Raw genomic sequence first — 72,089 nt, 5'->3', positions numbered from 1 at the left:
GGTGTTGTATCTCCCTGTGGTGTTCACAGCTGTTTCAATGTTGGGGCAAATACTATTTCAAGAAGGGAACAGGAAAAACAAGCTAACAGCATAGTGGCTTATGCCAGTCAGATGATCTTTGAAACTAACAAATATCCCAGAGGGAAACCACCATTTTAAGCATGCCTTTCAATGGAGAACTTAATATGAGGAAAAACTTCTCTCTGCTCTCTGGGTTGACTTAGTGTGAAACAATGAAAACACCCAAGGCAAAGGCAAACAAGCTCTGTGCTAATCGAGTGTTCAACATGGAGTTGGCCTCCTGAATCTTGCTGATCAGGATGTTTATCTCATCTAAAGATGTTGGATGAGTCAGTCATTTGCTGCCATAAGGTGTGAGTGATGCTGTTTATATGTTTGTGAACCAGCTCTGACAAGCATGTGGCAGCAAGTCAGCAGCCTGTTTGTTTGTGACAGCGATAAAAACCACAGGGCCAAACATGTTCGTGTCCACGGGTTCAAGGGCTGGGGAGCCAGGGACAAGAAAAATGATCCAAAACAGCCAAGCTACAGGTTTTTGTGGGAATTGTCACATTATGAGTTTGTGGCAAAGATGACTAAAACCTTCTTTCAAAACTAGCAAGGACATACAGTATTGTGAAAAAGTTTGCTTTTTGTTCAGATTCCTATCCATCAAATAATACCATCAGGGAGGAGTCTGATCGGTCCAAAATTCATTCTGCAGCAGGACAAAGAACTAACTTCAGTCACAAGAAGAACAAGAAATCCTGTGACACATAGTCTGGCCTTCACAGAGCCCTGATCTTAGTACTGTGGACTCAGTGTGGGATTACATGGAGAGACAGAGGACACTGAGACAAACTGAAGTCACAGAAGAAGTTCTCCTAGGTGCTTGAAACAACCTACCTTGAAAAACTGTGTACAAGTGTACTAAAGAGAACTGATGGTGTTTTAAAGGGAAACTGAGCTCACACTAAATATGCTATAATGTAATTAATTGATTAAAAAAACTATTCATGGCATTGATATTGAAATATTGGCAACATGATCGAGTGGAATATTAACATTTTAAATGATCCAAAGAAAACAGCCAATGTCAATGAAACCACTTCAACTTGAGTAAATCTTAGATTAGGACGTCTTACTTCATTCCTTTCAAGGTCATTTTTGGTCACCTGTCTGTCTGCGTTGCTATCGTACCTTAGTGGAGACTAGAGGCTTCACTGCACACAGCCACCTAGCTAGCATCTGCTATAATCTACATGTTAGGCCTCCAGGGAACATTGGTAAATTATAGTGTCTATCAATAGCCTTTGCAGTGGCATCACATGGCTCTGAATCCTGGACTATGGAGTCAGCAGATGAAATGAGACTGGATTCTTTTGAAATGCGGTGCTACCGCAAGAGAACAAAGGCATCAGTACTCAAGGAGCTAGGAGTCGAAAAAACACTGCAGGCTAACATCATCGCAAGGAAACTCAGCTACTTTGGTCATGCTACCAGACATCACTGCCTTGAGAAAACAGTCACTGAAGGGATGGTTAACGGAAAGAAAAGGAGAGGTAGACCTGCAGCGAGTTGGCTTGATGACATCAAAGACATCACAGGAACTCGAATTGCGGAGGCTACTAGAGCTGCTGCTGACTGTAGACGATGGCGCTCTCTCATTCAAACCACACCGGCATTTACTTATGCTACATCACTTTAGAAGAAGAAGATCAATAAGCAGATGTTTTGAAAGTGAGCATTTTGGATACAATTTCAAAATTCAATGACCAGGACATGAATGCTTCTTTTCAACCCCTTTTGCAATCATATTAGAACACTCTTCCAGTGAGTTGGTGAAGTTGTACTTTATCTAACCAAATGTGCTGTTGCTTGTCTTCTAGAAATTGTATTTCTATTCTAGCATTCTAACTATTGTAACCCCTCATTTCATCACATCACCCCCCATCCTACAGCAACTCCACTGGCTCCCTGTCAAATCCAGAATAGAATTCAGAATCCACCTTTACACATTCAAGGCCATTCACAACCTCAACTCAAAACCCATCTGTTCTAGATTTTTTATTCGCTCTGCCTCTTTCTTTATATGTTTTTTTATCTCTATGTTTTTTTTGCTTCTTGTTTTTTTAAAAAATCTTTTTGTATGGTTTTTATCTGTTCTACTGTAAAGTGACCTTGGGTGTCAAGAAACAAGCTCACAAATAAGATGTATCATTATTATTATTGTTATTATTTGCAACAGGAAATATTGTGAGAAATTAATAAATCAAAGAAGGAGAAATACAATTGTGGCCAGATAATGTTTTCTGCTAATGGATGTAATATACATGTGAATATGCTGATACTGCATGCATCAGTGATGTTTACTGACAGTATATGTCCTTCCAAAGTTTTCAAATATCACTGTATCCACATATAGAGATGTGGTGTGCTGTGTATGTCCACCATCCACCCCAACCTCCTCCTGCACATGCACTGCACGCAAAGTGGGATCAAAAAGTTGCTATAAATAATTAAATCTGTACCCGATTTAAACTTGGTGGCCATCCCTGTTTTAGTCTTTTTGTGCAGCAACACACCACTTCAGTGCTCCTACTGTTTTTGAAATGCTCCTTGACGGTCCAGTACTGTAAGCACATAGGCAGCATGTGTGACTTGCATAGAACTCCCTCAGTTGTCTCAAAATGGCGTTCCTTCAACTTAAATTTCATTTTGTGGAAGAGAAAGAAGTCTGGTGAGTAGGGCAGGTAGGAAGCAGTGATTATGTTGTGTGTAACCACTGCACTGTTGGATCCAAAACACCATCACCCCACAGTGCAGGTAGTTTGTGCAAAATGTTCTCCCGAAGATGCCTCAGGATGTTACAGGAGATCTCAATCTAGGCTGTTAGATCCTGAGGTACAAAGTTTTGTTTTACAACCCCTATGAATGTCGAAGAAAATGATGAGCATGCTCCTGCTGCGCTACTGACTGGATGCACTTTCTCCAGTCTTGGAGACTGCAGGCTTTTCCACTTTGAAGACTGCTGTTTGGTTGTAGCCACAACGCAGCTCGTCCTGGGCTTGTTGACTGACACAAAATGTCATGTTTGCTCTCTGCTCCTGTAGTGAAATTGTGAATGCGCACAACACAGATCCTGATGTTGATCTTCTGCTTGATATTTATTCCTGACTTATGATAGTTACAAGCATCACCTGTGGTATGTATGTGACCATGCTGGCACAACAAGTCATGGAACTATCTAATTACACCTGATTCCACATAAATAAAGCCGACAAAATAATTTAGTTACATAGGAACAGAATTTCTTGGAAGCAGGTTAGTGTTTTCTGGCCACTAGTCTCCTTTGTCTCCTGAAAAAGATTCAAATGCAGCAACTATGGTTGCAAATATATATATATATATATATATATATATATATATATATATATACACAGTACACGTGTTTACGCACTCTTTTAAAGCTATGTAGTCACCTTGAGGACTGTGAATAAAAATCCTTTTTGAATCTGAGCTTTTGTGGAGTGGATAAATGCAGTCAAAGCTAAAGGTTTTTTTCTGCTGAGGAAACTCGATTTAGTTAGTTTTTCATTTGTTATTTCCATACATTTACCTGTTTACATTGACTTCTTGTTAAAGACGTATTTTAAGGTCTGATTCTCAGTGTAAAACTCAACCATCAACATCAGTCTGAATTCATGTTCTTTCTCCAGTGAAGTGGAAGAAAGCACAAATGCACTCGACCGAACGATGCTGTCCAAATGTCCTTGTTTGCTCTGCGGAGCTAATAGTTGCAGTGTGTCGACTCGAGGCCCGTGACACACATAGCTCTTATTCAAATCAAACATCAATCAGCTGGATTCAGTAGCAAGGTAAAAGGCAGAGGAGTGAAGCTCTGAGAGCTCTTCAAGGGCTTCAATGCCATGATGACAAAACTGGGTCACTGGAAAAGAGAATACAGCTATGGAAACCCCATAGTCTCCATGGCAACCACAGTGTTGACACAGCTATTAGCTCCTCATCTCAGCAAATACGGCACGATAAGAAAGCGGCACATTGTATTGTATGCAGGATGGATAGTAAAATATTCTCAAAGCGTGGCTAATTCACTGTTACTGTCACCCTACAGCAAAGTATCTCATCTCTGTCCCTCTGCTGAGTTTGGTGAAGAAATGTGGATGAGTTCCCCATGCAACGAGTATTTACTAAATACATTTCTGTGAAGTGACTTGTGAAATAAGATTTGATGTGAGAGGTCACACAAAAATTCCTTTTTGTATTTTAAGCATTGTAATTTCAATCTTCTGAGAAACATTTTTGTGGCCAGATGGTTGCTGGTTTGGGTCCCTGCACTCCCACGGAAATTGATTTTTTCTTTTTCAACAGCTGTTATTGAAGTGACTTTGAACAAGACGCTCTGATTGAGTAATCAAGAAAAGCTCACTCTGGAGGAGCTTTGTCAAATCTCAACAGCACAACACTAAGGTTGTCATCATGGGTCTTTGAATCGACAAATTTACGTACAGTTCTTTTTAGACATGGAGTATGTAATATTGCTGGCTTTACTAATTTGTAAAAGTGACATCTTTGTCTTTGTGATGTTTCCTTAAATCACTTCACACAATTCCAAGTATATCATGCAACTGTGTATTCTTCAGAATTGTGCTGTGTCGAAAGTCATATGGAAATATGCGGATCGACCTAGTAAAATTGCTGTCGCGACTTTTACAGGAAGATGATCATTCAGACCTGAAGCCAACATATTCAGATGTCATCAGATTAATAGAAAGGAGTGCATGTCTGAAAGGCGCTTGTGCAGGAAGTTTAAATGACATAAAGGCCATGTGATTTATGCCTGTTTTTGCATTTATGTGCCACCATTTGTTACTCCACCAAGGTACAGCGGAGTTATGTGACAATTGGCGTATGTCTGTCTGTCTGTCTGTTAGCAACATTACTCAAAAATGGCATTATGGATTTGGATGAAATTTTAAGAGAAGGTCAGAAATGACACAAGGACCAAGTGATTACATTATGACAGTGATTCGGCTTATAGTCTGGATCTGTGGATTTGTAAAAGATTTCTGCATCATTGTGAGATAGCGACACGGCGTCACTGTAACTATGACAACAAGTGAACACTACATCAGGTGCCTGCTGACGATCACATGATTGCAATCCTAATGCAAATGAACGTATTTATCATGTCTTATCCTTCAGAAATCAAAGAACAGTTGATTAAATTGTGGGGATGTTTCCGAGTCCCATCAATTCTCGTTTCCCACTACATATTTAGTCCGTGCACATGCATAACACATGCCTGTGCTCAGCACAAGGTCATTTTGTTTGTGAGTACATCTATATGAAATGGTACTGTGATTTCTGCCACAAATTTTTTCAAGATTTCAGCTGAAATGATACCAGTGAGCAGCCTCGGTGGAGTACTGTGCTCTCTGAGTGCTTTTCTTGTAAAATCTGTCAACACAAAGACAAGCAAAGAAGAAACTTAATTGTATCACCAGCGTCACATTAGTGACTCCAGTAACTCCTGTTTATAAACATATTAATTCATCACATCATCAGGGGTCATGTCTCAGTCATAATTATTAAATGTCAAATAAACAATCACATTTAGATTTTAGCAGTGTTGGCAAAACAACATAAAATAAGAACTGAGTCACACTAAAGTCTCAAATAAAAAAATATCATCACTGCGGCATAAGGTGATTGCATTATGGGAAGTGTAGGATTTAGGGTGTGAAGCTTGATGTTTATTAGAGACTAAAAGTCAGAATATGTGAGCCTCTGCTGAATCAGTTGTGGCTGTATAATAAGTTCCCCTGCAGGCCCAGAGGACTATAAGACAAACAAGAAGCTAAAACTAACATGTGACCAACAATAAAATGGATTTATGAAATATAAATACAAACGCTTCAAGCTGCTCCTGGGAGACGCCATTCTGTGTCTATATGTGTAATGGCCTTTAACTGTCTGTGATACACATCAGCCAGGCTGCTGGACAGATTGACTTCAAGCATGTCTATCATTTAATTGATCTGCATTCAGGCAAGATAGCTGTAGTCTCCGCTACACACACAAACACAGCAGAAACACACTCGTCTATGCAAACATGGACACAAGCGAAGGCGCGCGCGCGCACACACACACACACACACACACAGTGGGGATTAAAATCTAATTTCTCCCTTCGTTAGTGGCAGAAGGGTTTGTGACACGGACAACACTGTCGCGCTGGGATGTCCACCTCCTGATCTCTGACTAAGCGACAGTGGGATTGCTGTGTGTGTGTGTGTGTGTGTGTGTGTGTGTGTGTGTGTGTGTGTGTGTGTGTGTGAGAGAGTGTGTGTGTTTGTGTGATATATGCAGGTCACAGGCCACAGAAGAGGGTGAATCTTGCTGGACTTGATTGAAACTGGCGGTTAATTCCAGGGCTTCCCACTGAGATTAGAAGAGAGAGGGGGCTAGAGAGGGAGTGACAGAGGGGGGGAGGGAGGGGAGGCGGGGTAAAGGTTAGAGCTGACGAGATGGGAGCAAATGAATTGGCAATAGCCTGTCTGACTCTGTGGCTGTTAACAGGAGGGAAAGATAAAGTGTATATGAGTGGGTGATGCTCTATGAGGGAGGGAGGAGGGGTGAAGAGCGACACAAAAATGAAGAAAGTGTGCTGATCGTTAGGATATCCTTCCTGAAACGTAAGTGCACAACAGCAAGTGAGCTTTAAAGACTAAAGTGTTCATAGTGGTTTAAAATCAATGTACAGCCTGTAACCAAGAAGGAGCACCTTTTACACACTGAAAAATTCTGGATCTGTCGAAGACAAATGTTTTCCGGGTTTCTTTGTTTCCTGGAAAACCTGCCTCTGGAAAAGTTTTGGAGAATAAGAAATACTAAAATTTCCTAAACTTTATTTATCTAGTGCATTTCAAGCACTTGAATGCAGTTCAGAGTGCTTCACAAGCAGGTAATAAAACTTAAGATGCTGCAAACAGATTTAGAGACAGCTAACTACAGTTGTGCAGAAAATTGATGATGGCAGCTGGCAGCTGATACAATGTTCAAGGTCCAGATGAAGTTAGAATAGCAGAGTGACAGTTTATGGGCTTAAACGCTCTGAATAACCTGCTAATTTGTGGGTTTTTGAAGGCACCTTGATTCATACCAGATCAGGTGAAGACAGCATGTGCTTACTGAGTAAAGAAAGTGAGTCAGATAAAGTCACTATTGAACTGTTACCAAGCTAAGAAATGCAAGTGAATGGATCCCTCAAATGCTTGGTAGCAAATATTACTCTACTTTTAATCCTGTCAGTAATTAAAGATCCCATATAATACCCCTTTTTTCACATGTGAATGTCAGTGATTTAAAGTTTCAGCACACCTGGTTTTAGCCCTGTTCTATTTGAGTTGTTTCAGTGTTCAGTGGAGATGCTCTTACCTGTACCCCTTTCAGGAAGAAGGTTGCGGACACACCTCTCGCTTGTGTGTTGCCACTGTTCAGAAAACGGCAAAAGAGGAAGATAAGAGGAGGAGGAGCCAGCAGGGGGCGGGGACACACTTTCTTATCTATGGAGAAAAGGAAGCAAACTAGGAAATAGTCTTTTGTCATATTTTGTGCATCTCTAGACACAGTGGAGATATATAATTATATAAAAAAACATATGACAAAGAATTTTGCACAATATGGTTCTATAAAGCGTCACCACCTGCAAGCTGAGTGACAAATTCTGCTTTTTTTGTCCCACCTAATGATGTGATAGGATGTTAAGATATCCCAGTAAAACCCTGAACACTGTTTGAAACTCATCCAACAACTTCCACATACAGCCATTTATTAGATTCCTTCCCACTAGACATTTAATTTACTAGTTGTATATGGGCCTATATAATACACCAGCGGATAATTTAGAGCCTTGGCTACTCTTATGCAGCATTTTATACCACACGTTCCCATTGAAAATAGGAAATGAAACAACTTTTTGCAAGCACATTTGTAAAAAAAACATTTAGATCAGTGATACAAGTTCTGCTCATCTCTTCATACAATTATTTCTACGATTCACCTTTAACATCTGACATCTCTTAAAACAGAGAGCACAGACTGACACTGAAAGCAAACAAGAGTCAATTGGACCCGTCTTACACAGTGTCACATGTAATGAAATTGTATGATCGCTGTTATCACACTTGCGTCAGACTCTTTATAATCATTAAAAGATGTAATCAGAGTCATACTGTAAATGTCACACTGGTATTACTGCAGTTCATGTAAACTCTGCAGAACATCTCTGGCTCAGAGAACAAGCACTTGTAATGGATTTAATTAATTATCAGCTAATTCTGGGTGAAGAGACTAATCCTAAACACGAGTCTACAACCAAACTTTAAATCCTACACGACATAAACAAGACAAGGTTCTCTGATGAACTCTGGTGGGTTTTTTTAAACTTTCAAAGCCACAGCTTTAAAATCACTGACAGGTGAAGTGATCGCCTCATTACGCTGCCATCTTCTGCTGGGGAAACTTGGCTCCCGGCCTGACGGAGCAGGCTGGGGATTTTAATGTTGTGGCTGATCAGTGTATATTGATGAGGCGCGTTCATGTGTGCAATGTCAGTAACATGTTTACTAGAGGAGAGAACAGTCACAAGTAAAGAATAAACATTGATGAGCCAGTAAACGCAGTTAATTTTCTTGCACACCTACCTGATGGTGATTTATAGCTGCTTACACAATGATGTGGCATAGTCACTGTTACGGATTCAGTAGGCTCAGCTGCAGGAATGAGAAAAGAGACGTAATGAGTTTACAAAACAGAGGTTTATTTACAGATTCTTCAGGACAGAAAACTACAAAACTGGACGGGAAAACTACAACCGGAACTGACGCTAATAGAACGCGACTCAAAAACAAAACCGCTTCGCAAGTTCCCCTAGTGGGCTGGCGGTATACAAAAATATTCAATACATAACTGACCCACTTTAGCCACAACCTAGGTAGGAAAGTGAAGGCAACAAACTAAATACTAGAATGGAGATCAAAGAAGCTACAGTTTAGCGAAACAACTGGCAACGGAATATTAACGCTGAATACACCCAACAAATACTAAACTACTCTACAGTAAATCAACAAACGAATTTGAATACACTAGAGAAATAACTATTCACAAACAAGCTCAAGAACAACCTGATCTACCTGAAACCGAAGGTCCACTCACTGGTCTGGAATGCTCGTGCCAAGGGTCAGCGTGAATGGTCTGAGGGTTTGAAGGAATGGGGCCGGGGATGCAGCTGGATGAGGGGGAACTGGATGCAGGATAACTCTGGGTGGCAGGCAGGCGTTCTGGAGGCTGCAGCGACAGGCTTGGACTGGTGTGGCGTCCAGAAGACGGAGGAGACTGACCAGGTGAGTTCCGGACTTGTGTCGGAGGGGTATTGTTGCAGCCAGGGTTCCTTGATCCAGGTACAGCGGGAGCAGGTGGACACGGACAGGCGGAATCCAGACTAGGAGGAAACAAAGACAAGAGTTACCGGGAGTTTTCAGAGTTCGGAAGCTGAATGAGCAGTGCAATGACTGACTGTTGATCCTTCACGGTCCCTCACAGAATGATGAGTAGAGCCAGGCTTTACTGTAGAGAGGATGGCTTCTGATTGGACCAGCTCCACCTGCTCCCGCTCTGCTGCTGCTGATTGCAGTTGTCCACACCTGTCACCGCAGCCTCCATGCCAAGCACACCTATAGAAAACAGAAGGGGAGGGGAAAAGGGACAGCCCTAACTAGAACCTGCTTGGAGCAGGCCTGACAGTCACGTGTTCATAACACCAGGTTTTATTTTGGCGCATATGACTATAAATACTTGATAAAAAAGATGATGTAGTCAGGTACAGCAGAGAAAAGTTTCTCACTTGTGGCTGCTCACATTTGTTAAAGGCCACCGGTTGGTAAAAGTTTCAGAGGAAGTGAAGGAACGTAAAGGGGAAGCAGAATAAATGAAGCAGAGAGGAGAAGAGGCATCAGGAAGAACGAAGCTCCGGCATCGGCCTGGTACAGAGGTCACACAAAAACTGTGTGTATGTGAGAGTGTGTGTTTGTATGTGTGTGGGTTGAAGGTGCGTCGTCCATTTATTCTCAACTAATATCCCGGCGCAGACTCGATCAATATGGCCTATTATCTCCCTGAGGACAATACATCGAGTGTATGGGTCCCATCACTGTGTGTGTGTGGGTGAGGATGAGTGTGTGTGTCAGCATGACTTTGTGTTGATGTTGATCTGCACATGTAATTGTGTGTATACAGACATGACTTGCATATTAATCCATGAAATGTAAAGAAATGTCCATTCTCTTGGGATGCCTTGTTTGTAAAAATATGATTATGAGCATTCACGCATATCTGTCTCTATCTGTGTGTGTGTGTGTGTGTGTGTGTGTGTGTGTGTGTGTGTGCGCGCATACAAGCTTGACTGCATGCTTGCACATTTGCATGCATTTTTTAAATTCAAGCCCAACAAGGTTTGCTCAGTGCTGCTCGCAAAATGTCAGCTTTCACTGCATTGAAGGAAATTCCTTCATTTCAGACTGAACCTAGATCAGCTTCACACCTCACATGAGTGTTGTAGAAATATTGCGATGCCTGTTTTGGAGCTGATGGCTGTGGTGTAAAGATCTGATGGGGTTCATGGCTCCCAGCAGTCACATCGAACACGAAAGCTGGATCTCTTTTTCAAGGAAGATGAAATTCAAACACGGAAAAACACAAAATTCCGTGAGAGCGAATAAATTACACAAACTAGGTATGCCGTCTCTTTGTGTGCCTCTATCTATATGGGTTGGTTTGTTTTTACCCCTGCTTCCCATCACCCTCCCTTATCCACGATGTGAAAAATTCATGCATCTTCCCAGCAAAGAGCTGGGAATGATTAAACATTCAGATTCCAGCTCTGAAAATGGAAGCTGAAGTGGTCTGTGCCCGTCTGTGTTTCTCTGAGTGTGTGTGCTGAGTCCAAAGAGGTCAAACTCAGAGCTAAACTGCCTCTTTCTCTCTCACATGTGATTGTAGCTCACGGTTTTAACGATGCCAGCTATCAATGAGTGGATGCAGACTAAAGAAACAGCAGGACAGAGAGGGAAATAGGTTGATATAAAAGAGCGAGGCAGGGAATCAGAGAGGTGGGGAGTGACTTTAAAAGACGAGCCGGCGTGCATAGAGAAGGAACTGACTTGAACTTTCCCAGCCTCGGTGATAATGAGTGATGTGGACAAGGAGAAGGAAAAAGAGGCTGAAATCACACATCAAATACCTTCACGTCCTTTGTAGTTGGTGCATGGGCGACACAGGCACGCCATGTACCGTGACGCACACACATTAGTAACGTGAAGGTTCGGAATTCTTGCTCAGAAGAACAGCAATGGAAAATACTTTATTCCTTCAAATGGGCAATAGATTTTCTTCATTTCTAGATGTAAACAAGAATCTGAAGCGTCCACCCTCTCTGTGACATAATCTGAAATATGTTTATACACGATTGTAAACACAGAGTAAAGAGCACATGAATTTTACTTTATTGGTCCTAAATGTTTATAGGAGTTGAAAATAAAAGATACACATTTAGTTTTCTCTTGAGGTTTTATTTTTAGACGTGAGTCAGTGGTCCATTTTTAGACCGTATAGGCCATTATTCATGTTTAAGTGTTTTGTTTGTCATTTCATTCCCTGCCATACGTCATAGAGCCATCCAGGAGAACTTCACTGACAATGCGAAAAAACTAAAGAAAAAAAGCTGGAAGAAAACATTAAAAGATTCCTATAGCTATGGCAATAAAAAATACTGTAAAATAACAAAATCTGATTTTAAAAGAAATGCAAGTATTTTTCCGATTAAAACACCTCCTAGCCATACTTTTACTCATTATACTGTAGTCACTATTTCACTTTGTAATGTTTAATGAAGGATCCTTACATGTGTAAAAACAATGAAAATACCTATAATAGATAGATAGATAGATAGATAGATAGAATTAATTTACATCCATTCCACATTGTTGTCCTGAAACCTTCTGTAGTTACACAAAATGCCTAATTTAACGGAAACTATGTAAAATTACAGAACCAGCACTTCTTTTTCTGTTTGTTGTCACGGATCTGATTTTAGGAATATATTTGCAGTATTAAATCTGTTTCATCTATTAAATAAAAAGAAAACATATTTGAAATTATGAGACATTAATCTTTTAATGTTATAAAATCTACTTTCCTGAAAAAACTACATTTAAATCAGTTAGTGTTTTTTAATGTTATTTCACATTAAACATGCAAATTTGCAGTTCATTTTTGTAATTTCTTAGATATTTTTGTGTATTTCAAACATATGGAAAAAATACAAAATGGAAAAATTCCCTTAAACTACAGATGATTTTGTTTGTTTTACAGTGAGTGCAAATATGAGCACTAAAAGGGCAGAGCACCCACATCTGTACCCACTACTGAAGTCTCCTAGGCCTGGATCTCGATCTGTAAAAAAAAAAAAAGTCGGGAATTACCTGCATAATAATAACTCTTCTTTGGTGCTTGCGTGTGGGTACTTGGAGTGGCTGATTTTCTGTTTACTACAAGATCATTACTCAGCATGGTGGTTCTCTGATTACATCGATAAACCAGACAGGCAGCTGAATCCACTCAGGCATGACACAGGTAACTAGAGAATTTTACCAGAGGACTGCTTGTAGTTTAATGTCATTAGACATCAGACATCCTCTGATGAAAGGCTCATGTGCAGTCACACTACATTTATCAGCTCTTATCAATCATGGTGCCAGCTAGTTAGTTTCATCTGAGTGGATTAACTAGTGAGTGAGCCAGCTAACATTAATACCAGCCATCTAATTTTTACAGCTGATTTTAATGGAATATCTACATAGTGGTACAGAAGCCCATTTCCAGCAACCATCACTCCTGTGTTCTAATGCTACATTGTGTTAACTAATGGTGTTGAAAGGTTAATTGATGACTATAAACCCTTGTGCAATTATGTTAGCACATGAATAAACGTGTGGGTTTTCACGGAAAACATGAAATTGTCTGGATGACCCCAAACGTTTGAACGGTAGTGTACTTTAAAGGATGTGGCCCTGTATATTTTTGTGTTGCTTGCAGGATTATCCTAGCCAGTAACATTTGCATATGAATAGAAATTGGCCTTGAGTTCACGTTGCTTACTGGCAAACATGAAAATGAAATGACTGCATTAATCAAAGTTCAGCTTTGGGAAGGGAAGAGATACAGGGTTAGGGTTAGATTAGGAGGCTGTGAGAAAAAAAAGCAAGAGACAAAGTGATGGAGATGAGAGAGGAAGAGCAATTATTACACAAAACTGATCTGATCACATTCAAACAATGTCTGCCTAATTATCACAGCTCTTGGGTAATTACAGTGGAACCTATAGACTCATAATTATAGTCATAATATCGTGTTATTGTGGCAATATTGTAGAAAACACATTCTGATTACAATGCAAGCTTGGACACAAAATTGAAGCCAGGAAGATATACAAAATTTTACAAAATTATTTCAAATACTCTGGCAGGAGAGACAAATGAGGATTCCCAGAGGATGAGACAGGCGGTGAATGCAAAGAGGAGAGAGAACAAAGATCAGAAGAGGACAGAGAGAAATGAGTGGAAACAATGTGATCTTATAGATAGAGACATGATTGTATTTCCAGATTGTAGTGTGGATTATTCATTACAACGTTTAAGCGAATTTCTCACGTTTTACTACTTGACAGCTAATTTATGCCACTGCTACTATTGTTGTCCTCTAAATGTCTTAAAATGCTCGTTTGTAGATCGTGGAAAGTGAAAATTTCCTTGATCTACATGTGAGGGGGAGGGGGGCTGACAGCTGGAGGTCGGATTGTTGCATTAATAAAAAGTCAGCGTTATATCAGCCTGACTCAATGAAAAAAAAAACAGGCTGACTAATGGCAGAGAAAAGCAAAAGCAGGCAAAGCTTATGTATTTGTGGGATTTGATTTGACATGAGAGAAATGGGTAATCTATTAGCTGACTGGTGCTATTTATCGACACAGAATTAAATCCTGACGTCACATGAGCTGCAGAATAGTCTCAGATTACTGGGAATTAAGATTAGCCCTCGCAGTTTAATCTCATACAGGTGTAAGACAGTGGATAAACATTTGCTGATATGTGGCTGCTGGGTGACGTCCTGACAAGATGATCTCACACACACACTGAACTCATATGTGACTTCATCCATACAGTACAGAGGGTGTGTGTGAACGCACACAACAGATTACACATTACAATGAACGCTTATACACAAAACACACATGCTGTCATACATGAGCACACACACACACACACACAGACACACACACAAACTTTAAGTTTTATACATCTGGGTGGGTGAGTGGAATATTACTGCTTTTCCAGCTGTTTGCAGTTTGTTCCAAATGCAAGATACTTATTCATGTTACAAGATACTTGGTTAATTTAAAAGTAATTATGTGTATTGTAGAGAGTTGTTGTAGGTTTTTTTTATACTATTAAGAATGCACTTACTCCACCAAATTAGTTCCTAAGAGTATATTTTTGACTGTATTTTAAAATGGCTTTCACTGTTTAATTCTGTTCATAATTTTCGAAATAAAAATGTAACCATTAAATTAAAAGATTCAAACAAAGCAAACCCTAAAATGCAAAGTTCGCACAATATTTTCCATACAGCTCATAATTGAAGTAGTTTATATTACCAGTAAAATATTTTCCTTATTTATTACTTTAAGTTTTTCACTACCGCATACACATACCGTGTGTCAACCAGGGAAATGCAGTTTTACTAAATGAACATGTAAAGCACATTTTTTCATCTGAACAGTAAAATAATGTAAGACAACATGTAACTTGTGAAATGTTTTTTCTTGTTCCTTGGTTTTCTTTCTTTAAATATGCAAAAGCGTCACAAAACTCTGGAATTTTCTGCTATTTTCGCTGGTTATAACCCTGCTGCAATATGGTGGCAGCATGCACGTCCAACAAGCTGGTACACTGTACGTACTTGAAAGCTACAGTACATCTTTTTTTTAAACAAGCTAGCTTATGTTACATTAGCAATTTAACAAGTCTGCCCATTAAACAAACTTAATTTTTTGAGAAAACATAGCAGAAGACTGCCGCTGAACGAGGACATCAAAAGGACAGGAAAGATGACGCTTGTTGCGGTCTCCAAACTTGGCCAATCAGCACTGTCCTCTTTAAGATTAACCAATCAGTGTCAAGTCCTGCAGAACAGTTTTTGCAAGGCCACTCAGAAGTACCTACCCTGGAGAAAGCCCAAAAATAGTCCTGAAAGAGGTTCTATAGCGACGGTTCCTGCAGCTGGAACATGTACAAAAGTTCAGACCTCCATGAAATGGTCCACAAGTTCCTGCAGTGAATAACAGCTTATTCAAAGCAGTCAATGGACCTGTATCCTCAGCACTTTGTATGTTATCCCACAGTTTGAAGCAAAACACAGAAACTTATTAAGATCTGAAATGACAAAATGACAAAGCAACGTCAGACCCCCAGCTGGTTGATTGCCTGTGTGGCTGTTGCAGTTAAAGTGATATTGAACTATTTAATATTAGATGATGGCCCACACAGATACTGAACCAATAAAATTTCAGTACTGAACAAAAGATCCACAGCGCCTGGAGAACATTAATCCAAAGGGCACCATCACTGCCCTCTACAAAGTACGCCAAATTTCGATTTTCTTCTTCTAAGTAATCACAGTATTGAACAAGTCAGTGCAGAAATCAAACACAAACTTCAAGAGTGCATTCAATTTTGGTTGACTTTAAGATTAGACATTAGCGAGTCTCCAGTCATGACCATTATAGTCAATGCTTTCTTTGTTCTTCATGGTTAAATATGTTTAATAATGAACTATTTTGAAAGTGAAAACCTTAGATGTGAACAAGAAATCATTATTTTTTTTAAAGGAGATCAGTGCAGGAATATGCAGAACCTCTTCTGAATTTCTTTTGCTGCTTTTATTAGAGCAAATTTGCAGGAAAGTTGTCTTTTGCTTCTGTTTGCCAAGTCTGTGTTAAACCTCTGAAACTACACAAGGCAAAAAACAATAGAATCACTTTCCCCAATGTGATTTCAGATTTGTGATAAGATTACAGTTGCCAAAAACAAAACATAAGACAAAGAATTGATCCAAGTGTTAAATTTATTAGAGCAAGTTATCTTTACTTTTACAAACTACACTGCAGTTAAAGATAGAGCAGTCTCTTGTCATAAAGTAATGAAACAGTTGCTGTGATTAGTATGAATAAGTCATAGAGTCCCAAGAAAGCAAGCCTTTGAACATGTCATAACCCTACGCAATAACATTCCCATAAATCAACCATGTCCAACAAATCCTACATGTACAATATAGCTTCTGAGTGCCCTCCCCTTCCCTCCGCGGTCGTGGCTGATAGAGTAGTGACCAGTGGCTGAAAGCAGGGGTGAATCGACCACTGTGGTGTACAGACAGAGCTGCATTGTTCACAGCTGATCATAACAATAGGAGCTCTGTCAGAAGGGATCATCTGTTTTTTTGGCTAGTTGGCCTGCTAATAGGGCTACTTATGCTCTGTGAATGGGCTGGAGCCAGGCCACAAACAAACGGACAAATAAACACACAAACAGACAAACAAGCAGGCTGGCGTGGGCGTGTGTGACAGCAGCTAGTGTGTGTGTGTGTGTGTGTCACTGAATAAAGGAACGCATGAACAGAACATGTGTAGGTACAGTTGGATGTGCAGCGATGGAGACACATAGAAGGGGATTGAGGTTTAAATTCTTCTAATACCATTCACCTCTAACTGTCGTATAGTCTTTGGAAGCCCACTTAGAAGTCCATTGATGAGAAAAGGTGAGAGACAGAGAGATGAAGAGCAGGAATAAAAGGGAGAGAGAGGAAGATAGAAAGAGAATAAGCACACGCCCAACATTTTCCAGGTCAGCCTAAATGCCCCAGGCTAAACTTGCCGTTCTGTTACTGTTTTTCTTCTCCCTTTTTTTCCCCTCCTCTCATTCTCTCCCTCTCTCACCCAGGGGCAAAGTCGAGCTGCAACAGGATTCAGTCGTTCCCACGGAGACCGGAGAGACGGTGCTGCCATGGCAACGAAGCATCGCTTGCTGGAGCAGAGAGCCACTCCATCTCCCTCTCTCTCATTCTTTACTCTTTCTTCATCACACTCCACCTCTCACTCCTTCCTCTGAATCTGGGAACCTTCCACCTTTAGTCTGCTTTTCTTTTTTCCCTCTTTCTTTTTCCTTTCCTCTGCAACTGTGCCACTCCCCTCATCCTCCTCCTATCCATACATTTTCCACACCGAGAAACGTAAGCAGAGTGCCGCTGCTTGCCGATCTGCCATAATTAACTGGCTCAGACAACAGCACTTCTCTCAGAGAAGGCCAGACACTCGGTTCACACATCTCACCTCATACCTCCAGTGAGTGGCTGAAATGAGGAAAACATTTGGATGAAATGGCTGAGCTCAATTACATTCTCTCAATTAATTCAGTAGTCTGGAGTAAAGGTTCCAGCAAAGGTTGGAGTCTGCAGGAAATGCTATTCATGGGGCTTTTCCAACACTGCCGAGAGCTCAACTGTCAGCAAGTCTCTCAGTTCTTTGAGAAGAGTTTGTAGAAAATTTGCCAACAAAACTGAAGCTGCTATGAAAGTTTTAGCACAAAAACCGAGTCCAGCTACAGTTTGGGATCAGATTTGTCAGACTGGTATCAGCTCCAGTGCTGACCTTTTTCAGAGGACTGGTTACACAGTGATGATGAGATTGTAGATTAGTTTAATTGATTTTTAAAATTACTTGCATGTAGCACAACTTAGATACATTTTAATGTAAAGACTGTTGACTAGGTAATACATTGACTGCAGTACTGTAATATAGGATGTGTGGATGGCACTATTCATAACATGCTGACATTCCAATAATCAGACTTAATATAGACTGGTTTTGATGACAACTGTGATATTTATAAATGAAATATTGATACCAGTTTAATAATATATAAATGACAGTACTGTAAATAATCCAGTAGTATTAACTATCTGGGTGACACTCCAACATTGAAACGGCATACAGCACTGTAATGGGTACAGACCCTCCCTCCACCTCCCTAGACTCATATTTTGAGAGCAATTTATTTGCCAAAAAAGAGCCAAAAGACACACATTCAGATTTAGCCCTCATTTGATATAGATCGTGAACAGTGACAGGAAACTAGGTGACAAACAGCAAATAGTCTGACCATGCAATGGGACCTTATGTGTCCATATGGCACACACAGTAACCACTTGTTTATCAGGTCAACGTGACTGTTTGGAATTTGATGACATTGTTGTTTATTTGTGCCTTGATGAGCTAAACATATTCATATTGCTTTTTGCTACCCAACTTTCCCAGCAACTTCTAATATAATAAAATAAACTACGTAAAGCTGAAGTGAACGCAGTACTTCTTCTTTCCTACCCCATTTGGTGTGTTGTTCAGCACCTGCATGCTCAGTACTACCACCGGTGGTCAGACATCATATTGCACCAATAATGGGGTTACACTTGACTCACAGATTTTGAGGAATGTGTTCATATAAATTGACAGTGGCCATGTTTTAAATACTATTATACCAATATTATTTTTATGCATATTTTGAAATATCACATTAGAAAATGTTAATGGAAATGACAAAACTAAAAAACAAAACAAGACAAACAAAAAAAAAAAAATGACAGTTTTACAAAAATGTTTGTCCGCTTGCAGGAAATGGTTTTTGATTGAATGCACTTAATGAGTAATAAAAGTGTTTTCTCTTGTACATGGCAAAAAAATTTAGTGTTTCTTCTTCTTCAATGTTTTAGTAGTTGGCAAATACCTGGTTTTGTTTCAGTTCTTCTACTCTGTTTATTACAGCCATATGTAATGTAACCTAGAGAACCACCTGCTGACAACACTACACATCCCAGTTTATCCACTTCAAAGCAAATAATAGAAACTAGCCTCATTTGCAGTTTTTATTTTTTTTGCAGCATTTCAAAAGTATGCACCAAATTCACTTCACATTTATATGGAATCACTGCTTATAATATAGAGCGCTGCGAAAATTTTTGCTTTGTGAACAAGAACACCTGAGGTCCCTAATGTATTTAATGAAAAAAGGAAAGAACAAAAGCATTCCAAGCTCCTTCTCCAACGTACATTATTTTGAGCCTTAATTGTATCCCAGGAGACAGGAATCAGTAAAGGGTATTTGGACTGACAGGAAGATTGATCTGCCAGCAACTGATCAATTGTAGGAGGCATTTCCTGTCTTGAGTCATGCAATACTGAGAAAAATAAAAGTTGTAATGAAACATTTTAACATTTGAACCACTAATTTGTCACTAAAAAGAGCTGACATTAATGCAATTATCACTGGTTATTGTGACAAAGAGCATTCAAAGATACTGAACCCTGAAGACTCAGTTCAATAAACCCTACAGCCCCTCGCTCCACACCTTCATGCTGACATTTAATTCAGGTTGCCCTTTACAGTTTGTTGTTTTGCTTCTTTACGCACACCGTATATGAACGCCCTTCCTCCACGTCTTCCATCATCATCTGCTTTGACTTCTCTCATCCATCAGAGGTCATTAGCAGACTGACGGAGAGGACATAGGTGTGAAGTGTGGACGCATCTCACCATATACATGCTGGAGCATGACGCTTGATGCAAGGTTGGTTAAAGGAGGTTTTGGTGAAAAAGCGCACGACAGTGGGAGTCTGAACTTATAGATTATTTATATGGCTGTCAGGGACTCTCAGCGTCACACGCAGCGGGGAGTGCAGAGGGAGTGCCTGTGTGTGTCAGCTTGAGAGAAAGAAAGACAAGAAGAAATGGTGATCAGTCAAAAAAAGAGAGCTTGAGCTCATTCTCTGAACGCCAATCTTCACCATTGCGGTCAGCCAATACTGTCTGTAGCTTATCGTTAGTGATATGTGTACTGACAAGCCCTGTAGACGCTGCATGTGGTCTACACACACACACACACACACACACACACACACACACACACACACACACACACACTCAGGTGATGCTGAAAAGGTCGACTTTCTCCATGTCGGTTCGTATCCATCAACCCTAAAGCATTTTGCTTACTCAAATCCTCACTCTTCCTATAGTCGATACGGTATAGAAGTCTCAGTGGTAGGTTGTTCCCCCACAAAGCTGCATTCACCGTTGCTCACTTGCACGTATGTCACTAATGGTCTATATGGATTTTTACATATATAGGACCATCACTAGCTGTGTCTTATTGGAGCCATTAACTGGAACATAGTGACACATTTATGGATGTGCTTTAGGTCTCAGTGAAAGGCATAGAACATCTGAATGTGTGTGCATGGTTCCACATCATATCTTCATGTGCATGTACTCATTTCGTGTACTTAGTGGTGGAGTTTAAAGCATGATGGGGTAGCCATGGCTCAACAGCAGTTATTATGTCCACTGGTGGAAATGAAAGGATAATGGCAGTTTCCTTTTACTTTATCAGATTTTATCAGATTTTCTTGAAACAGCTCTATAGACACCATTAGGTAACCTACATAAGTGGATGTGGTTTCAGCCTGAATTGCGACACCCACTGGAACACACCACACTCAAGGAGTAAAGCAAGGAAGGCATTTTTGTCATTCATGCAAGATGTTCACCGGGAATCTCGGCAAAGAAGAAGTGTGATAAACCTGTTTGAACAAAAGTGATCTAATGCATATGGCCAATAGGTCCAAAACCAATCAAGCACAGTTAACACAGGTCTGCTGTCCAGAAGCCTTGAGTTTGGAGCTTGGAAGTTACCATCTCAGTTTTGTAAAACTCCAGATAGCCACACCTTTAAAAATATACTCTGCTTTATCATCTATTCTACTCTACATAGGAACAAAACATTATGCTGTACTGAAGAAGACACTAGCAGTTGAGACCTTAAAGTCATTATGAAAATGCTCACAGAGGTAAGGAAAGAAAGATTTTCTTACAGACTTCTAAAGACCTCTTTTTGTAACCACAGGTCTCACCCCCTGTAGAAAGAATGCACATTCAAGACAAGGCCACACTGGCCTCACTTTTCAAACCTGAAGGCTACATCAGTCTTTTACACATCTGTGGATGTATCTATCTATTTTTTGGGACTCCTGAGGCATTGCCTCTTGTATACAGTTCTTGTAATATGTATAACAGCAACTGTATCTCCTGGTAATACGATTATGTTTATTTCTTGTTACTCTGCCAAGGAACGCGGCGGAGTTGTGTGACAGTCGGCATACGTTTGCCTGTCTGTTAGCAACATTACTCAAAACCGATTAATGGATTTACATGGAATTTTCATCGAAGGTCAGAAATGACACAAGGACTGATTGATTACATTTTGGCAGTGATGCAGCTAAAAGTCTGGATCCACGATTTCTGTATCTTTGATAACGACACAGAGTCACTGTAACTACGACAACAAGTGAACAGTACGTCAGCTGGCTGCTTATTATTATTGTATTATTATTGTGATCCAACTACAAATTGACCGCTGCAGACTTATTGAGACTTATCTGCCGGAAATGATACAAGAAATGAGCAGCCTTGCCTGAGTGCTGCGCTCTTTAAGTGTTTTTCTAGTTTAAGTTTTGTAATGAGGCCATTTAAATTCTTGTGTGTGACATATTAAAACAGTTTAACAGCAGCAAAACTATGTAATTGAGGTTTAATGTTCATCATTGAAACTGGCTAATTAAATAATACTTTGACTAGGCACAGAGTTCTGATGGGTAAAGGAATAATACATGGTGTAATCGGAAGTTCTAAAACGGTTCTGTGCAGTAACTATAATGAGTTAACAGACCATGACACCATGTAGCATCCCACTCGTAACATCAGGACCTGTGCTATATACATGGAAGGTTAGCTGTGTAGGTTCAGTGTCAGTCACCAGCCGAGATGATCCAACCTTAATGAGGAGCATCGTTAGTGTAGACCAAAGGTGGGTCTATCACCAAGAGAAGAAACAGCAGTTTTCACACTGAAAGAGCCTGTTCACAGAACTGGACAAGGTGTTTTAGTGCTTAAGGTGGGAAGCGTTTTCATCAAAATTCACAATTGCACACCATGAAGCGTTGCTGTTTTGTCAGAATTTAGGAGATTTAGTGTTTGTGCCAGATGGTGCTTGACATATTTACAAAATGGGACTCCCATACAGTGTCAGAAGTGATGCAGGAGCAATGGGAGCAGTGCATTACTGCTCAAAGTGACTACTTCAACAGCCATGATTTTTAATTCTTATATGCATATTACCTGAATGGTTTGATTGAACCTTGCAGATGGAAAACAATGTAAAGCACACACAAATGTGCAAGACAATGTGAACAAGAAAAGCACTCAGAGAGCGCGGTACTCTGCCAAGGCTGCTCAGTCATTATATCATTTCTGACGGCTAAAATCTTGTCAAAATTCATGGCAGAAATCATGGCAACATAGAATGTGACCATTTAATGTAGATGTAACCACAAACTAAAGGACCTTGCGCTGAGCACAGGCGTGTGTTAAGCATGTGTACATTATGTACGGATACCGAATCACGACAATTGATGGGACTTGAAAACACCAACACAACATAGTCAATTGTTCCCTGTATAACTTCGGACAGATAAGTCTCATTAAGTCTGCAGCGGTGGATTTTTAGTAGGAATGCAATCATGTGAACAGGCAGCTGCAGCAGTGTTCGCTTGTCGTAGTTACAGTGACGCCGTGCCGCTATCTCACAATGATACAGAAATCCTTAACAAATCCGTATATCCAGACTATAAGCCGCATCACTGGTAAAAACTAATGAGGCAGTCCTTGTGTCATTTCTGACCTTCCCTGAAAATTTCATCCAAATACGTTATTCCATTTTGAGGACTGTTGTGCACGGACAGACAGATTCACAGAAGGACAAATGTGCGCAGATCATCACATTACTCCGCTGCTTTTCTTGACGGAGTAAAAATTGGTATTGACTTTATTTAAATATTATGTCATTACTGCCTGACTTTGGTGGGTTTCAAATGAATGTCCTTCAAATCTAAAACATTTTTGTAACAAAAAAATGTAGAAGAGCTTCACATTCAGTGGTTAAGGTTAATAAACTTAGACTGTTTTCTACTATTTGACACATAAAGCATTTTTATTTACATTCCCTCTCCACTAAAATATGAACAAAATACTGTAGATACAGCACGCTTCACACAAATGTATGCGAACACATGCAGGCATACAGTACTGCCACTGTAGCACGCAACTACAAGTACACACATATATTTGCATACACGTACAAATCCACAAACACACACATGCCGACACACGCAACGGCCCCCTGCTAGGTGTCTAAATAAAAATCCGCCGACCACACCGGATGTGCATCACCGGTTGTCATGGCCACCGAGGAATATTCTTCAGGGTTGCCAGGGCAACAGCTTGGGGAACTCTTCGCCAGCTTGTCACCCGTCTTGGGAGAAGAGAGTGGATGAATGACGATGATTATATATGTGTTTTTTATTGCTACATGAGGGTGTGTGTGTGTGTGTGTGAGTTTGAAGAGTCTGAATGACAGTAATGAGTGGGAGAGTTGCGCTGATTTATGACGAGAAGAGAATAGATGAATGGATGGGCTTTGGAAAAGAGAAGCAGCAACAGTGGAAGAGGAGTTATTTAAGAATTCATGTTTAGCGCATGTTTGTTTTGTGACGGAGACACCCACACACATGCACGCACACACTGCAAAGACGTCCCGCTTTTAGGGTCTAATCTTTTGTGTTTATTGTTGGGGAATGCGTGTGTGCGACGAAAAACCTGTCGTAAATGAGCTTGTTTATGTATGTGAGGACGACACTCGTATCAAACCGACCGCCACTCAAACTGACGTAGACGGGGGGATGAGAGAAAGAGAAAGTAGGACCCAGTTGCCATGGTGATGCAATCAGCTTTCAGTCGAAGCACTCGTCTCATGGGTGCTGTCAACATTCAATACTACCTGCAAAATAAAAACACATATGAACACATACGGTACACTGTGCAGTCAAGGGGCCAGAAATAACAAAAAAAAAAAAAAGATACATTTGCACTACAGTCATCATTGGTCACATATGAGACAGTAAAAAACAAATCATACAGTACGTGCATTGCACCTTAAAATATCAAATGCCATTTTGTTGGTCATACTGAGCCTAAAATCTTGTGTTTCTGATTCTCTGTCACTCAAAAACAAAGCAACTGTTGCACGGATTTCACATGTTTAAGCTGAAATTAAGCTGTTATGTCCGCCACTGCTGCTCTCCTCTTTCTTTATTCCCTCTATCATTTTGTTTCTCTTTTCCCTGCCCTCCATCACTCTCTCTTTTCCTTCTCCTCCCTCTGTTTCTCTCCCTCTTTCTCTTCTTCCTGCCCTATATACATACTCTAATCTGGTCCAGTTGGACTTCTTGTCTGACTCCAGTAATCTTGTCAGGACAGATGGCTCACACACACACACACACACACACACACACACACACACACACACACACACACACACACACACACACACACACACACACACACACACTCTCTCTCTCTCTCTCTCTTTTCGATACACATTCACCGCACATTCGCTCTTTCGATGACCCAGATCAGCCTGAAACTCACGTTGCGTCACGTTTCCCACCGTCAGACACTTGGATCTCGCTGCCCTCCCACCTCACACACCCACTGGCCAGCAGAGTCATGTGACCTGTCGAGGGACGGGCTGCTGGTGATCAACAGGTCAGCAGAGCAGCAGATCAATGTGGGTATGAATGTTCAACCTCTCATGCCTTGAGAAATGTGCTGCTTTACTGGATTGGATTGTCGCTGGCAGTCTGATGTTAACACGGGTTTCTTTGGAGAAATCTACTGTCCTATGAGGCTCTAAATGCTTTTTTTCCACCTCTACAAGCTCTTCATTAAACAATATTTGCTTCTGATGTGTTTTGCCCCTAAATAATGTGATTTCAATCAGACAGCAGACTGCGGAGGAAAATCTTCTAACACCGTATGGCAATGATTTCCTGCTGTCAGTAGGTGATGTCAGAATGAAAGCAATATAAGATATGTGGACTGGAGTGAAAAGGGAAAGTCCAACATGTCAGAGATGGATGATACTGGCAGGACAATATGAAATAATTGATGTGAGACTAGTGTTGGCAAATCTATATAGGAATCTAATGTGAATGATGTAAGCAAATGCCGTTGTATGCTTGAAGCAAACTTGTTCCAACCAAATGAGCCTTGCTTTTTGATTCTTCACACGGACACCAACCTCAAAACCAAGAAGGCATTTGAAAAAAGGAACACCTATAGGTATTAGCCTTCAGGCGTAGTAGGACGTGTTCCAAATGGCCACGCTCAAAGGAAAGGGCGTGGAAATTTGAGGATTCAAATGGAGACAATGGTGCACACTATTGGTCAGTTTTGTCAGATGCATTCATTGTTTTGTACTCTTGAACTACACATAGCTGTATGAAGAATCTAAAAATAAAAGCAAGGCTGAGACAGGGCCAAAACATGCTTACTAACTTACATATGCCCACCCTGACAATATCTGCATCAAGGGCATCGGTTTCAAGATGTTACAAGAACTGTAGAATGTAGTTCTTGCAATTCCTGAAGGCCAATTCATAACACACATGACAGACATAAGAGGTTTTATTGTCATTGTACAACTGTTGCCAGCATTACAATGAAATTATGGAGGTTCTCCTGGACTCAAGTACAAAATGAAATCTAAAATACATAAATAAAAGTAAGTACAATGGTCCCTTGCCATATTGCGGTTCACTTCTCGCGGTCTCACTGTATGGCGGATTTTTAAATTGTATACATCTAATTTTATATTGCAGATTTTTCGCTATATGGCGGGATTTTGCAGTATAAAGGCATTTTCAGAATGGCCAAAGAACTTCAGCAAGTGGCTCAAGAATGGGATCCCCAGATGCTTCGTTCGTTGCAGTTCTCAAATACAGTCGAGGGTGGCATGTCGGTCTATAAAAACCTGCTTGTCCAGAAGAAAAAGCAGTGCTAGCAACTCCCCAGAACTATGCGCCTCACTCAGAAAAAGACAACAGTAAAGTCTACGCCTTTAGCGAAAACAGAAGTTATGCACGAGGGTGAAGATACTGCACCGCCTGATGAAACGCCTGATGTAGTGGTGAGTACCCATATAGAATTTTAGATGTTGTTAAAAATTATGTAGGTTTAAGAGTGTAGAAAGTGTTTAAGAGCATAGGAAGTGTTTATAAGAGTGTGGGAGAAGTTAATAATAGTGTGGGAAAGGTTTATGAGTGTGGAGAAAGGTTTATAAAGCCTCAAAATATATATAAATAAGAAAATAACTGTAAGGTCGCTACTTCGCAGATTTTCACCGGGGTTCTGGAAACCTAACCCCTGCGATAGATGAGGGACCGCTGTATTATTTACAATAATTAAAACAACAAGCTAGGAACACAATGTCAGAAGGCCATAGTCACAGTCTTGTGTATTGAAATGTATGTAGTATGCAGTAGCATTGTATTGCACAGTATGCTTTGCAGGAAAGCAAAGAAACACGGCAGGCCAATTCATGGTTTCCACATATGCGTGTACGGACTGATTCGGACTGAATGTGGTTCCATTCACGCAGCAACAGGTATACATCAGTCTGCAGACAGTGCTTTTTGCAGAATATAGGTGCTAGTTAAAGATTGGGCTAACCCCGTGTCTAGGATTATTCCTTGCCTTCTCATCCTTTCCCTTTGGACACATAACACAGAACTTCTGGAGAATTTAGAGTTCCCGCATAGTTTGGGCACCATCGAGGTAAAGGATGTGTAAATCAAAACACCTCCAGCTGCGACTACTTCAATTATGACCCTTTTATTAATCAATTATAAAGGTGTGTAAAACTGTGAACCTCCTTGCAGTCTCTCCTCATAATGAGCGTTCGTACTGAGCACCGCTTCACTTGTTTTCCTGACTCATGCGCTTGCAGTTCATACTGTCCACGCTTCACAAATTTTGGCCTGCATGTAGAAATTCACGCCGTTTTGGACAGATGACAAGTTTCACATCAACCAGACCCTTGCGGACATGCAGGTGCAGAAAGCATGACTTGCTGTTTGGTCAGAAAGGTGTGAGTGAAGGGTGTTTCACAAGCTTTTGACAGTTCATTCAGTAGTCAAAAATTAAACCTGCATTAACTGATTTTTTTGGCCACTTGAGAGCAGGAAAACAAGCAGATGCGACAATGAAATATAGTCATGCATGTCAATATCTTTGTAAATGCCTGCTAAGTTTTTGCACATGCAGACACGGAGCACCACAAGCATTTAGATTCTGACCGTCCAGCAAATGTAAGTTCAGTATTCACTCTCCTTTTTTACTCCGTTTTTCTTCTATCAAGTCCTGAGTGGAATGCGCAGCCTTTTAGCTAAATGCTTCTACTATTTTCACCTGTTTGATATTGGCAGGTGGTGTACAGTTGGTTTGTCAGAGCATTTTCACAGCTGTCTGCCCTGTCTACAAGCAGATGATGAGAGCTGTGGAATTAAACCAAGACAGTGAAATCCAAGGAAAAAAACCCAACGCAGTGCTGAAATATAAACCACAATGACAAGTGACACTATAGAGTCCAGTGATAATTCTTTTCAGGTTCATCACCGTAAGCGACACATTTCCCATTACACATAGTGATATGATCCATTGCTCATGTAAAAATTCAGATTAGTGCAGCTTTTAAGAATGACAAGTCAATAAAATTAAATCTAAAGGGTGTGATGTAACCAAAAAGAGAGATGGCAAGTGGGGTGGGGGGACGTTAAACAGGCCACCTGAGTGGAAGATGAAGCAGCAAAGTTAGCAAGGTAAAGACTTGCTAATGGATGACAGACTATTAGTCTTGTGGCTACACTGTCCAGACAGAACCAATCAATCTCAGGATCATTTGTGTGTCCTCTGGTGCATTCCTAATGAGCTGATCCATTCAGCAAGGCCAGGAAAGGATCCCATGTACAACCAGTAAAGCGCTCAACACATGACCAAGAGGTTTTACGTATTGATTACCTTTGCATGAGAATGAAAGTGCAGCCATAGCAACCATCAAATGTACTTTGTTTCTGTGTGCATTGGAATATACTGTATATTGAGGTAAGACAGCAATTCTGGTGGAAACTCCTCATGAAAACACCCAGGTGTGGTTTGGGTTGTATGAGGAGGGAGTGAAACAGATATGAGGCTGTCTGAACCCACTCATCCCTCTCCCAAATCCATCCCTTCGCCTCTTCAAGTCTATCTGCCTCTGCTCGACTCCCTCTAACCTTCAGGGAAGGGCTTGGATTGGAGGGGAGGAGGGGAGATGAAAGCAAAGGGGGAGCGAGATGGAGCGAGAGAGGGTGAAAACGCAGATGAAAGACGAGTGCCAGAGGATGGCCTTTACCGTGAAATGCGATGGATCAGGAAGCTTGAACCTGAGCATTAAGATGAACAGGTCAAGGGAGAGGAGGGGAGGCAGGTTCGTAGCACCTCGAATGACTCAAGTCGTCCTCGGTGGCTGCTTTATCAAAACAACTGGACTCCGGAGGATTGTAACAGCTGATAATAACTATCAAGTGGTGGAATATTTGGTCAGAATGCAACATGATCCCAATAAATAAAAATAAATGTACTAACATTTGGTCACTTTGAGGTTTGCCTTGTATATTACTGGAAGGTCTTTCAGTAACAGATATCAACAGATTTAATGTGTTTTTTTTTTTGTTGTTGCTGTTGTTTTACCACATTAAATAAGGGTGATCATGCAGTTGCTGATCTGTCTGCATATTAAAATGTTACAGGTTTCCAGACAAACTTTAGAAAGGATTTCTGTGATTTTTATATCCTTTTTAGGCAGTCTTTGTCATTGTTTTTACAAATGTGCAGATGGCCATGATATACTGACTGAAATGAATGCAGTTGTGTTACCTTGATCTTTTCATGCTAATATGTTTTTGTGTTTTATTCCACAATAGATCCTTCCACAGAAATGCCATCTTAACCTCACTCTGGCTGAATTTCACGTTCACCTGGTATCACAATTTGTGTGTTCACTCCCGTTCACACAGTATAGAGTATTGATTTTTGTGTGTTTTCCTGTCTTATTCACAAGAATTAGTTATTGAAAGGCAGTGAGTACACATTTCACATTTCTCTATATAGCATATTCTATGCAGGAGGAATTGCTTTGTCTTTGATGTAGAGCTTCCTTTGACTGGAGAGAACGGAGAAGCTGCCGCCTCAACCAACTGGTGCCCAACACGAGCTTGTTGTCTCACAAAATTTTCTACATTCATTACACTGAAGTCCAGTTCTTTTCCATCGTTGCCAGTACAAACGAGAAAATGTATCCAAATTTGAGGCCTCCCTTGTTTTGCTTTTGTACTGGAAAAACCTGCTTTAACCTTCTTTTTCTGCTTCATTTGTTGACTCCAGTCTTTTGGTTGCAGTAAATCCCAAGAACCTACAGTTTATTTTTCAACCGCCTGCTCCCACCCACAGTAAAATGAAAACTGTCTGCTCCTGTGAGATTTGCGTTGGGTCCCATTGGACCTGCAGGATCCTAATCACAGCGCAGACCTCTACTCCACAACAGTTATTTGGCAGCTTTAGTTATAGTTTCTTAGCAAATTAGGATGACTACATCTAATCGCTTGACTGGTGGAGTACATATCAAGAGCGTAGAAAACATGTTTTGTCATAAATGAAATCAGCCAACAGTAAATACCAGCAGAGCCAATACAATTAGACGATTGAACATTAACAATTATTTTGATTGCTAAAGTTCTAAAACATGAAGATGAAAGAGGTTGTTTTTGGTGTAATAATATGGATTTATTTGAATTGAATTTTCAATCTAAACTGATTTTGAGGGTGGGATTTTTTTTTTTTTTTACTTTCTATGAATGAACAATGATTTTATTAGGAATCCACAATGAGATCATTGATTTTTTTTAAATTGCCACTTATAATAGTTATAATTTATAATATACACTACTGTTCAAAGGTTTGGGGTCATTTTTGAAAGAAAATAATTTTTTGTCAGTGAAGATAACATTAAATTAATCAGAAATAAAGTCTAGACATTGTTAATATGGTAAATGACTATTCTAGCTGGAAACAGCTGATTTTTAATGGAATATCCACATAGGGCTACAGAGCAACACTCCTGTGTTCTAATGCTACATTGTGTTAGCTAATGGTGTTAAAAGGCTAATTGATGATTAGAAAACCTTTGTGCAATTATGTTAGCACATGAATAAAAGTGCAAGTTTTCATGGAAAACATGAAATTGTCTGGGTGGCCCCAAATTTTTGAACAGTAGTGTACATCATCTCACAATCATAGTTTTGTTCCTTAGTTGCAGCACTTTGCAGTAAAAAAAATCACACCAGCTTAACTGGTTTCAGCAATACAGTTTTTACATTAATACATGAATGTTTTTCTAATAACAGCATACCAGTTGAAGTAAACATTTTCCTACATCAATAATTATTATTCTTACATTTAAAGTAAGATTTAAATTCAGCACTTTGACTTTCTTTCTTGTTACAATGTGGTACATTCACTTAAGGAATACATTATCCACAACTGAAAATAACCAGCATGAAAAGCTTGTTATTGTTTTGACAACACAGCTCATTATACAGTATAATTAGATTTATTACATGCTTGAATCATCGAGCTGGATTTTTCAATGTGTTTTGGCAAAATATTACATCTGGGAAACATTACATATAAGCCTCCTCAGTCATCACAGTCCAAGCCAAGCACCCAAACAAAGTAGATGAGCTGAATGACGTGTTATCGTCCAAATCTAAATCATAGTAAACATCAGGATGTTCCCTAAAAACCGACAGCACAACCAAACAGATGGTCGTAGTCGCAGTTTAGGTGCGAGCAGCTAATAGGATGGGAACATGTGGGCATGTCAGTGGGGTAATCTTCTTCTGTTGTGTTGTCAAGTTACACTAAAACATCCCCGCCTGTGTGAACCCAGTCACAGAGCAGCACTTCGACCTTCCAGCAGAACACCTACTTTCCCTATGTTTTTATGTAAAGCCCCAACACACCCATTGTCCACCCACACAAGTGCTTTCACATCACTAGCTTAGACCTTTTGTCCGGACCGTGTGGGCGTGTACGCCATGTGATCTACTGACTCCATCTCACTGTTTATGATTTTAGTTAATATTTAGAGTTTGAAGGCTCCAGAGAATTTCAATGGAAGCTCCACCCAACATCAAGTCTAATCAGCAGAAAAACTAAAAGTCATGTGTGGGTGGGCAGTTTCATTATAAATATATTGTGCGGTTGCCAAGCTTCTTGATAGTTTGCACAAATACATTCCAATACTTCTGAAATGGTGTACAGTGTGTGGTGGTTTCAGTACCAGTCACTCACTTTATTGCAGTGAAACTGAATCAACTCTTCTGTCCTCAAAGACCTTTTTGACAACAGACATTTTGACAGGTAATAACAAGAAAGTCGTGGGTCATTTCTGTGACATTATTATATTGCAGCTAAAGACCTGAGGCACTTGTGTAAGGCAGATTGAGCCAAACATCAAAATCATATTGCTTTCAACCATTTTGAGGTGTCCAACAGCCATCACACAAAAATATGCTTTGTCATTTATGAAATTTACAAGGATTTATAGACAGAAAAAGTCAGAAAAAATTATATTTTTTCCATACAATTATTTTTCATAGGTAACTTCTCATAGACATGGAGTAGAGCCTAACAAAACCAAAGTACTTAGCAAAGCAGTCACTAATCACAGTGACATGATTCTGGATAGTGCAATGTGTACAATGGTGTACAAAGAGCACAGATGTTAAGATGAGATGTCTCCAGCGAAACAGTGGAATTTTCTTTTAGCTGAATTTGTTCTGATTCTAGATATCCCAAGAATTTTAGACCATCCGTCAACTTTTAGGAATCAAGGCACCTCTTTCCTTTTCACCAGCAGCTGAAGGCTTGGGTTTTACAGGGGAGTGTGCATTTCTGAGATCTTCAGGTTTCCCAAGCTGGAAATTTGTCCTTGAAAACTACTTGTACATTCACAGGCACAAAGTTGAGACAGGTGCTGAAACTTTACGAGATTCCCTCAACACTCTCTAGGGACCACTAATTGTGTCATTCTCATCCTGCGGTTCTGCTTTTACATGATCTTACATGATTGGCACAAAGTCTAGTTCCTCATCATCAGCACCATTAGATGTTTTCACCTGCAGAGCTGTTGTCATAATGAACTCTCTAATATCAAAGCCAGCACTGCTCTGAACTAAATCTGAACCAAACTAACGGCCTGCACCGCCGTCACGTTACTGTGACAATAAGCAATACACACATTTTTACTCCGCCAAGGAACGCGGCAGAGTTATGTGACGATCGGCTTACGTTTGTCTTTATGTCTGTTATTCCGTCTGTGCCCCACATTACTCAAAAATGGACTAAGGGATTTGGATGAAAATTTCAGGGAAGATCAGAAATGACACAAGGACCACCTCATTAGATTTTGGCAGTGATGCGGCTTATAGTCTGGATCCATGGCATCACTGTAACTATGACAAGTGAACACTACATCAGCTGCTTGCTGATGATCACATGATTGCGATCCTACTATAAATCGACCACTGCGGCCTTATCAGGATTTATCCATCTTAAATCATACAAAGAACAACTGATTACATTGTGGGGGTGTTTCCGACTCCCATCAATTCCCGGCGCCTGCTGCATATTTAGGTCACATGATTCGGTATCAGTACATAATGTACACATACTCAGCACAAGGTGATTTTGTTTGTGGGTACATCTATATTAAATGGCTACATTCTATAGTGCCATGATTTCTGATCATTAATAACTAGTAAACAAATGCTGCATTTCTAAAAAAAAAAAAAAAAAAAGCTGCATTTTTGGCAATGCCATATGGGGGAATGAACAGCCTTGGCGGAGTACTGCACCCTCTGAGTGCTTTTCTTGTCTGTTATTGTGTCTGAGTGAAACTACAATGTCGCATCAAGTAAAACTTACATTACCCTCCGTTTCCAGATCACTATTAGATCGACACATTTTTTATATATCTGTAGCATTTTTGACATTTTAACAGAATGGACGCTTGCTGTTTTCTATAAAAAAAAAATGTCCATGTCCATGTCCTGGCCTGCTTGCACGGTTTACGCTTGAACTGAAAAAAGCCATCATTAATGTCACCAGTTGCTATAAAAAGTCAACATGTCCATAGTGAGCAAGAGGTCAGTCCTGGAAAAGTCTGGATTGTGACATTTGTGCTGTTTACAGATGGAGATGCTGCTCTCAAGCTTCATCCTATCAGAACCGGAGGAACACATCTGGGTGAAAGTGGCTTTCCCAATACAATCCAAGAAAAGGCAAATAGCTGTTCTCAAGTGGAAGCATTCAGATATTTTGTGGTTTCATTCAACAGGCAAATAGAGCAAAAATATGGATTATTGGTAATGCTCTTCAATTGGTAATGATGCACCTGAGAAATATTAAATAACTGGTCTATCACTGGTCTACCAGTGTGGATCTGTGCTTCAAATATAAAGTTTCAGGGAGAGGACACCAGAAGAGAGCTCCATAGTTGAAGGCCAGTCGAGGTACATATAGAAACCGCCATGATATAGCATCATGGGAGTCAAGGGAAAACTCAGGACATTGTGGAGAGGCTACATCTCACTCTGGGATCAGCTGGAGGAGCTGAGGAAAGCTGCTGGAGCAAAGAACATCTGGGCTGCTGTTCACACCCTGTTGCAACTGTAGCCTTCACCCAGAATACAGCAACTATTGAGTGGAACGAATAGATCAATAGATGGATTCCATACAACAGATTTTCAGGTCTTATAATTGGTCATCTGATTATGGATTGGTCACAATATTGATCTGTTGATCCATCTCTTGAATAAGGCTGAAATGAAGGTGGGACAAAGAAGGAAGGCTTTTCTACACGGGCAAATTCATGTCACTTTAGTCTGTCTTGGCACCCCATCCCCCATCCATCTCTCCAACCCCCAACCTCACTTTCCATCTCACACGCACATAGACAGAAACACATTCAGATACACTCAAGGGGGGATCCTCTAACGCAGAATAAGAAAATAATTTGGTGTAGTAACGGAGAGACATTGTGCGGATGGATTGGGTGAAATTTGATGTACAGCAGTGGAGTCAGACGGAGACAGCGGGGGTATTTTTGGGAAGATGGATGATGTTGAGAATGGGAAACAGAGGAGGAGAAATGGAGAAGCATGTAGACAGGCAGAAACAGAGAGAGAGAGAGAAGTGGGGGTGAGTTCATATTGGGGTGGGGGGTGGTGGTGGATGGTGGGAGACTAGGCTACATGACGTTTGTTTCCATGGTGATGGTCTCTCTGTCTCCCACACGTAGGGAGACGGTGCTTTAATGTGTGTGTGTGTGTGTGTATTTTTGTATATTTGTATATGTAATGGCATTTTTTTTCTCTCCTTTTTTTTGTCAATATCCAAGCTCGTGTTGTGGCATAGTGGGCATTTTATTGATACTACAGTAAAACCACAGCTATGAATGATCCCGGTTTGCACTCTGATATGCTCCAGGGCTTCACACTGTATCTTGCTGCACTCACTCATTTGGTGAAGTGGAGGCTTCTAGTTTTCAGGATACAGGCGCCACACGAACCAATATGCAAGATAGAGTCTGAATCCAAATAAGAGCAGCTTTTACGCCCAATTTTGCCAGGGGCCGAGTTGTTCTTGTGGCCCGTCACGAGGTCATACTATCTTGCATTTTTAGGGATTACTTTCATCAAATGAGATGAATTTTCCAGTTGCTCAATCCCTGGTGTGAATCTTATTGCGTCTATGCCTAGGATTTGGATTGGAATGCAGTTGAATTCCATTAAAAATGCTCATCTTCAGGATGTAAATGCGGCTTGTGCCCGCAGACGGCCACCCATCCTGCAATAATGGCTGATCAATTGCAATGCATTCGTCTCTTTTCCACCTGTGTTCCTGCCATCCAGGCTTCCACTCACTGATGACTATAATAATGGTTAAAAATAGGACTGAGTGGGCTGATGTCTTACCATTTGGCTTGGAGTCACTACAGTGTGATGCCAGGCTTTTATCTTTATTGAAAATAGACCATCGGCGAGCTGCAGCTTGGATATGAATTCAATTTTGGGGGGTTTGAATGCAGGACAGTGAGCGAGCCTTGAGATGTCTGTGTGTGAGAGTCCAGTGTGTTGTGTGCACACATGTGTTTATGAGGGACGTGATCATGAGAGTGTTGGAGAAACAGGCTGATATCTGTGTGGGGCGTGACCGGCATGGCGAGAGGATCCGACTGTCGCGCCGGATCCACTGAGCTGGAGGAAGAGGAGGAGGATGAGGAGGGGGAAAGTGGCTTGGGTACAGTGGTGGATGTTGAAGACAACACTGCCATCTGGTGTCAGATCAGTATTTGGGGCATACAGTATAAAAGCATATGGAATGTAAAGGAATGTTAAAGATTATAGGTATAAAATACAGTGTTATAGTTAGTGCCAAAAAAGATATCGCAGCACAATATACTGTAGACACCTTAATATGCAGTTATTGCTTTATCTATATGCAATAGACTGTCACACATACACACACACACACACACACACACACACACACACACACACACACACACACACACTCACTCATATCCACTTTAAGGCAGACAACCAAACAGTCAATTGAGCATGCAGGACCAGCATCACTCATTCAGAGGATTGGCAGATTTCCATGCCAACATTGGAGAAGATAATTCAGGGTACACATCCGTTTCACTCCATTGACTTGATATATCACTGTTAACACCCACAAGAGTCTCTCTTCCCATCTCTCTGTCTGTATGCATGTCTCTCTCACACACACACACACACACACACACACACACACACACACACACACACACACACACACACACACACACACAGAGTAGATCTTTTTCTCAGATTTTAATTACATTTTTTTCTGTCTTTTCCAATCAGACTCTGTTTGAAGCAGAGAATAAAGGAATAAAGATATGACAAATTAAAACTCATGTTCTTTTTTTTTGTAATTGGACTATCAGAATCTTAAGCAGCTGAGGGGAAATCAGAATAGAACTGGGTCCTCACAAAGGGATCAGTGCTCTCAGTTATTTTCCCTGTTTACATGTCCAGGTCATATTTTTATATATACTAGAAGATAAATCATGAGTAAAATAAGCAGTCAATGCTGTGGCTGAGTATTTCCACCTCAAAACTGGACCAATGACAGTCACAAGAGCACTCATTCAAATGTCTAGAGTTAAACATGTAACAAACTTAAGGAACCAATCTGTTCAACTTGCAGGGTTGGACTTCTGTCTTATTGTTATTCTTTGAGTCGGTTTCTGATTCTACCAGCTTTGGCTGGATTACTGGAATATTTCAACCTGCAGTGCAGCTGTTGTGTAGTGTAGACTAGTTTTGCAGTATTTCAGAACAGTCATAGGTGAGCTGGTGTGCTCGAGCAGCAGAAGGGTGGATGAGAGAGGCGAGGACTTCATAGATCTGCACATTTTGGAGGATTCATCTAAATAATTTGAAGATGTCCATCCATCCATCCATTATCTATACACAGCTTAATCCTCATTAGGGTCACGAGAAGAGGGGGTGGAGTCTATCCCAGCTGACTTACGGCGAAGACAGGGGACACTCTGGACAGGTCGAGAAGTCTATCGCAGGGCTGTATATAGACAAACAACCACACTCGCATTCACACCTACGGACAATTTAGAATTAACAATTATCCTGAGCATGTTTTTGGACTGAAGGAGGAAGCAGGAGAACCCAGAGAAAACCACCACATGCACAGGAAGAACATACAAACTCCATGCAGAAAGATCCCTGGAAGGCTGGGACACAAACCGGGGATCTTCTAGCTGCAAGGCAAAAGTGCTAACCACCGATCCACTGTGCGGTCCAATTTGAAGACATTTTTATGGAACAAAATATGTAACTTTCATATACAGATGAGTTTTATAAGTTAGTAAATGACCAGAGAGGGAATTTATGGAGTATTTTAGAGTCCTTTAGCTCATCATTTCAGTTTTATGTCCTACAACTTTGATGTTTCAGCTCAATCTCTTTTCCCAGCAGCACTGTTTCCAGTCACAGCAAGCAGTGGTGGTCAGTAAAAAGGCTTGCACAAATTATAAAACTATAATACACTACCTGTCCTGCCTAGACATTTCCTTTAGGGTCAATGGATGCTTCCCGTGTCTGTATGTCCACATGGGTATGTGTGATGTAAACATTGTCATCCACCCAAGTTCTCAAGGGTACAGATGGTGCTTAAAACATATACTTGTGCAAAGAAATTCTCCATTCATATCTTTGTATATCATCATTAAAAGAGCTGCAAGACTTTAGAAGTGCTGTGATTTGCAGATCCTTTAGACTGATAGTCCACCAATACATTAGGAAGCTCTAAATTCTCCAGAAATATTGTGCTATGTTCACCCACTGTGCTCAATACACCTCAGGGATAATCAGATTGACATGGTGCTACAGTCCACTTTGAAAGTCCAGTTGTCCTCAGGTGGTCATAAACCTGGCCTTACTTTGTCTGTGTAGATTCTTAGTCATCCAGGTCGTGGTAATTGTAGGAGCTTCAGGAGATACCAGCTGAACTTCTCCTGTGGGTTCTTAAAGATTTTTCACCTCTCATCCAAGAGGCTTCTTCAGTTCTAAATGACTAATGAGGAGTTACAGAATTTATAGTCACTCCAGCTCGCAGACTAATGGCCCATTAATGACCAGGACTCACAAGCCTCAAGGTGTGAATTGCTATGAAATCCTGTGGTCCACCAACAACGACAGCAATCATGGTGATGGGGCATGCCACTTTACACAACCAAGAATGTGATTCTGCCAAGTCAGGACTGACTCAAGATGTTAACTATGGCAAAATCTTCTAGGGAGAGACCTTTTCACTCCATTTTAGGTGCTTGGTAAGTGGTGTCACAAACCCCCTCCTCTGTTTAGAGATGGTTGTTCCAGTGTGACATAGATGGCTTCCTTTACTCCTCTCTCAAACCATCTGTCCTCTATGTCCAAAATGTGGACATTGCTGTCCTCAAATGAATGTCCTTTATCCTTCAGATGTAAGTTAACTGCTGAGTCTTGTCCTGAGGAGCTGGTTCTCCTGTGTTAAGCCATGCGCTTGTAAAGCTGTTGTTTAGTCTCTCCTATGTATAAGTCTGAGGACTCTTTTTTTGCATTTGGACTGCATGAACAACGTTGCTCTGCTTGTGCGTTGGTGTTTTATCCTTGGGGTGAACCAGTCTTGGTCTGAAGTGCACTGGGTTGGCCTCGCTTTGTTTCTGCTGGATGTGTAAATATGCAATCGTTTGCTAATATTATCACATAATCAGCTGCATCAGGTCATATTGTGACAACACCATGTTTACAGCTTGTTGTTCTGTCCGAAAGTGGCCAAAAATCCATTACTATTCATTTAATTCAATACAATCACACAATATTAGATATTCAGTTTCAAAGCTATGACAAGGCCTTGTTTTTGTTAACTCACTGAGGTTTATTGTTGTGCCCACTGTCACAGAAACAAGGCTTGATTTTTAAACCATTGCTGTATCAGTGAGAATAAAGCAGAGCCCCTCAGTGACCAGTAGAGGGAGCTCAGGGTTAATTCTTCAGTCAAAATCAGACACCTCAGGCCAGATGCCTACCTTCCCTTAGAGACAGCTCCGTCCATCTGTTTAGTGCCCTTCATCCTTGAGATTGAGACCATCCATAACTGGAAGCTGTCAGCTTTAACGCACAGGATGAACACCTGGGATTTCCCAGGAGTTAAAGGTCGCGTACTCACCTTCCCCATCTGCCCGAGCTAAAGTGCAGATATGAGAGGCCAGTGCTGTCTTTTTGATGCATTCAGAGAAACAAGTCATGTAGTTCAGGTTAGTTTAATTACTTTAGACCTATAATTTTAAAAAAAAGAAAGAAAAGATAAAGAAATGCACTGATCAAACAGGGAGAGGAAGAAAAGAGTGAATAAACTGGTTCTTTGAAAATGCAACAAGCACATCATTGAAGTGATTATTATTCATTTTGATTTCTATTTAACATCCACAGAACTGTTAAATCCAGTATCAGGGATGCCATGTCTCATTTAATGTCTGTGGGACATTTTTCCAGCTAACGCAGTGCAACAGAAGGTTACTTTTGGTTGACAGTCAGATGTTGAAAAAAGCAAAAAAACAACAGATTTTTTTTTCTAAATTTGACATGAGATATAATTTTTTGTTTACCTATATGCAGGCGATTGTGTTGCCTGGTTGCTGTGCTTGTAATGGTGGTAAAGTGTCTGTCACCTTTAGTTTGCTTAGATAATAGTGTGAATGACCCTGGAGCGGAAGGTCACACGCCTCATTTCACCACCTGATAGTGCATGAAAATAAGAGTCTGAGCTCTGATCGCACTGCCAATGAAGGGATAAGGTTAGTTTTACATAATTACCTCAGGATTTCCTAAACCAATAACAGCAACCAAATATGAGACTGAAGCTGAAAACAAGGCAGACATCATGTTAACACCCATTATGGGCTGCAGAATGATACATGGCGTCCATATGTATCCAAAGACATGCACAAGAATTCTAATAACATTTGTGAATGTGACTGTAGTCATCTATTTGTATCATGTGCATACAGAACAAGTGTCCAAACCATGGACATTTGAGAAGTTAAAAAAATACACTTGAAAATGAAATAACACTTGTTTACTGTGAGCAGGGAATCATCTTTACTTACTGTCCAAAGAAAACCATTTGACCTACCTGCTTCTACTGTAAAGAGACTTTTGACTCTACCGCCTACACATTTAGGTTTTTAGAGGTTTGTACATTCCAAATACACTCACAGAGCATTTTGTTACAAACATCCATACTGGCATTTTCTTGCAGTTATCCAATCAGTTAGCCATAGGGAGGCACTACAGTGTATACATGCATATACGGGTTTAGGAGCTTCATTTGCTGCTCACATCATACACCAGAATAGTAAAAAAAAATATGATCTCAGTAACTATGATCTTGGAATAATTGTCTGTGGCACACTGGCTGCTTTGACTATTTCTGATACTGATGATCTCCTGGAATTTTGAAAAGCAATAATCTCTAGTGTTTACAGAGAATTAGAATAATCATCTCTCCCAACCAGTCAATTTGCGTTTTACATCCATGTCTGCCCAAACTTGACCATTTATGTTTTTTGTATAAAATGTCGTATTTCTTATCAGACATATGTGTGAGTGTTTGTCATAATTGGCATAAAAATTCTGTATTTATGACCAAAAACATGTCTTGTAGTAATGTTAATTTTTGGTCATCAAGAAGACCAAGAAGTGGTATTTAGAGCCGATATACAGTACTATGAAGTCTGGATTCTTTTGTGACTCCTGGATTAAGTAGGTTCACCACTGTTCCATGTATTTGTGGACATTTCTCTCACTGTGCTCTCTGGAGTTCCAGAGCCTTAGAAATGACTTTGTAACCCTCCAGACTGATAAATGCCAATGACTTTGTTTCACATCTGTTCTTGAATCTCTTCAGAACGTGGCATCATGTGCTGCATTTTGAGACCCTTTAGCTACTTCACGACGCCAGACAGGTTCTATTTAGTGATGTTTAGGTTCAACAAGTCTGGCAGTAATCATACGTGAGTGTGGCTGGTGAGATTGAACCCAATTGTCAAATGAATTTGGTTATTTGGTAGATTGGTAGCTAAGGAGGCAATTACTTTTTCACATAGAGCAAGGTGGTCTGAACAGCATTTTTCCTTCAACAAATTAAATCATCATTTTAAAAAACTGCGTTTTGGGTTTTCTTGGGGCATCTTCCTCTAATTTTTAAATTAGTTTGATGGTCTGAAACATTTAAGTGTGACAAGTATGCAAAAATAAACTACTTGCTTTCAAAATTTAGTTGGCTGCATTAGAACCAAAGTTATTGGAATCAGTTTTTAAAAAATACTAATAATCAGAAAAATTATGACAATTGGATCTAATAATTGGCAAGGCCAGTAGTCCTTTGACTCCTATTCAGCTGCCCAGGCTGCTGTTGCAGGTATAACAATGTTGGGAAATGTACATTTTGAGCCCCTGAATGCCAATTATATAGTCATATATTGATATATACACATAATGCACCATGTCGCAAAACTAAAGCGATCTTAAACCATCCTTTTGAACCTGACAGTGAGGTCCGTGGACTGACCCCAGTCACCATTTCTGAATCCAGTTGAGCTGTGGTTGAATTAGAGTTTGACAGCATAAATGTTCAGCCAGCAAATCTACAGAATAGATGTGATGTAACCATTACAACATGAGCAGAATCAAAAACTAATTTTTCCAGCATCTTGTGGAGTCCATGACAAAGAGAACTGAAGCTGTTCTGAGCACAATAGAACATCTTCACTCAGCGTTAGCATGGTTCTCCAAATGACGTGCATGCCGAGTGTTGTGATCAGTTTATAGAAGATGATGCACTTTTATACTGCATATAGCATAAAAAGAAGTAACAGTGTTTCACTTCCATCTGACTGTCATACTGTAAGAACATTTTGATTTCACTTATGCAGAGTTTTGAATACTGAATTTTTACTTATACGAGCCAAATAAAATACATGAATTCTTCTTTCACCACTGCTGAGGTTCATTGTCAGGATTTCTGCCAAACATTAACAGAATTTTTCTTCAAACACATCTTTACAGTGTAAAGGTCAATGGTTACCCCATGCACTGACCGATGTGAAGTTTGAAAACAATCAGTGGACATGCATGCTGTCCTGTTCACATCACAATAACTCCACGTTGATCTCCTATTTAAAGGTTGCATTGGTGCTCATATCAAGCACAGAAAAGCACACAGTGGATGTTTCTGAAAGGCTGTGACTTGGTGTTCTGTACAAAATATAGCAGCTAGTTATAGACTGGACTGTAGCACGTGTCAGTGTGATTATTCCTGAGGTGTGCAGAACATAGTGGATGTAGTACAAGGTTTCTGGAGAATTTAGAACTTCCCATTGTGTCTCCTCACAGTTGTATTTCTGGCATATCTGTAGTCTTTTAATTTTTATTTAATTGTGGACTTGAGCAGATGACAACGTTTACGTCATGTTGCGGCTGTGGATGTTGAAAGAATAGATTGGACATTACTTATAATACACTAAAAAAAAGTGATAGAGATTTAAAAATGTATTTTTACCTCACTAGTGGAGGCATGTCAAAGCAAAATGTCCCAGTGGAACACCTTTCCACTGAACCGCTTTTACTTGCTCTAAAGCCAAATCTTCATTTATGTCTGACATTTGGAGGCTCTCATTCTGCCAACACCTAAAACTGGTTTAAGCTAATAAAATAATACATAAAAAGGAGATTGCATTACGTTTGAATCGTAATATTCTTAATGCGTAAGTTAAAGGTGACACGCTCGATTTCACATCTCGCTTTGTATATCTCTACCTCCTGTTCTAATGTCAGGGGCAAATGAATGACATTAGGTTTGCATAATGATCTCAGAGAAGGAGGGGAGAAAGTGGATAAAAGTAAGTGAATTCTTCCTGAAAGTTTGAGCTTTGCTGGTTAAGAGCAAAAGCCCAAGAAAAACAACAGCCAGGAACTATTGCTGGAACTTTTAGGTAGGCTGAATGTTCTGGTTTAAGCCTTCATTCTTACCTTCTTTTCTACTTTCATTAATATAACCTTTGTCTCTGAGATTGTGGACCAACTGCACTTAAACAGTTTGAACACTTGCTGCTGCTAAAACAAGAACAAGTCCTCTCATGTGAGAAATATATTAAATGTAATTGTATAAGTGATGGTCAATTTTCTGTCAGTGCTCCTGCGAAATACAACTTTTCTTGTTTGTATATATCAAGGAGAAAGTCATGCCTTCTGCATGCTTCAGATTTTCAGGATGAGGAAGACACTTCTGCTTGCTGTCATTGTCTCAGGTCAGTGTGTGAAAGTTGTGTGTATAAGCGTGAAGCGGAAACCCATATTTACAGTGAAAGGATGCATTAATGTCCATTAACACCGAACAGTACCATGAGATCCAGTAGAAGACAACTTTTAAAAAATGTCGTTTAGTTTAATTAACACCTACAAGACCTCATTACAGCCACGTCACAATGATTGTACATTGTGGTACATGAGTATTTTAGGAAATGAATGCCATTCCTTTGTCCACCAGGTCTGTCTGTTCAGTCTACAAACCTCATCAGAGAGTACCACTACGTGAAGATCCTCAAGAACTGGACTGATGCACAGAGGTACTGCAGAGAGATGTTCACTGACCTGGCCACTCTAGAAAACCAGTATGACAACAAGAGGCTGTTGAGTGTAATCCAGAAACCTAAACAATGGACCTATATAGGGCTTTATGATGACCTGATCAGATGGAAGTGGGTGCTTGGAAATGCAGACTTCAATAACAAATTAGATTTCAGCAACTGGAGAAGCAATGAGCCTAACAATGTAAATTCCAACCAGCACTGCGTGGCGATGACCAAAGAGGGACTTTGGCGTGACGCGATTTGTTCCACGAAACGTCCTGCAGTTTGCTTTTACGGTAAGAAAGGTGTTTTCTGAGAACTTGCTATTAGAGTTTCATCATTATTATTATTGTTTTAGTTTCAATCTCATTGGATTTATGTCTGTGTGCATTATGTTTAGCTAAGTGGTGTTACTGCTACCACTGCTACTAATCTTGTTTTAGTTTTCATATGTTTAGTAGAGATGACAGAGACAACCCACAGATAATCAATTTATTATCCTAGAGATAGATGAACCAGCAAATATTCAAACTCAAGTTGCTTCAATCAGAAAGTTTTCACTTTTATTCTTAAAAACCCACTCAATTGACTGATCATAAGAATAGCTAGCGATCAATCAGTAATTTCTTTTGAAACAAAGCTGTAATTCGCTAAAATCTCCCATCACAGGCCAAATATTGTAAAGCCTAAAAACTGAGGCAAGATGTGGTGCAGAAGTCTAATTTCCTGTCACACCACTTGAATTACGATATGCTAAAAGTTTAGGATGATGTTTTTGTTTTGACAAATAATGCGCCAAAACCCTATTCGACCCCTTCTTTACGTTTGCTAGGACTAAAATATGTCACAAGAATCCATCCCTAGTTGCTGAAGTGTCTGACCACTTACCCAAGGTGGCAGAACAACACAGCAAAGAACACATTTTTACATTAACAATCACTGATTCAATAAGTGGACACATTTATCTTGTTGCATTTACTTATTTACAATAATGTAGAACCTACTATTTGGCATGATTGTTGCTCTAAAAACACCAGAGTTGGAACCTTTGCCTGACTCAACTTAGTATTTAAGCTACCAACAGTATTAATGATATATGTGCCTTCCCCTTAATAACCAGTGTTATTTTATTGGAGCCAATCCACGGCCTTACCTGTTGTCTTTTCTGCCTTTTTTTTTCTAGAAAATGGTATTTCCAAGTACATTTTAGTGAAATCTCAGATGAGTTGGTACCAGGCTAAGAACTACTGTAGGTCCAATTACACAGATCTTGCCAGTGTGAGAAATACGTCTGAGAATTCTAACATCAAGTCACTCGTGTCAAAAGACACCTGGATCGGTCTCTACAGAAACTTTTGGTCTTCCTGGTCAGACCAGACCCCTGTCACCTTTACTAACTGGAACCAGAGCCAGCCCGACAACAATGGCAACACCGTGGCATCATGCACTGCAATCAGCCCATACACAGGAAGGTGGTGGGATGTGCAATGTTACATGAAGCGCTACTTCATCTGTCAAAGCGTGTTTTATCCACAGAACAGAACAACATTCAAGTTAAGGTTCCACTCTGAGGTCGATCTGAACCATCCTGACATTCAACATCACATTTTAGAACAGGTACCACAACAAGGACACAAAGTCCCAAACTGTGTGTCTATACTGGTTTCTAACAGAATCTGATATCCCAAAAAGAAAAAAAAGAGAAGAAATGTGTGTGAAAGGATTTAAAGATGTTATGTCACTCAATCTGTATTCTTGTATAGCTGCATGCTGAGCTGGAGGCAAATGGATTATCAGACTATAAACTCAGCTGGATTCAAACGGATGGGCGGGCTTTTCACAAGGAGCAGAAGAAGGACAAAGAACCAGGTAAATTAGTCTGTTTCTATAACAAAAGATTTAAAGCAACTGTGTGACATTCTGGGACACATGATTTTTGGCTTTCTTGCTAAGAGAAACATGAGGAAATTAATACCACTTTCATATCTGTTAGTTTAATTTAAGACTACAGACCAGGTAGCTTGGATGAGCATAAAGACTGGAAACAGCTAGCCTGGCTCTGACCAATGGCAACCAAATCTGCTTAGAAGCATCCAAATTAACCATATATCTCACTTATTATCACTGTTGTCTAACAAACCACAAGCTCTTGGCCAGCACATAACTACCGGTAAAGCCTCAGCTAGAAGCCTGTTAGTTTATCTTTGCATGATTGAAAATCAGAATGCAAAAGTCAGTCCAAAGAGAAACACCATTAGTGTGTTTCAGTCTCTTCAAGTCCCTCTCTAATCAGTGAGTCAACCCCTAATAAAGTGTAGCACTGAAAACAATCCCTTCATGCTTCAAAATGACTTACATATAGTTCCAAATTGTTGATTCCTCTGGAATGTGCAGACATATGGAACCTGCATTCTTTCTAATGGCCAGCAGGGGGGCGACTCCTCTGGTTGCAAAAAGGAGTGTAATTATGAAGAAGTTTCTAATAAAATGACAGGACTTCTTGTTTGATCAGCTACTTCAGTAAACATTTCCTGATGACTTTGTGAACTCTGTTGCTAGTTTCAAGAATTTTTAACAACAGCAGGCACTCATTTTGTAAATTGTGGTCCCAAGTAGAGTAAAAAAGATGATAAAGCAAAGTATAGTTTTGGCGTGGCTACCTTGTGATTGACAGGTCAGCATATCCCAGTGTGTTACATCCAGATCCTAATTCTAAACTCGAGACTTTGAGACAGTACAGTCGACATACAGGGGGAAACATCATGGTCAATAAGTCGACCTTTTAGATTCAGTCTTTGGAGATATCTACCATACGGGTCTGTAGCAAAAAAAAAAAACAAAAAAAAAAAAAGTCTGGTGCAATCTGTAAGTCTGTAAAGCAACAATATGTTATTATTACTCTTCAGTCTTTTGTGAACAAGATATAAAGTGATAATTACTGAAGGAGTTGCTGTAAAACACCTAAAGCTGTATAAGTATATTTACTGGACAGATACAACAGTTATAAGTTGCATGTGTTTTCTAAGTAACCTTTTCACAAAAAAGGCAAAAATCTTGTTTTTCCAAAATGTGAAAATATTCCATTAAACCACACGATATGGACGATTTCCATTGTCTGTGTCTTTTCTAGTCTCAGGAGACTGAGCTGATGACTGCATAGAGGACATCATGGTCTTCTGATATTAACGCTCATCAGTATACACTACCGTTCCAAAGTTTGGGATCACTGAGAAATGTACCTATTTTTGAAAAAAAATCCGTTTTCTTCAATGAAGAGGACATTAAATTAATCACAAATGCAGTCTAGACATTGTTAAAGAACATATGACTATTCTAGCTGGAAAAGGCTGATTTTTAGTGGAATAAACACATAGGGGTACAGAGGAACATTTGCAGCAACCATCACTCCTGTGTTCTAATGCTACATTGTTTTAGCTAATGGTGTTGAAAGGCTAATTGATGTTTAGAAAACCCTTGTGCAATTATGTTAGAACATGAATAAAAGTGAGTTTTCGATGAAAGATGATTTAACTGCTAGTGTAACGCAATATTTAAGCTCTACTTTAAGTTTCCCTGCCTTTAACCCCATCAGTGGTAGAATGTGTTAATATTAGTCTGTTGCATTTCCTTATGTGCTGTTTCTGCAGTGCAGTGCATTACTTCAGTTGTTTTAGACAGATTGCTTAAAATGTTTATTTGTAGATTTCTTTACTGTATGTTTACGTTTTTTTAAAAGAAAGATGAAAATACAGATTTCATATCGAGGTTTGAAATTAGTCTGCAAAATATAAACATGTTTTTGTTTATGTGATATTTAAGTGTTTTATGAGTGCTTGCAGAGTCCTTTGAAATTTCTCTGTGTTCTTTCCCTACACTTGTAATGCTTGATGTTAAGTAATATTCTCTGGCTGCAAAGTGTGACTTTCTGTATGAGCGGCATCACAATAAACAATCAGTTGTCATATGATTCAATTTCTACAATATGTCTATTGTTTTCTTTGTAAAGGTCTATTTTGTGTGTGTGTGTGTGTGTGTCACCTTTTTAAATATGAAACATTACAAAAGACTTTCAGCTTGTATTATAACAGACATACAAAGAGGAAGAGAGAGAGAAAAGGTTGAAATTGTGCTTGTGATTGAATTAAATTCTCTTGTATGATGGATGTTCGCCTTAACCATAAGAGTAAGACATTATTTTGACCTTGTGGATGAGGAATTTAAATTGCAATACGTTTCAGATGAGATGAGAAAAATAATTATTTGACTTTGCCTGCAAAACAAGGTCAATCATTGGTTTTTAACAAAGGCAGCACAATTTAAAAATCACAGCAAGAGCCATCCTTGATTGAGTACAGAGGGGTACAGAGGAACATTTCCAGCAACCATCACTCCTGTGTTCTAATGCTACATTGTGTTAACTAATGGTGTTAAAAGGCTAATTGATGATTAGAAAACCCTTGTGCAGTTATGTTGGCACATAAATAAAAGTGAGAGTTTTCACGGAAAACATGAAATTGCCTGGGTGACCCCAGACTTTTGAACGGTAGTGTACATGAGAGATTGCATTCAACAGTGGACTGAATAAAGCCCTGCTCTCCTCAGGTAAAAAATGTCTCCAGAAATAATCCGATGCTCTCACACTACGACCTGCAAAAAGTCCTTCATGCACTTATCTCCTCCAGGCTTCACTTTAACTCTTTCCTGGTGTAAAACAAAGAATGCAGCAGTTCAGCTTCTTCCTGTTCCAGCAGACAGCATCACATCACATTAATCCTGAATTCTCTCCAATGGCTTCCTGTTCATCAAAGAACTGACCTCAAGATTTTACTGATCACCGCTAAAGCTCATGACGTTCTGGTCCTGAGCTATAGAGCAGAAATACTGACCACGTATGAGCTCTCAGCATCAGATCCTCGGGGCCCTCCTGGATGTTCCAAAGCTGAAGCTTAAATGTAAAGGTGATTTTGCAGTCAGGGCCCTTCAGCTTTGGACAGAGCTGTCTGAGGAGATAAGATTCAGTGGATCAATGAGGTCTTTTAAATCACTTCTCAAAATCCTTTTTATAGACTTGCTTTTATGTGATGTCATCTCTTTATAACATATTGCAGGTTTTATTAGTTCATTTATATATATATATATATATATATATATATATATAATTTTTATTTATTTATTTTTTTTTAACAGATATTGCATTTTTGCATCTATTTTTTTCTTGATTTTACAACAATAATAATTTGTATTGTACATCTGTTTTGGTGTGCAAAACCTTTTTAGCTGATCCTTTTCTCCAAGTAATTCTCCCGAGCAATGCTAATTTCAGCAACTGACAAAATAATATTTTAAAAAAAAAAAAAAAATCGCGCTATGACAAGACATAATACATCTCTCATATGCGAAAACCAAATAATATGAAAAAACAGGCAAAATGACAAATGAAATTACTCTTTAATGCAAAATTCTATTCATTAACTCAGCATGTGTTGTTGTTTTTCTTGAAAAACAGATTTCTGAACTAAATTAATCTACCATCAGCCGAAGAAACAGCAAATAAACAGCTCAAACAGACTCTATCGAGGGCTGCTGATGTTCATGCAGCGTTACTCTCCAACATTTTAGAATCCAGCTTCTGAATGAGTCACTGCTCTGCGGTGGAGAGAACAGGTGGATGAGATGATGCTGCCAGATCAGCAAGAACGGTGAGGTAAAACAATCTAGTGCCAGAAAGCTTGTTTCTACTTTTTTCCCACATAAAGATTCCACTACGTGTTACTACAGTGGACTAAAAGACAAGCTGTCACAGTCAGATGAACATGTTTTGCAGTTGGAAGAATGTGATCAGTGTGAATGTCCTCTCTGACTTTGTGGAGGTTTGTGTCAGCACAACACTTCCTGCTGTTTGTAATTAAGCGGCCTCCCTGAAGAAGGGAGGGAACTTTTTTAGAGATCACCTGTCAGTCAAACTCTGTGAAGTCTCTCCCTTCGGATTTTCTCGTGATCAGCTCACTTTAAATAGCTTCCTGTGGTTGACTGCTCAGAATAAGCACCAAGTACTGCTTTGTGTTGCAAATGTAAAACATAAGATACAGTTTTCCAGAGCAGGAGAGGATCGTTGCCATAGACGCAACAATCCACTCGGAAGTTTTTATAGGCTTGCTTAAGTTTCATTGGGTTACATTAACTTTATTTTTTCTTTTCAGTGAACCACAAACATATCCATCCATTATCTATACATCTTCTGACTTTTTGGGTTTTAAGCAGGAGGTGTCAGAAAAGTTACCACAGGGATAACTGGCTTGTGGCAGTGAAGCATTCATAGTGACGTCACTTTTTGAGCCTTCAATGTCGGCTCTGCCTATCATTGTGAAGGAGAATTCACCAAGAGCTGGATGGTTCAACGTGAGCTGGGATTGGACCGTTGTGAGACAGGTTAGTTTCTATAGATTTGGGTGAAAGCAGTGGACGCTCTGGGCAGGTCACCAGTCTATTGCAGTGCTACACATAAACACAAACAAGCACACTCACATGCACACCTATGGACAATTTAGAAAAGCCAGTTAACCACAGCATGTTTTTGGACTGTGGGAGGAAGCACAGGGAGAACATGCAAACTCCACACAGAAAGATCCCAGGTCCAGGCCGGGATGCAAACCAGAGGTCTTCTAGCTCTACAGTGCTAACCACTGAGCTACCATGCAGCCCACCAACAAACATATGCATACCAAAAAAATAATAAAAAATTAAAACAATACATGAATAAACAGTGAACCGCTCCTCTCCACTAACAGATGGTAATTTATATTCATTATCCTGAGTAAATCTTCCAGACTTATTTTGTACAAAGCCTGCATGGGTTACAGCAAACAGCCACTCAGTACGATTTTCTGTTAAATATACACTACCATTCAAAAGTTTGGGGTCGCCCAGGCAATTTCATGTTTTCCATGAAAACTCACTTTTATTCATGTGCTAACATAATTGCACAAGGGTTTTCTAATCATCAATTAGCCTTTCAACACCACTAGCTAACACAATGTAGCATTAGAACACAGGAGTGATGGTTGCTGGAAATGTTCCTCTGTACCTCTATGTAGATATTCTATTAAAAACCAGCTGTTTCCAGCTAGAATAGTCATTTACCACATTAACAATGTCTAGACTGTATTTCTTATTAATTTAATGTCATCTTCATTGAAACAAGCTGCTTTTCTTTATATAATAAGGGCATTTCTAAGTGACCCCAAACTTTTTAATGGTAGTGTACATAATACAGGTATTTTACATGGTTCATAAAGCCTACCCAAACTTACTCATATTTTTTTTTAAGTTATTCTGTCCAGGTTTGAAAGAATTTGTCTGATTCAGTGTGCAACAGCATTTGCCAGAACAGACCCCATCGACTTTTTCAGCGTTTAGAAAGCTGAGGCTCATCAGCATCTGTTCATTTTTATTATTATGCTCGTTTTGTTACGGGGTGAGCTGAAAGACCCAGGTGGAGACACAGAGAAACTGCAGACAGGCGAATAAAGAAAAGGGTTTTATCTAACAAAACGAAAACTACAACAACACAAAAAGGGAAACTGGATTGTCGGGGCAACTAAGATCACACTTTCTACAAAATGAACAACTAACAAAGGGGGAAACTAAACCAAAACCTACTCAGAACTGACTTAAACTGTCAGCTAAACAAACCACAAAACCCAAAAGTGAACACTACAACCAACTACGGCAAGACAAACAGCTGGGCTGGCTAAACTGGGGTACTCACAAAAATGAGGAGACAGGCTTGGGAACACAGAGTCTGAATGTAACTGAGGAGACAGAAAACACAGAACATGAACTGTCAGGAATCCAGGGGGAAGAGCTGAGTCCCTGGGAAAAACAGAATCCAGGAGGGGATCAGAGTCTATGAAGGCATGTGAATCAATGGTCTGGCAGGGAGTGAATGAAAGCACAGAGCTTAAATAGCTGCAAGTGAGGTAGAGAATAGGTGAATGGAGTGAACTTATTACTGCAGCTGATGTGTATTACTGCAATCAGCAAAGTGCAGGCAGGTGAGTGAGACAAGGAAGGCAGACAGACAGACGCAGAGACCAACAGACACAAACAGAGGGAGCCAGAGGGACAAGACAAGGAGAGACAGACAACAGGGAGAGAGATGACAGGGATGAGTGAAAGAAATGCAAGAGAGACAGATGACAAAGACATGAAGAAGGAGAGACAAGGAGGAAGGTGGAAGGAGAAGAATAGGGCTACAGCAGGGATCATAACACTTTTATATACAGACAGGCAGTAGAAAAAAGACCTAGTGGTTGCATTAACTTTTAATTAAAACACTATATGGTTTAAAAAGTGACTGAAGAACAAATTTTCCCTAATCTTAGAACTGAATTGCTAACAGACCCTCCGACACCCAGAGGAAGCCAAAACCACCCACTCCATCCAGATTATACATATGTCTCCAGTCTCCATGGTGACCCCAGAGCCAGCTGGAGCACAACATGAAGCATAACACAAACACACAGAAAACACACGCTGAGACCGACACCCACCATGGCAATAATCTCCTTTTGTCAAAATCGATTCACTGGCAATTATCATTTCTCCTGCTAAAGTCTGGAAAACTCTTGAGGACTGGTTCGAGCTCATGTTTCTCATTACGAGTCGTATCTCTGTGTGCGTCTCTTTTACGATAATGCACAACTGCAGGTGCATGCATAATCGCAGGTGCCGGAGCAGTCGCAGAGAACTCAAAATGTCAGTCAGTCACGCAGCGTTTCCATCCACCTGCTGTTTCACCTTCGGGCGCCAACACATACGCACAAGCAGACAAACACAGAGAAGTAAAAGAGCAGCAGCACGATAGTAATTCAGCCCTGCTATCAGCTGGTGCGGGACCATCTCTGGCAACACCCTAAATGAGTTCTCGTGTCCCCCACGGCAAGATGGAGCACCGCTGATAAAGCAGAGCCGTGGGCCTTGGCTTTCTGGTTTACACTGCTACTAAATCACAGTTTGTCTCCTGCACTGCTGTCGGCTATTGGTTCAATAGGAGGATGAACTGGAAACAAAGGGAAGGCAATAACATGGGTGAAGCCCTCGCTAAGTGTCTGGGTTAGTGTGTGTGTGTGCATGTGTGTGTAGTGTGATGCAGGTGATTGGTGAGGTGCACAAAATGACCACTAAAGTGAAATGAACTGATGTCAAAGATAAAGAAAGAATAAAATTGATGAGTTTGTGTGAGTCTCTGTGTGTGTGTGTGTGTGTGTGTGTGTGTGTGTGTGTGTGTGTGTGTGTGTGTGTGTGTGTGTGTGTGTGTGTGTGTGTGTGTGTGTGTAACTCTGATATTTTGTGTGGCCCTGACCTCTCCTTAGGAATGTTTGAGGGTAAAATCCTGGTTTAACTCTAGAATCAGATTAGAATACTGGTTAGGGTTTCTCATCTTCCATAATTACAATGTTAAAGCTGCACAAATTAATCGTTTTTAGTTTAGCAACAGATCAAACGAGTGTGAAAAATAAAAGGTGCTACCTGTAATGACAAACCTCTTGATCTGACTTTCCCTTTAAGCCTGTTTTAGCTCAGTGTTGTGGAAACCTGCGGCTAACTAACTGCCCAGCACTTAACGGAACACTGACTCATGCAAGACCAAATACATCTAGCAACCGGAGTGAGAAACAAAACACAATAACAGCAGAGAAAATTGGCTTTCAGACAGATTTTTCATAATAAATAACATTTTTAACTCTTAGATGCACGATTGGACCCTACACTCTTCCCTAAATGGGTCATAAATGACCCGTATAAGACTCATTGTGTTTTTATGTTAAGAATAATCATTCATATTATTGTTTTTATTCTATTTTGGTCCACACAAGAATGATTTCATGTTTGAAATCTGTCTATTTTTCACCTTATAACAGATTTTGAACATTTTAATGATTGAAAAAGAAGAATATTACACAGAACAGCAATAGAAGAATGTCAACATCCATTTTGTAGACATTTTTCCACTCTTTTCCTCCAGCTGTTGCTACTCTCTGTATATAATAATCTTCCTGATTGGTGACACTTCTGACATAGTGTGTGCGGTCCACAGTAAATGTATTCCTGACAGCCACAGTTAATAAGAATGCATGCAGGTCATTTTTGACTCACTTTAGTGAAGTTTGGGGTAGTAACACAAATATTATAATTTCTTAAAAAGTATAAAAGGTAACTTACAAATGTCAGTGGAATGATATCAAAAGCATGCTTTTTGAGGAATACCTGGAATATGAAACGACAACAACTTTTCATTACAAAGGTATTACAAGAAAACAACCTCACCAGGTCATTTTTTTGACCCACTTATGCATAAGGGTTAATGGGTAATATAACAAATGGGGTGTCTGAACCTGTTCTCCTGCCCTAAGATGCCAAATCAACCTCTGCAGCTTTGAAGCAGAACTAAACAGCAAAGGCTCTATACATTCTTTTTAAAGAATTCAGCTTATTTAGATAGTTTCCTTGTACATTTCACCTTGACTGTAAATGAAGGCGGGGACACACATTACCGACTGCTGCTATGATTATGACTCCAGTTTAGATGTGACGCATAAATCTGTTCCATGTGTGATATGTCAAAACGCTAATCTTCAGTCTTCACATCACTACCAGCCTTTTTTGACTGACACAGGTGGCCGATGGTATCACTTGAGTTTCATGAGCCCTTTTCACACATGGGATATGTAAGGTTGCTGCTTCATCAATCTGTTAAAGTGACAGCAACCTGTCAGTCAGACATTAATGTTCCTCAGAGGTTCAGACATGCACACCACGATACATGTGTAAGATTAGTCATACATGTAAGATTAGACAGTGCATGAAGTGATGTATGATACTTACAGATGCCCTGATGAATAGAAGACTGAATCTATACTAACAGCAGCTTATCAAACTGTCCAAGTCATGAATAAATATTTAATCATTTCGTAAAGATTCTTTCTGTCACTGATGATAATCTAGCTGAAGCAACTTAAAATGTGTTGTCATGGTTACTCAGCTACCTGCTAGGTCCCTTTCTATACTGTATGTAGTTATGTGAGACATCCATGAGTACATTGTCACTACTGCAACCAGCCTGAAATGAAACTGAAAAATATTCATAATAAAAAAGCTTGACATGACAGCTCACCAGTCAGAGGTGTAGAAATTAGAACTAAATAAAGAAGCTACTTTTGTCGTTAACAAGCACAGCCCTCCCTCTTTGGAGCAGCACATATGGATCCTGCTGCTGTCTGATGGTGCAGGTATTTAAAACACTAAGAGGAAAGACTCCTACAAACAACTGGAAACAACAAACTGCAACCTAAAGCTCCCTTTAAGGTATTATCAAAACCTGGGTTACATCCATAATAGTCAGTACCATTAATCTGACCCCTTAGATTTCATTGCAGAACAGTTTTATTTTTATGGACATTTCATTCTATAATAGATTTGACATTGTAGAGCAAAGTGACTGAAAAAACAGTGACATTGTTACATGCAGATTGTGTGTTTTGCTCTCTGTGATGTGTTTGGACCAATACTGGAATAGAAATGTGGAACACACCGTCCACATTTCTAACCTACCAATAAAAATTCAGACTTCTGTCATGTTGAAAGTAGGGATGTCCGATATTGGCTTTTTTGCCACTAACCAATATGCCGATATTGTCCAGCTCTCAATTTCCGATTCTGATATCAACCGATACCGATGTATGTGGGCTATTTAACAAATTTTTGGTAACATCACAGATCTCCTCTCGTGGAATTAACACATCATGCCTAATTTTATTGTGATGCCCCATTGGATGTATTCTCAAATGCAACAAGGCTTTCCAAATGCAAACATTGTCTGTGCAAAATAAGAAAACTACTTCAACTGAAGATATGGGAAAAAAATGCCATATTTATGTTTGGGTTTTTTTTTTAGAAATTGTCTCAAACAACAGTTCACACTCTCCCTCCCTCCCTCCCTCCCTCCCTCCCTGTACGAGTCCGGTAAATGTTGGTGAAATCCAGGCATTATTTTATCTGTTTTCATATAGGCAAAAATACAGATGATGATATTAACAGATATTACATTTTTTTTGCCAGTACCGGGCTAATAATATCAATGGGCCGATATTATCAGACATCCCTAGTGAAAATTTCTGATACAGGAATGTGACAAGGTTGATCTTGTGACTTTTTCATGCTCATTCAGACATGAAGTCGACATCACATTAACGGAAAAGAGTCCATATCTGAAAGGGGTTACCATAAATAAAGGTTACCTCAAGTCTCCTCATTATTTTGCCTTTTCGGTGTAAACCACCCTCCATATAAACATTTAAGCCACAAGCTGCTGTTTGCATCCATCCAGAGCTGAAGTCAGGAGTCATGTCCCGGCTGGCCTCTGCTCCAGTGGCTTCTGTAACTCAGTGTAGTCCCATATTCAGCAGTTCTCTCAAAAACTGATTTCTGTTCCTGGGATTTACTGCTCATATTCTCAGACAAATTGGCATCTACTAGTGCAGCTGAACAATTGAAAACTTCTCTGCAACTTGGTTTCATCACACCCATAAAGCTCGCCAAAGCTGTCCCCTAAAACTAATCTCTGCTGTCTAAAAACCGCCACAGTGTTCAGTCCTCTTTATCCTGCTGTTCATACAGAGGAGTCTGAGCAGCAAGCAGCCACTCAGCTCTCTCATAGACTCACGTGGACACTTATCCAAACATATGAAGCGAGCCACACGACATGCTGACAAATTCTTTGCTTTACAGATGTAGTTGTAGCTATTAGCATATAATGTCAGTGGGACTTGAAATGAGACTTTCTTACATTTGAATAACCCATAAGTTAAGTCAATCTTTAATGCGGAATAGCAGCTACAAAGTATATTATGGCAATGAAGGTCCTTATTCAGATGGAAGAAAAAATGTTTACGCAGTCATCTTACGCAGATTTAACCTCCCATCCTGATATTTTAATGAGCAAATGTGCTTGTAAACTGTGCAGTGGAATCTTGAGTGACAAAAACAGGTTGTGTTTCTAGACTAGGAACAACCGTGTGATTGACGCAGCCCACTGTTATTGCTGTCCCTTAAAGCCCTGCTTTTATGAGCGTTTGAAAGCAGATATAAAACTCCAGTGCTCTTTCCACAATGACACTAGTCCCATAAAGCCACACTGAGGACAGAAAAAGTTCCCCTTTTTAACTCGGCCGATGCCGTAACTCACTTCCCTCCCTCTTTTCACAAGCTGTAACCATTGAAACAACTGATCTGTTTTCTCCCTCTTCCAATAAGCATTTCAATAGTAGACCTTTAATGGGACTAGTAATGGATTCCAGTTGACACCAGCTCAATCACCATTAGATATAAGCTGTTCTCCTGCCCCCTCTCTCTGTTTCATTTGTGTTCCATAATGTATGTTTAATGACAGTGTTTAATTGTCATTCAGACTTTCTGTTGTCATTTTCACTCATTACTGTTGAGACTGATTATGACTTTAATTGAATATTGGCTCAGCACACAATGCTCATTAGTGAGTTGAGTTAATAAGGTGCAAATCAGAAAGTAACTTTGCCAAAAGTCAGTTGGCAGCCATTAGCGTCAGCCGGAGAAATAGCGGGAGAGCTGGGCTGCCAGATCACGTCAGCTCTGGTGTGGTTCAATGCAACTCTCAACGGCTTCTTACCGTTAGCATCCACTCTCATATTTGACTCGCTTCACCCTCTTAGGCTGACACAAATTCTTAAAAATGCACTCTATGCATTGAAATACACCAACTAAAGTAGTAAAAAAGACTCTTACAAGTGTAAAATTAGCATCATAAAAAGGGACAAATCACTTGCCACCTGTCAAAAGGATCTACATATTTCTTGAAAATTCAAATCAACACCGATTCTGTTTTATGAACGACTCTGTCTTTGTCCAAAGTGCACAAAGACAAAATTCGGCTCTTTCTCTGCAGTAATTCATGTCAAACATTTTCAGGTGCTGCTGGGTTCATTACCAAACATTAACTGCTGCAATTAAGCCTCATTTCAGCGCATTTTGCACAATCATATCTGATGAGAGCTATCGGGAGCCGTCGCCCAGCTCACCCGCCGCACTTCAAAAAGCCCCTCCGTCATCATTTGCTGGAAGTCAAACTGTGAACTCCTTTTGATGGAGCGTATGTGGCGTGCAATCTGCTTCTGTGTCACATTTCACTCGCTGACTGCGTGATGAAGAGAAGACCATCTGAATGTGAAGTATGAGAGCAGGGGGGTCGTTTTTATCCCTTAACAATGCCGGTAGATAAATAGGTAGAGCTACTTAAGCTTCAATGAATTTTTTAAGCTTTTGAGGGAATATTTAAGTAGCTTAATAGAAAGAATATCCTCTAATCTTGCCAGGATTGAATTTTACATTCTGAGTTCAAACACAAACACTAATATTAGGACGTGCATTTTCTTATCAGTGGTTTCATTGGAGCTTGCATAAGTGCACATTTGCACATCAGTTACAACACTTGTTTTCACTCTTGTTAAAGTCTGAAAGTACTTCATGTTTCTGTTCAATTCCAAAGCCTTATTAGATAGACTGTGATGTATAGAGGGACTGTTTCAATGGATCTGAGGCATTATTTTTTAGCCTGTGGAAGATGTATTTCTCTCCAGCTTTTCTTGGAGAATGTAAAGTTACCTCTTAAGCATGCTGGGAAGTGTGTTTCATACAGAACATCTACAGTCTGCCCAACCCTAAACAGCTTAGTTGCCTATCCATCTTTAATCATTTTGATAGTATTGTATTATCTAACACATGAAGACTTGTATGTCCTCAACCCTTATCACCCTCTGATGTTAAGTTACTACTGTATGTTGACTTTAAAATTGGGAATTGTGTCTTTCTTTATCATTTACCAGTGATGAGATGTGATTCATGCCCACTTTAGACGAGCACTGACCAGGTTCTAGTTCTGGTTCAAAGCTGTTCAACATTTGAAGAACCAGTTTGCTTTTCTACACACTAGAAACAGAGACATCATTATGTCCATTTATTCATCTATCAAACCTCAGTGTCATTACAAAAAGAGAATTCTTGGACCAATTTAAATGAATTGCTTCAAATGGTAACATGCAATTAAATAAAGTTTCTCCAAGTTAAGGTAACAAGTAATGTCAGTGCTACTGGGTTAAGTTAGATGTACTTAAATCATTCTATTCCTCCCAAATGAACAGTTTTCATTACCACTACTTGATTTCAAGGAAAGTCAGCGTGAAGTTTCCAACTTAAATGTTTGCTTTACTCAAATGTAGTGTGTAAAATATGATTTTGCCATGAGACTAACCGTTCTTGAATGGTCTTTTCTCTGTAATTCCTGCTTCAAGAAAATGTCGGGTGAGAACATTCGGAAGAAACATGAACAAAAATTTCACATTTTCAATGAAATTCAAAAACAAGCTGATAAAAGCCACAAAAGTAAACTGCCACCGCCAAAACAGAAAGACAAATGAGATTAATCTAAAACATGACATTACTTCAACTAAAGCTTGAATTCAATTTTTACAGTGTACTTAGCAGGACTGAGCAATTGCCCAATTTTAAATGAAAATCTCAATTTGAAACAAAGCAATTAGTGAATTGCAAAGGCTACAGTTTCGGACATACATTATGTAGTGTGTCAGAACCAGAGTTTAAAATGTTGTGCCCATGGTTTTACAAATGTATGCCATCTTCCCTGTGTTACAGTCTTACTATTGATGGTACCTCATGCTCCATAACATGTTTTAATCTATTACACAGTGGATATTGAACTAAAGCTTGACTTTAAACGCTTGCAAATTTAAGTTATTTTGCATATTGAAGTTGTTTGTATGCAAAGTATGGTTATCAAAATGTGAAGTTTGTCACAGATCAAAATGTCCAACGTGTAGATGAAACATAACAAAAACCTAATTTCAAACTGACAATAAATTAACAATAAAATTGATTCATGAAACACATTCCAATAACTGCAATTCATATAATTTCAGCAGTAAAATTATGACCAGTGAATACTTTCACTTTGTATACATTCAGTACATTCTGATGCTAATGTGAATGAGTATCTTCTCTGCCACTTTCACTTACAAAAATACACAACTGGTCCAGTAAATCTCCTGCCTCCTTTAGCTGGTTGTGGTCAATTCATGCCCTTTTTGACCTCGCCCCCTGCTGGATAAAAGATTGAACTACAGTTGTTTTATGACAGAAAACTGTAAACAATCCTCTACCATATTCACCGACACTAAAACTCTGCTGTAGGGAGGATGTGTGTGTGTGTGTGTGTGTGTGTGTGTGTGTGTGTGTGTGTGTGTGTGTGTGTGTGTGTGTGTGTGTGTGTGTGTGCTTGTTTCAGATGACTGTGACGGCGTGTAGCTGCCGAATCCTCTCACTGCTCACAAAGCCATTGTTGTGAATTAGTAATGCTGCAGCTGGAGTCCCAGAGCTGTTACCTTTTTGATGCCTTGCTGCCAAATATAGAGACATGTGTGTGTACAGGAGCAGAGGGAAGAGGATTATTACATAACCACCACTGACCTCTACCTCTGGACATCTTCCGTCAGTGTACAGTAGGAACGGCACAGCAGGAACTGGAGCTGCACTACTGGTCTCCTATTAGGATTTCTATTAAAAATCAGAACAGATTTTGCTTTGCTGCCTTGGAGGGGGGCTGCAGAGCCTCCATATGGTTTCCTCAGGAGCTTAGACGGAGATAACACACACACATTTACTCTTCCACTCACAGTGAAGGCACTTAAACTACTCACGTGTCATACATTGCTGTCGTCCTCTGTCATCAGTCACAAACACACTCTCCTATATTACTGAACCAAGCCACATGGACACACACATTCCCACATGCTCTTAAGTAACATACTGTAAACCACGCCTGGGTGACCACACCTTTTTCTTGTTAAGTGCAACAACCATAAACACAGCACAAGCAACACAAGTGAATAAGACAAACCACGCACTTTAGTGTAGCATCTTAAAAGCAAAGCAGCTGATATTACATTAATGGAATTAAAAAATATCCTTAAGAGTTTCATTTTGATGCAATGGTTACTTTAATGATTAATTTTTTAAATTTCTATGCATGACTTACAACAACATCAGAAGTTCTAAAAGCAGTTATGGCGCCCAGATAATTTAGCTCGCTGAGCCGGCGACCTATAAACAGGGGCTATGAATCCAGCCCATGACCATTTACTGCATGTCATTTCCCCACTCTTCTACCCAGGCTTCCTATCTCTCTCTTCACTCTCCTTTTATATAATAAAGGCAAAAAGGCCAAAAAAAAAAAAAAAAAAGAAGTTCTAAAAGCAGTTAAAGACAATCAAATAAATTACACAATAGTTATAAGACATGGTCATTTTTTAAAGATTAAAACAATAACATTTGATCAAATATTACTTATCTGTTTTTCTACAACTAGACCAAAACAGCCTGTCAGTATTGATGGAACAAGGAATTTAGAATTATACCAGTGTGAAGGAAAAATGACTCTCTTTCCCTCTAATAAGGAATTTCCTTGCAGCTGTTAGCTGAAGACATCTCAGAATATCATACTGGTTGCATCTGTCAACTGCAGTCACCTTAAATCATCCTGTAGATCAGGGGTGGGCAATTAATTTTCATATGGGGCCACATGAGAAACTTTGACGGTTGATAAGGGCCGGACCAGTACACTTACAGCTCTGTTCAATATATATCTCAATAAAAACAGTGAATGAAACATTACAATGATACAACAAAAATGTGGAACACAGAACACAACTGTTTAATGAAAGATTTTGTTTTTTCATTTAAACTATGATTGCTGCCTATTGAGTTGTAGATATTTTTGATGGTGTGACTTCCTTCAGTGTGGGCATGTGGATGAGAATGCTGCCCTCCAAGTGGCTTGAGAGAAACTTCAGCTTTCTCATAAAAGTGGTCACCAGGCTGTACATTTCATGTGCAAAGAGGCCCTTGCCTTGCAGCTTGGTATTTAGTTCATTCATTAGTGCAGTCACATCAACAGCAAAAGCAAGGTCTGATATCCAGTCTGCATCTGAGAGCTCGGTGATGTCCCTGCCTTTCTTCTCACAAAACTGTTGAATCTCTGCTCTCAGATCCCAAACTCGTTTAAGCATCTTGCCCAGGCGGAGCCATCTGACAGCTGTCTGGTAACCAAGGTCACAATGTTCACTCTCATCTCCTCCAAAAAGACAACAAACCCTCTGTGGTTTAGTGCTCTTGCCCTGATGAAGTTAACTACTTTAGTTCCATCAGTCACGTGGTTGATTTTTAGCACTGACTTACACAGCACCTCCTGATGTATAATACAATGCAAAAATATCAGTCTCTGTTCTGGATTTATTTCAGTCACTTTATCTTGCATCCGTTTCAAAAGTCCAACATTTTCCCTGTCAAATTTGGACAGCCATCAGTTGTAACACCAACCAAATTCTCCCATTTTAGTCCCAGCTTGTTCATGCGTGTATTTACCTCAGTGAACAAATCACTCACCGTCGTGGTTCCCTTCATTGGCGGCACAGCTGCCAGCTACTCCGTCATCGCTTTTTTGTTAGTCCACGTACAAAGATGAGTAACTGGGCTGTGTCACGGACATCACAGCTCTCGTCCAGAGCCAAGGAGAAAACGTCAAAATCGTTCACTTTGTTGTGCAGCTGAAGCTCCAGATTTTCGGCGATGCTCTCCACCCGCCTCGTTACGGTTCGCCTCCACAGGGCCACATTAACGAACGCTTCTCTTTTCTCCGGGCATATAAACGCTGCAGAGTCCACCAGACATTCTTTTACCAATTCTCCATTGGAGAATGGCTTACTGACATCCCTTTATGTGTGAGCTTTGGTAAAAAAGAAAGAAAAAATCCTTGCTGCTTTAGCAGTTTAGCTAGCAAACCTTCAGATATCCTCCCCGCTCTGCATCAGTCAAATGTTTGTACTTCTCCGCCATGTTTGGTCTCGTAATGCCGATTCGGATTATAATCCTTGAGCACTCTGAGTTCATTGAAGAAATACTTCGAAGTCCACGTCCTGTTAAAAACTCTGCATTCGGAATCAATCTTTCTTTTTTGCCGTTAGCTGACCAACACACCAATCAGCGCATAAACCTTGTGCTAAGTATGGAAAAGCACTTGTGAAAAAAACGTAAGGTCACGCGCGAAAAAACGTTAACTTAGCAGATCTTTCAAAATAAAAGCAGTGCAGGCTATTTGCTTGCGTGTATTGTGATGATATATATTTGCATTGATTTTTAATATTTTCCAGTGACCTCATACGGGCCAGTCAGGGTCATCCGGCGGGCCGGATGTGGCCCGCGGGCCGTACGATGCCCAGGTCTGCTGTAGATCCTATAGGTCACTTCAAATGAACCCTGCTCCTGTTTACTTCTCTTGAACTCAGGCTGTGAGCATGTTTAGGCCTTCTCTCCCCTTAATATGGCCATGAGAACGACAGATGCTAAGAAGAAGATACATTCAAATACAACTGCTGAAGAAAGAAAATATGTCAGGACTCCCTGACCTGGTCAAGATTAGGTATTGTCTAGTCTGTCGTGCCTGAGCAGACAAGCTGTCCTCATGTTAGGTTATAATCTAAATCTGACATTCTTCCCAACATAATATATACCCAAAGATCGAAGAGACTCCTCAGAATTGATGCTGGCAATGCTCACATGAATGTGCTGCTTTGTTGTCTCACTTCTCCTGACATCAGTAAACCTTATTCTCATCCTAAGTCATCAGAGTCTCCAGAGTGTCTCTGTGTCTGCCTCCTCATATTCCCTCGACATCGCTGAAAGCCCACAACAACCAGCAAAGTGTCAAGAAAAATATAAACACATTCATTTGTAACCTGAATCTCAAGAGGAAGTAATAACCCGCCCGGCCAGCAGGCAGATTGGTCCCCCCACATTAGAGCTGGGTTCTGCTCAAGGTTTTTTTCCCTGTTAAAAGGGTGTTTTCCTTGCCACTGTCGCCTTTTGGCTTGCTCTGGGGGTTCAGGCATATGGGTTCTGTAAAGCGTCTCGAGACAATTTGACTGTAATTGGCACTATATAAATAAAATTGAATTGAATTGAATAATACACCAGATACTAACGCAAAGATTCACATACTTTTTTCACTCATGGATATGTAATAAAGGATCATTTTCCTCAATAAATAAATGACCAAGTTGTTTTTTATGATTGGCTTCTCTTTTTTTCTACTTTTAGGACTTGTGAAACTAGGACTTGGGGCTGTGAAAATCTGATCTATTGAGGTCACATTTATGTCGAAATATTGGAAATTCTAAAGGGTGCACTAACTTAAAAACACCACTGTATGTTGGAGTTGTTCCACTGTTAGTTCAGGTCAGATTATTTGTTCAACTGATTTCCTGGATCTTCTTGACTGGATCTTATGATGGTTCTTGGCCATACACATAATAAATCTGATCTGCAAACAGGCTCTAGTCTCTGTTGGGTTGTTTCCTAATATGTTGTTGTTGTTTATTCATTTATTTTTATTTTAATTATTTATTCATATAGCACCTTTCACAGCACAAAATCACAAAGTGCTCAGCAGAGAAAATCAATATAAGCCCTTAAAAATGACAAAAAGAGGTAAAAAGTAAAAAAAAAACAAATCAACAGTAGAGCCAGGTTAAAGAGATAATTAGTATCATTAAAAGTAACAAGAACATACAGATTAAAAACCTAAATCATAGTAGGTTGGACAAAGGCCAGTCTAAATAGATCAGTACTAAGGTGCTTTATAAAAGCGTCAGTTGAGATCACATGATGAAGGTTTGAGGGTAGGGGGTTTCACAGTGTGGGCCACTACTTCAAAGGTACCATCAACTTTAGTTTTTAGCTTAGTGTGGGTCACTACCAGTGGACTTTTGTCAGAGGATCTAAGTGACATGAGTATGGTCACTTTGATGACGACACCAAAAACAAAGAGAATGGTTCTTTCCATGGTCCCTGCTCTGTAGCTGAAGTTGAGAATGTTTCCTGTGGCTGTTTCTTCACTAAGTGCCATTTAAATCACTGGAGGACATGACGTCGCATGGGTTTGTCTTGTTTATACGAACAAAATGTATTCATGATAGATTTACCAAGGAAAGCAAGAGTTTAACTTAAAACTGAGTTCATGTTGAGTTCTTATTCCAATTTTGTCTTTTCGACTTTGTTAAAGCAACTTTTTATTATTAGATGTTTCTAAAAATCAAACATAGAGTTCTACAGTTTCATTTAGAGGATGCTTTTATCCAAAGAGACGTACATCTGAGAGTAGATACAACAAAAGCTGGGATCTAATCAGGAGAAAACAACCTGGATAAGTGCCATAAAACAAGTCATAGATATAACTTCACACCAGAAAAAGAAATAGAAGACAACGATGAAACTGAGAATCTTTTCTGTGCCTGTTTCTTTGCTAAATGTCATTTAAGTCACTTGAAGACATGACTTTGCATAAATTTGTCGTTTATACAAACAAAACATATTCATAGTAGGCTTAAAGGTTGAGAAACCAGGCTTTGAAGTGTACACCACATTTGTTCAAAGTGTTCATGATTAAAAATGTGTATTTTTCTATGTTTCTCTCGCCAGCGGTGTAAAGAAAAATGAAGATGGTTCTTTCCATGTTCTTGACTCTGTACCTGAAGCTGAGGTGGTTTTCTGTCGCTGTTGTTCAAAGTGTCATTTAAATCACTTGAGGCTGTAACTTTGCATGGCTGTGTTTTGTTTTCACCATGGTAACTTTAAACCAAATGAGTCTCACAAGCACAGAGCACTGAAGAAGATGAAAGAACAAAAAAAATGAATACATTTGATTGAATTACAGTTCTACAATTTCTACAGTTTCATTTAGCAGATGCTTTTATCCAAAGCGATGTACACTACCATTCAAAAGTTTGGGGTCACCAAGGGAATCTCATGTTTTCCATGAAAACTCACACTTTTATTCATGTGATAACATAACTGCACAAGGGTTTTCTAATCATCAATTAGCCTTTCAACACCATTAGCTAACACAATGTAGCATTAGAACACAGGAGTGATGGTTGCTGGAAATGTTCCTCTGTACCCCTATGGAGATATTCTATTAAAAATCAGCTGTTTCCAGCTAGAATAGTCATTTACCACATTAGCAATGTATGACTGTATTTCTGATGAATTTAATGTTATCTTCACTCAAAAAACTGTTTTATTTCAAGAATAAGGACATTTCTAAATGACCCCAAACTTTTGAATGGTAGTGTACATTTGAGAGTAGATACAACAAAAGCAAGGATCTAGTCAGGAGAAAACAAACTGGATAAGTGCCATAAAATAAGTAGTGAATATAACATCACACCAGAAAAAGAAATAGAAAACAACAGTTTAGATTCACCTCTATAGTACATATATCATGATATCTCTTCAGAATGTGTCAGATACAGATGAAGTTGAGTTTGTCTTGGCAGTCCCAGTTCTCCCACAGTCCATCTTTGGTTAAAGCTCCACAGCGTTTCCATATTGGACACTGGTGGTCCTGACCTCCTTGTTTGGACCAGGCCTCATATTCCAGAGGGTCACCGTTCACCCACAGCCAGCGGTCTCTCAGGAAACGCAGGCCGATCCACACCCGCTCCGTGATGTTTTTGCGCTGGATCTCAGTGTGGGCCAGAAGCTGATTGGTCTCAGAGAGCAGACTGGGGAGATCAGTTTGTTTCTCTCTGCAGTGGCTCAGAGCGTCTTCCCAGGACAGCTTCTTCTTCTCCTCCACAGTCACATGGACGCAGTAAAAATGGTAGGAATCTCCCTCAAAGCGATCAAACCATTTCCCATCAGATCTGATGAATCCACTGTTCTGATTGCCCCCATGATTATCTGGTTGTTTATCAGCCCAGTTCTGGTATGTAATGTGTCCCCCTCCTGACCACTTCCAACCAGAACTGTTGTTGGGATCTCGCTGAAGGCCGATCCATCCATCAGAAATCTGTCCACCTGCAGCTTTTCGGAGCTTCTCCATATCACTCTGGCTATTAAGAAAAGAAAGATCAGTGTGATGTCGTCGACAGTAAGCCTGAGCTTCAGTCCATTTCTGACTCTGGCGGATATAAACATGTTTTCCTACTTCTCCCTCAACAGCAATGTAAAGAATAACAAAGAGAATGGTTCTTTCCATGGTCACTGTTCTGTAGCTGAACTAGAGAATGTTTTCTGAGCTGTTTCCTCTTACAGTGTCATTTACGTCACTTCAAGACATGACTTTGCATGAGTTTGTCTGTGTTCATACAAACAAAACATATTCATAGCATGCTTATGGGTTGAGAAATCAGGCTTCAAAGTGTACACCACATTTGTTGAAAGTCTTCATGATAAAAAAGTGTTTTTCTATATTTCTCTCAACAGCAGTGTAAAGAAAAATGAAGAAGATGGTTCTTTCCATGTTCTTGATTCTGTAGCTGAAGTTGTGGTGGTTTTCTGTGGCTGTTGTTCAAAGTGTCATTTAAATCACTTGAGGATGTAACTTTGCCTGGCTATGTTTTGTTAACACCATGGTAACTTTAAACCAAATAATAATACAATGACTCTCACAAGCACCGAGCACTGAAGAAGATGAGAGAACAAAAAGATGGATGCATTTGATTGAATGACAATTCTACAATTTCTACAGTTTCATTTAGCAGATGCTTTTATCCAAAGCGACATACATCTGAGAGTAGATACAACAAAAGCAAGTATCTAGTCAGGAGAAAACAAAAGTCTCATGTAACAAGTTCAAGCAGGATCATGGTGTCTACATGCAGTGCGGAGGTAATAGGGTTTTTTTGTTTGTTTTTTTCAGTGTGCCAAGTGCAAAGGCATTCTGTGAAGAGCAGGTTTTTCATCTTTCCTTAAAGACTGAGAGGGACTCTGTAGATCGAGTTTGGTAACTCGTTCCACCATCGGGGAACCACAGAGGAGAACAGTCTAGATATTGTGTTGTGGTGGTTGTATCAGGAGCCTTTTGTTAACCGAACATAATGAGTGGGACGGAGTGTAGATCTGAATGAGAGAGTTCAGGTTGGAGGGAGCTGTTTTCATTGTGCCAGTGAAGAGATCTGAACAGTGGGGTGACATAACATATCTTTATTTTACAGTCATGAAAGTAATGGAGGAGGTGTGTCACGACCAAAGTTTGGGACATGTTGTATCTCAACACAACCAATTTTTAGGGTTCTTCTTGTGTCAGTCTGGATCTAAACATAGCGACCTTGGAAACAGACTTCTTTGGAGCTCTGATCACACCTTTAATTCCACCTTTTCTTACTGCCTGAATAAATGATTTGCAGTATGACATCTACAGCAAAACCAAATCCAAAGTATGAAATTTTCATTACATCACTTTTTTTTTTCATTTAGCTGCACTTTAGTTGTACTTTGGCCATTGTAGTTTCAGTGTAGTCGAGTAACCTTCACTTCATCTTAAAAACAAGATAAGACTATTTACTTAATGTGATGCACAGTGTAAAAATGCATCCGGCAATCCTGCATACAAAATTGAAAAGGACAAAGGAACCTTAGTGATGTATTGAGCAGAGTTTCAAAACACTGGGGCTTTATTGTCTTTTAACTTACCATTTGTTTGATAATGCATTTAATTACCACAGAAAAACAACAGTACAACATATCCCACCAACATGTACACCAGTTAGCCGCAACATTAAAACCTGGATAAACTGAAATGAATAACATTGATCATTTCATTATCATGCAATGTTCTACTGGGAAATCTGGGGCCCTGGCATTAATGTGGATGTTACTTTGACACTTACCACCCACCTGTTTGAGACTAAACACACCTCACCCCCATAGAAACTGCACTTCCAGATGACAGCAACCTCCCCTAGCAGGAGAAGGCCCCCAGCAGCACCATAAAAATAGCTCAGGAATGTAAAGGAACACAATAAAGGACCCAAGGTGTTGACCTGACCTCCTCAACTATCAATCCAGCCAAGTGTCCATAGGTTGCACCGTGACCTTTGTGCTCCATAACCAATAGGACCCAAAAGGATCTGGTGCCAGACACCAAGGGACATCCCCAGATGTCCTGTGTCCATGCCCTGATGTGTTGATAGGATATTTTTATTTGTCACTGTACATGTACAACAAAATTGTATGTAAACCTACTGAAGTGTAAACAGCAAAGTGCATTAGTCTGGGGTATACACACCGCGTTCCAAAGGTTCATTCTCCCCAGAAAAACAAAGCTCAAAGACTGAATATGCAATATAATCCATTTCAATAACCAGTAATTTAAACTTTCACATTGTTCTCGGCTTTCAGCCTTTCAGGCATGGAATGTACAAGGTTCTTGAATGTGGATGGTTCTATCTTCCCCTACTAGTGTTAAGCTGTGTCAAGGTGGACTGGTAAAGTTGCGACTGTTCAGAATTCGCCAACAGTTCTCAACTGGGTTGAGGTCACAGGAGTTTGGTGGCCATTCCTCCTTACGCAGAAGGCCAGGTAGATGCTCAGAACACCATTACTGAGTCATACAGGCAGTATGAGCAGGGCCACCATCTTGCATAAATATTAATTCTGAACATCTATTAAGCATTTTCCATTCAGTCACAGACCCTGATTTTTTCCTCCTGGCCAAAACTGGAAGTAGCACCTTTTCTAGAATGTTGTTGGCATAATAATGTGCACTAACAGTGGTACCTTGAGACACAATGTGCAGCTCTGAGAGACCTGAAGCGAATATAGACCCCCAAACCATACTAGGGGCAATGAGTTTCACTTGATCAGAAGATGGATCTTTTTGACAATCATCTGTATAGATATGGTAGTTTTGGCTGTTGGGTGTCAGACATAAGTAGAGAGGGCATTCATCAGAGAAAATCCAGTACTCCCAGTCTTTTGGAGTCAAAGTCATGTACTTCTTTGCGAAAGCCAGTCTCTTCTCCTTTTGCAGTTTGGTGAGTCGTGAGGTACGTTGCTTTTGTAAGCTTTTAGTCCCAGTGTTTGTCCACTAGGGAGAACAAATTTTTGGGACAGTGGATATAAATAAAAGAAAAATGCTTCTAGGATAACGATACAAAGATTATTTACAAAGAGAAGGAAAGATTCTAAAAAGAAAAAAGACAATTATACCATACTGTACAAGACATTTGAGTTGCACATGACTGTATCATGGGGACTTATATAATATTAGACAGGTGGTTTTAATTTTGTGATACATCGGTGCAGTGAAGCACAACAGAGGTTGATAGTACTGTGTCGTGGAAATATTAAAATAAACCTCGAGTGACCTAAAATTGAGTACATGCAGTTTGTTATCCTTCAAAACCACAAAATATTTCCCGCATACCTGCATTTGCAACATTAAGCAAGCTACAGTGTGACTCTATTATTCCTTACCAAGGTTTCTTATAATTTCACTGTTAAAAGGGCAAAAAACTGACACAAACCATTGTTGTGTCCTCTTGTGGTTATTTAGCACAGCCGGGTGTATTGTTCCACAGCACTTGTATCCCTACCTTTGCTTTTCTTTTTTCCTTCACTGAAGGATCACAGGCTGTCAGCGCCAGTTCAAAACAAGCCAAAGCAAACTATACGGTGCCAAATGCATCTTGGCATCAGACATAATCTTCATGAAACAGATGAACTTGTTGACGCTATCTTGCCGCAGTGCTCCTTTTTATGTATCCAAATCACTGAGCAGAGGTTTCCTTTCCATTCAGCGATCAGCTGGCAAATCATTGCAATTCATACGGTGTGTTCAAGTGCAGCTTTTATCAGAGGAGATGAGTTGATACAAAGCTTTGCTCTGAAAAGTAAACTTGTGAGGTTTGTCAGTAATCGCTGAGGTACTGGCAATAACGCACAACCCCTGCAGATACAATGGTAATGAGTTGTACTTCTGAGCAGAAAAATCATACTAACTGCACCTTAATATGATATACTGAATAACACTCTCACATCAATACACTTTTCCCACCGGCGGCACCATTACTGCAGTGCTAATGAAGGGAGCGCTTGGTGAATAGTTGGATCATTAAACTGTGTGTGTAGAAGCTGGAACAGAGTGGAGATGCAGAAAGGAGTGTGGTGATGATGATGATGATGATGATGATGGTGTATGGATGTTTGCTAAATATGAAGGCTCAGTTTAAGCAGTGTTTGCACCACTCAATTCAGCAAGGATGGTAAATGTGTCCCCACTCTCTCCTAATGAGAGGATACTGGCAATAATGTTGAAGCCTGAAGCCAAAAGAGAGAAAACAGGAGAGAGAGGGGGAGAGTATGCATGGTGGCACGTGTGTGTGTGTGTGTGTGTGTGTGTGTGTGTGTGTGTGTGTGTGTGTGTGTGTGTGTGCGTGTGTGTGTGTGTGTTTGTTTCCCGGAGGAATCGGTGGTGCGTTATAGATTGGAAAACAGGCCTGTGTAGTGAACAGATTAGAAAATCAAGATTGCTCATTGTCAGCCAGCGCTGGTGTCCAAGTCTTAAAGAGAGAGAGGTACAGAAACACAGAAGAAAGAACGGGAGTCAGGATGGTGGCACGATGCCATTCATCAAAAACTCTGCAAACAGTAGCACGGATGTCGAAAATTTGTTTAAAAGCAGATATGACAAAAACAGAACAGACGCTGATGGATGCTGGATTCATGTCACACACACACACACATGCCACAAACACACACACACACACACACACACACACACACAGGGTCTGTTACTGCTGTCAGCATCAGTACCGCAGTTATTCATCAAAGCCTCTCCTCCTCTTTGTCTCTCCTCATCTTCTCTTCTCCTCTTCCTCACACACTTCTACATATATGACGGTGCAGAAACTAACCTGAGGGTGGGGATGAGTTGAAAAATATGAAACCGTCTAGTTGGCGTAAACCAATTGAGATTAGAGGTGGAAGAGCCAATTAGCCCTAAAACTGTGGGGTTTACTGGTACAGTGAGTTTGCTTAATCTTCCCGACTGTTTGTTAAGCCCTTGCTATTCTCACTTAGCCAGACCCATCTCCACAGCACTTTATCATTGCTGGAGAATGGTCTGACTGCACCTTATTATTATTCTGCTATAGAGGCAAAAACCAATCACATTGTTTTGGTGGAACATTTGAATGCAGGGAGGTGTTATTAAAAAGGCTTATTCACCAAAAGAACCAGAAATGCTGCCTTATTGCACAACCCAAATCTCCAGAAAAACTTGCAGTTGTCAGCCTGTAGGTCGCTGCTTGGATGTCGTTATTGTTTCTTAAAGGGTATGGGATTTAAAAACAGAGAGCGGGGAGAAAGTCCTGTAAAATGCATCACAGAAATAGCAGATTGAAGTCATCTATGTATGTCAGTAGATCTATTGAGTCCAAAACTGTTATTGCTGTATGTGTTTCAAATATATCTGGGGTTTGACTTCAGAAAGAAGTAATGTTAGCTTTGTGAGACCACATCTACAGAAATACATTTTCATTCTAAAACAGTGTGTTTTAACAAAAATTGTTTTTGCAATTATTGTTGCAGAAAATAGTTTTGTG

The 72,089-nt window shown here is 39.9% G+C and overlaps 2 protein-coding genes across 2 annotated transcripts; both read left to right on the top strand.

The window, feature by feature from the left end:
- The first annotated feature begins 42,860 nt into the window (after nucleotides 1–42,860).
- On the top strand, nucleotides 42,861–43,923 carry LOC129350721 (L-selectin-like). Its single transcript, XM_055018148.1, has 2 exons — nucleotides 42,861–43,218; nucleotides 43,458–43,923. The coding sequence occupies exons 1-2, from the start codon at nucleotides 43,083–43,085 to the stop codon at nucleotides 43,853–43,855; spliced, it is 534 nt and encodes a 177-aa protein (XP_054874123.1). The 5' UTR covers nucleotides 42,861–43,082; the 3' UTR covers nucleotides 43,856–43,923.
- A 1-nt stretch (nucleotide 43,924) lies between these two features.
- On the top strand, nucleotides 43,925–47,520 carry LOC118471337 (macrophage mannose receptor 1-like). The gene is made up of 3 exons (XM_035955408.2): nucleotides 43,925–45,156; nucleotides 45,303–45,408; nucleotides 46,670–47,520. Exons 1-3 carry the CDS (start codon nucleotides 44,761–44,763, stop codon nucleotides 46,681–46,683), a joined length of 516 nt encoding a protein of 171 aa, XP_035811301.2. The 5' UTR covers nucleotides 43,925–44,760; the 3' UTR covers nucleotides 46,684–47,520.
- The last annotated feature ends 24,569 nt before the right edge of the window (nucleotides 47,521–72,089 follow it).

The sequence above is a fragment of the Amphiprion ocellaris genome, chromosome 15 (genome assembly GCF_022539595.1).
Source record: "Amphiprion ocellaris isolate individual 3 ecotype Okinawa chromosome 15, ASM2253959v1, whole genome shotgun sequence".
In the NCBI taxonomy this organism is placed as follows: Eukaryota; Metazoa; Chordata; class Actinopteri; family Pomacentridae; genus Amphiprion; species Amphiprion ocellaris.
This window is presented reverse-complemented; position numbering and strand designations above follow the sequence as displayed.

Excerpts from the sequence above, each read along its gene's own strand:
- LOC129350721 (XM_055018148.1), top strand. The coding sequence starts at position 43,083 with ATGGTCAATTTTCTGTCAGTGCTCCTGCGAAATACAACTTTTCTTGTT. Across the intron at positions 43,219-43,457 it reads GCTTGCTGTCATTGTCTCAG|GTCTGTCTGTTCAGTCTACA; the intron begins GTCAGTGTGTGA and ends TTTGTCCACCAG.
- LOC118471337 (XM_035955408.2), top strand. The coding sequence starts at position 44,761 with ATGAGTTGGTACCAGGCTAAGAACTACTGTAGGTCCAATTACACAGAT. Across the intron at positions 45,157-45,302 it reads AACATCACATTTTAGAACAG|CTGCATGCTGAGCTGGAGGC; the intron begins GTACCACAACAA and ends ATTCTTGTATAG.